General features: G+C 40.4%; 6 protein-coding genes and 1 long non-coding RNA gene across 21 annotated transcripts in view; 2 read left to right on the top strand and 5 right to left on the bottom strand.

The window, feature by feature from the left end:
• LOC148844758 (protein FAR1-RELATED SEQUENCE 5-like) overlaps positions 1–271 on the top strand; it is a 12,160-nt gene extending 11,889 nt beyond the window's left edge. For all 15 annotated transcript variants that reach the window (XM_088955168.1, XM_088955175.1, XM_088955174.1 and 12 more), the window contains one exon: positions 1–271. This exon is cut by the window's left edge. The gene's annotated coding sequence lies outside the window, so the exon portion shown is untranslated.
• A 5,792-nt stretch (positions 272–6,063) lies between these two features.
• On the bottom strand, positions 6,064–8,654 carry LOC148844757 (anthocyanin 5-aromatic acyltransferase-like). The gene has a single exon (XM_088955166.1). The coding sequence runs from the start codon at positions 7,698–7,700 to the stop codon at positions 6,327–6,329; it is 1,374 nt and encodes a 457-aa protein (XP_088811292.1). The 5' UTR covers positions 7,701–8,654; the 3' UTR covers positions 6,064–6,326.
• A 33,008-nt stretch (positions 8,655–41,662) lies between these two features.
• LOC148844756 (ESSS subunit of NADH:ubiquinone oxidoreductase (complex I) protein) lies at positions 41,663–42,431 on the bottom strand. The gene has a single exon (XM_088954490.1). The coding sequence runs from the start codon at positions 42,302–42,304 to the stop codon at positions 41,954–41,956; it is 351 nt and encodes a 116-aa protein (XP_088810616.1). The 5' UTR covers positions 42,305–42,431; the 3' UTR covers positions 41,663–41,953.
• Positions 42,432–47,071: 4,640 nt separating this feature from the next.
• Positions 47,072–50,450, bottom strand: LOC148844755 (Pentatricopeptide repeat (PPR) superfamily protein). The gene is made up of 2 exons (XM_088954572.1): positions 49,868–50,450; positions 47,072–49,730 (listed from the first exon to the last, which is right to left on the bottom strand). Exons 1-2 carry the CDS (start codon positions 50,349–50,351, stop codon positions 48,286–48,288), a joined length of 1,929 nt encoding a protein of 642 aa, XP_088810698.1. The 5' UTR covers positions 50,352–50,450; the 3' UTR covers positions 47,072–48,285.
• Positions 50,451–50,497: 47 nt separating this feature from the next.
• Positions 50,498–53,397, top strand: LOC148844754 (uncharacterized). The gene is made up of 2 exons (XR_016102176.1): positions 50,498–50,619; positions 52,995–53,397. It is a non-coding gene; the product is annotated as an uncharacterized LOC148844754 (long non-coding RNA).
• Positions 53,398–68,047: 14,650 nt separating this feature from the next.
• On the bottom strand, positions 68,048–71,450 carry LOC148844753 (Pectin lyase-like superfamily protein). Its single transcript, XM_088954570.1, has 3 exons — positions 70,537–71,450; positions 68,893–69,224; positions 68,048–68,786 (listed from the first exon to the last, which is right to left on the bottom strand). The coding sequence occupies exons 1-3, from the start codon at positions 71,139–71,141 to the stop codon at positions 68,299–68,301; spliced, it is 1,425 nt and encodes a 474-aa protein (XP_088810696.1). The 5' UTR covers positions 71,142–71,450; the 3' UTR covers positions 68,048–68,298.
• Positions 71,451–71,694: 244 nt separating this feature from the next.
• Positions 71,695–71,846, bottom strand: part of LOC148844752 (transcription factor bHLH48-like) — a 4,814-nt gene continuing 4,662 nt past the window's right edge. Inside the window, exon 7 of the mRNA XM_088954571.1 lies at positions 71,695–71,846. This exon is cut by the window's right edge and continues 221 nt beyond it. The gene's annotated coding sequence lies outside the window, so the exon portion shown is untranslated.

Genomic DNA, 71,846 nt, shown 5'->3' with positions numbered 1-71,846 from the left:
TAAGATTTCACCTCCATATAATTCAGATTTGACAAGTTTGGTGCTCAGGGGCCTTTGAGTTGTCTATCTTTTTGGTGTTCTGTAAAGTTAATCTTTTATGCGTTAAGCCTGTCTAAAATCTTCATTTTCTTTATATAATCTAGTCTTCACGGACATTTGAATTAGGTTTCTTGTTGATACCGCAATTTGAAAAATGGAATTTACCATAGGAAGCTGAACTCTTCCATTTATATAATCATCATACCAATAATGCAACTTGGGTTCTTCTGTATATTATAGACTTCCTAAGAATTAAGAAACTAAGTTTTGCAGTCATTATGTGACATTATATAAATAAAAAAAATTGATTGTGAAATACACTGACTGCCTATTTAGTAATCCTGTACAAATACTGACCCAAATTCATGGGGATATTAGTTCTTCATAAATTGTTGCTTCCTTCCCACGATAGCATGGAAGTTGACACAGTTTCTCCCATTGCTTCGTTTAGTCCAGGAAGTTAAAAGACAAATACACAGGAATGGATCTACTTAAAGAAAGCATGTGATAATATAATAGCACAGGGTATGCCTATGACCAGAAGGGAGAAATCATAGCTGTTAAATTCTTTAACATTATTTAAATCCATACAAACCATGAAACCAATGGAAGATGAAGCTTAATACATCCAAAACATACATACTTGCCTTGTAACCTATAACTCATTAGGTAGTATAATATTTTACTGAGCCTGCATCACTTCTAAGAATGGTACTTTTTTTCCATTTAGGCACTCAACCATATGATTTGAAGTCTATCCATACTTGCCTTGTGAATTTGGTTTGTCGAAGATGTACTGCATCAAACAGAATGTAGACTAATGCTGCTGCCACAATTAACAATGCAGATAGCAACTGTGTGTGTGTGTGTGTGTGTGTGAGAGAGAGAGAGAGAGAGAGAGAGAGAGTAAATCTAATCTCAATGGATAACCCTCGACCCAAGCCACCCTGATCCTAATGCGTCATAGGTATGGGTGGGTCAAATGGGTCGGGGACTTGGGGTCAAAATTTCCAGCCCTACACTAATCTGTTTGAAGTTTGAACCAAATGGTTGAACCGCAAATTTGGGGAGAGGGAAAAATGGATCAAATAATAAAACATTGCACAGATCAGATTCTGACTTAAACAATTAATGATTCATTCTCAATTGTGTCCAAATGGTGAGAGTAATGTAGTTGCTGATTAATTCAAATGCAGGTCAGGTTTCAAAGAAGAATTCACATTCAATAATATAAATCTGACCCAAATCTAATTCCGATCCATTGTAATTAAGGTTGCTTTTGGCTTTCCATATTTTAAGGACTTATCTCCGTTTTACAGTTAAAATGCCCCTGTGAACACATGAATTTTTAAATGCAAAAAGGAGATAACTCCTTAAAATAAGGAATGCCAAATGCAGCCTAAATCTACTAATTATTAGGACCCGTTATTTTTTTGCACAAAACTACAAGTGTAAGATTAATTTAAACCTTAATCTTTAGGTTCAAATACAACAAACCTACAACTCAGCCATGCTCTAATTATGACCCAGTTTGAAAAAATACAGATACAAATATGTACAATGCAAAAGCCTTGTATTTTGTATTTCTAAACCTGTATTTGCACTGTACATATTTGTATTTGTAATCTTTCCAAACTGAGCCTTCATAAATTTTGAATCTTAACTTTTTAGACATATTATTCTTAGGATGTTTGTCAATAAGTGGAAAAAAAGTTATTATTAAAATTTCTATACTAAAAAGGATCAACACAAATCATATTGATTTTCTAAGAATTAAGATATATTCATACACATGCATATTTTAGCTCTTCCATCACTTTTCAACAGGGATCAATTGTTTCTTGATAGCTCACATTTCACATGAATAATTAAAATACGTGTTTTTTTTATCTCTATATAACTTATTTATAATTATCTAAAAGCTATATTCTAGGATTATTGATATATTTCTTGGGATTTATTTAAGTTTTTCTAGAATATCTATGTGCATTTTAATTTTTCTACTGTATCCAAAGCATATCACAATATGTCTCTTAAAATTTCCTTTCTAATATCCTTTACATTTTTTATGTTTTAAACCTTGATTTTACTTAAAGCCCATAGAAAAGCCAAAACAACAAAAAAATAAATAAATAAATAAAATTATTGACTTAATTAGCAAAACATAGTCCAAGAGGATCAAACTATTGAATTGGTCAGCCCATTCTATAAGTGACATTTAACACTATTTTATAATAGTGATTTATTCATGTTTCAATTAGGGGTGCAGGTTAAGCATCATAACCCCAGGGTCGGGTTTAAGAATTAGTCTTAAGGCCCAAGCTTGGACCGAGTTCAAGGTCAAACATGATATATCCAACCTAGGCCCAGCCCAGAAAATAGAAAATCTTGGGGTGTTGGTCTGAGCTTGGGTTGGGCCCTCCAAAATTTGCACCCCTAATTTCAGAGAGAGAGAGAGAGAGAGGTTGGACTAGTTGGCAACTAGTTAACAGCAATCCATTGGTTGGTGAGTCTCCACAAAAACTCCAACAAATTCATCTCCTCTCCTTAGTCGGTGGGGAAGTCAGCATTAGGTAAATAACAATAGACCACCACGATCACAATTCACAACTCCTCTTTTCTTTTTCTTTTCCATTGGTAACAAGACGGCGTTAGGTAAAGCAACGGATGACTCCCTCCTCCTCCTACTCTGTTTGGTCAGTCTTAAGTCAGTTTCCCATTTATGACTGCAATTAGGTGCCCCTCCCTTTCAATCACCATGTGCCCAATGCATAGAGGACCCGAACCCACCATTGAGTAGCTCTCATATAAAAAACGAACCATCTGACAAGCCATACAAATTTTCAGGCGCCATATATATATATATATATATATATATATATATATGCTTTTGAACTATTATTGATGAAAGCTTTTTCTCACCATTATTATATTGAAACTGAAACTTTATTATATAATATCATTTCATTGTGTTGATTTTTTTTCTTTTCTTGTCTGACTATAATTAGAGTGAGACCTATGTAGATGATGGGTCCCTATCTTTTTAATTTAACGTGGCTGCTTAAGAGGGCACCTCATTGCCCTTGTTTCTCCATTAGGAGAGAAGCCTGATGACTTGAACAGTAAAACCCACCAAATATTCAGTAATACTGTGAGTGGGACTAGTTTTCATGTGATGCATGCACCTTAAGTCAGCTCAGTTAGGTCTTTATCTTAATTGAGATGGGCATGGACCATCTTCCATTAAATGAGAGTTGATATATATCCTCCTATCAGCTTACACTACTTCATTAATGCCAATGGCTTACCTTTTGCTGTCCCCCCGGGCCCCCTGTTCTTCATGGAATAGTGAAAGCTACACTAAAGTAAATTGGAGATGCGATTACCAAATATCACTCAATCATATCTGTTTGCTCCAGTTAAGTAAATTGGATGATGGAAAGAAGGTATCAATTTATTTCTTGAAAATTACTGTACAGACAGTTCTTTCTCCCTTCTAAAAGATTCCCTTGATGGGATCTGTTTGGTAATCTGTGATCAAATGAAAGAGGACACATGTGTATTATGGAGGCCCCATTTACACATCTTATGACCTAAACCCAAATTTTACTTGCAAACAAGTTATGAACAGAATGTTTTTGCTTTCTTTCTTTCTTTTGTTTATTTATTTTTTGAAATATGTGATGATCAGAGCTTTAAGAATGGTTCCAATAGCATTTTTCATCACTTATTAAATCCTAATTAAAATTCTATCTTACTTTAAGTGAAGTGATTTTGGAATATCCCAAAAAGGTGCCACCCCCTAATCATGCAACAAGGAAATGCATGCTTTTAAAGATGAAATACCCCAAAATTTGACTTTTATGTTTACAACAAAGTTTCTTAGTGTAATTCAAAAGCAGTTTCATATAAGAACGACTAAAGCAAAGAAACTATTCTTAGTGTTTCTGTAGGACCTCCACAATAAAAAATGCTGGCCATACAGGTAACTTATATGGGTGCAAATTAGGCAAAGTCGGTTTTGGTTGAGGTCAACCCTAACCCAACTTTCAGACTGAGATTCTTGACCCTAACTGGCTGCAAATGATATCTGTTTGTCTGAAGGTGAATATTCCAATTTGAACCAGTTCATAGTTGGATTGAATATTGACCCAACCCTTATGCACATGTAATATGGACATCATGCTATAGTAATGTTTTACAAGAAATTAACATCCTTCATCATCATCATCCTATCTCCCATAGTCCCATCCCTCTCACATAAACATACTTATATACATAAATCATCAAGTACATACACACTGAAACTAGTCACCTAACTAGCTAGTGGCAAGGTAAGGATGCCTAACCCAACACCATGACTAATATAAAAAGGTATCCCATCTAAGTGACTAGGCACTCACCTGGGCAATAGAATTGAAGTCAGAAACTTTCTTTAATTATCTCCAATACAAGATAGGAATTCTAAAGAATACTTGCAAAAGGTCTTAGGTTTTGTCAAATCAAGAAACATCTCTTTGATTACCTGATAGAAAGAGTAGCTAAGAAAATTTTATAGAGCTAGCAAGACATGTGCTCTCTTAATTAGGCAAGTAAGGAGTATCAAATCAATGGTAAATACAATTCTAGGCTATGTCATGGAGCCTTAAACTGGTAGAAAATAAACCCTTTTGGGTGTTTTGGGTAGGGTTGTTCATGGGTTGGGTTGGGTCGGTTTACTGAGGTTTTTTCAATCGATTTGACCTAGTTAGGTTATTTGAACTTGACACCGAAGTCGATCCAGTGTTAAGCAAAACTGACCTAGTCGGTTTGAGTTGGGTTGAGTCGATTTTAGCACTAAGTTCAACCTTGCTTGACAGAAACTCAACTGCAATATATATGTGGGGACTGTGGCACCACAGTATGTGAGGTAGTGAATGCGAGAAAAGCCTTGTTTTTGATAAACAGAATATACCTCTAGTCTACAGAGGAGAAGAGCAAAACCCATATATAATAATAATGCCTATTATAGAGGTATATATGTTATATGTCTTTTTAGTAATTAAGTTTTAATGTTTTATCTCCAAAACCATCAACCTATCCCTTTGATTATATATTCATTTTGAAGTTTAATTGTCTTAATTGGGGTTTGGGTGAATTCTGTAGGGAAACCTTAGGACAATTATTTACAATCATTAATCTAGCCAATGTAATAGATTCGAAGAGGGACAATTAGTTATGGGGGCTTAATTAATTTAAACTTCATAAAGGGACAATTAGTCGGTTCGGTTCGGATCGATTTCAGTTTTTACACAAGAAAATAGAAACCGACCCGAATCATCGGTTTATGATATTTTACAACCCGAAACCGACCGATGCTGAAGATAACCCGGCCGACTCAGATTGGATCGATCCGAGTTAGTCGGTTTGGTCGGGTTGGACATTTTTATGAACAGCCCTAGTTTTGGGAAATCAATTATGAGGAATAGCTGGTGGGGTAATTGGGTTTTTCTGGAAGGAAAAGTGCGTTGCCTTTGCTGGAAGAAACTAATTAAAGAGTACTTGCTGAAGAATAAGGTGTTGGATAGTGGTTAATTTTGGTTAGAAACTCATTTTTAGTTGGGATCTAAGGATCCCTAATAGATCAAGGAAGGATAGTTCTCGTCTACCCACTATTTTTGTCCAAGATGGATGCTCCATCTGTTGGAAGTGTAGCCATTTTGTGGCCCTGTCCAAGAAACAATAGGGAACAATTTAACATTTTCCAATTACCTAGCTTGGAGATAAAGAAATTATTTGTATGGAGAATTTATCACAATGCAACAGCAGTAAATGAAAATTTATACAAGAAAATGGTGCTTTGAGATGAATCCATAACCCATGCGCCAAGTATAAATGTGATTGTGCTAGGTGTATGTGGTTTTGGGAGCCCTCGGGGGTTAAAATTGGATGAGCAACAAACCCATATCAATTGAATCAAATCTTGCTTAGAGCATGGTAGAAATTGTATAAAAAAAGGAGAGAGAGAGAGAGAGAGAGAGAGGATTATGAACATAGTTCATAGATTACTAAAGCTGAAACAGATTGAAGTATGTATATGATAACAGACTGGGACTTTTAGAAAGATAACAAACTGGGACTTTTAGAAAGAAGGAATGAAAACAACTCCTCAAGGCGACGGTGTAAGCTAAAAAAGACCAATACATGAGCTTCTGGCCTCGAGAGCATCAACAACGAACACAGAAGCCAACAGGCAATCATTAATCATATATCCATTACGTGTGTTTTCCTGGGCAACAGCGCGAGCTTCAAAGGCCAGAGCGGTGGAACACACTGCCTTTGGCCTCAAGACCGTTCACGAACACACAAGCAAATGCATCCATTTCGTGCTTCATGAGAGCCAAACTGACCTCAACTCCACCATCACCATTGCAGCTCTCCCGTATAAAGATAGCTCCTGTCTTGTCGATCGATGCCAACTCCACCTTCTTCGGTCTTCCCCATCCAAAATCCGCATCATATATCCCCAACCGAGGCGACCCAGCAGCCCAAATCTTGCCCTCGCTCTTTGAAGACAATAGCCGTGAAACCCACCCCTCTGCTCCATCCAGAGCTCCATCTTCCAACCCATTAATGGACTCCTCGATCAAGCATGCTGCAACGACAATTCCATCGTGTCTCAGCAAATCAGCCCTCTCGGCCGTCACTACACGAGTCCCGATGCAGTTGCCAAAGTACGTGGCCGGAACCGGAGGCTTCTGTCGAGCCCCACAGTCCACGTTAAACGAAAGGGAAACCCTTTGATCCCCGGACTTAACCAAGGATACCCAGATATAAGCGCACAGCAACGTGAAGGTCGACAGGCGAGCTGGTGGTAGCTGTTTGTCCTTGTGCAAAACCATGGCGCCTGCCTTCAGTGTTGCAATATTGGCCCGACTCAGTTCAAACGTGGCTCTGACTGTATTGTCCGGCTGCCCAAAGTCCAAAACGTCTAATCTAGGGTTTCCGGCGGACTTGCAGTAGTGCTCTGTCAACTGGTTCAGATACATCTCCTCTAAGCCTTTTGGGTCCTTGATCACTGTTTTCTCATAGCATGGAAGAGCTTCGGTTGACAAAGATATCTCACCCAGTCTGCAAGCTGAAGACCATGCGTTGATGAAGTTCATGATTGTTCGGGCGTCAGCAACTGCATGGGGCATGGTGACTCCGAGGCAGATGCCGGAATCCGGGAACACCGTTATTTGCAATGCCAACATCGGGACAGTTGATCTGGATACTCGGAGTTCGGGGATGAGGGGGTGTAATTCCTTGGCGTCTTGCGCCTTGTTGCCGGAGAGATGGTAGAAGTTGCCGTCTGACTCGGCGATGGCCAATGAAACCGAGTCGCCTTGGGCGTAATGGATCATGGGCTTGGGACATTCCGGTGGCCATGACAGATGTCCGGCAAAGGGGTAGAAGTGGAGGAGGGTGAGGGAGAGTGAGTGTTTGATGCGGGGAAGGAGGCTCTGTCTGAAGTAAATAGATGAATGAGGGAAGCGGTAAAAGTAAAGGAGTTGCGTGGGTGGCACAGGCAACCAGAACAAGTCAAAGAAAGAGAGTGGGAGTGCTGCTTCGATGACTGAGCCAGCTGCTGGAGCGACTTTGCACAGCTCCACCACCTTCACTGACTTGGGTGGTGCCATGAATGCCGGAGAGAAAGGGCAAGAACAACCACTCTTTGCGCAGAGAGTTATGCTTCCACATCAGAACCAAGTCACCAACACCAGATGTTTTTATACGGAGAAGAGACGTATGGCCTAGTGGGGAGGGGCCACATGGTACCCTTCAGCTCTTGCAACGTACTGTACAAGTCAAGAGCGAAGACAATCTTCTGACATGAATAATTTCTGCAACGCGCATGACGCCATTAAAATGGCGCAGAAACTCAGAAAAGGGTGGGAATAATGGATTCTCTGTACCGTCCCATCAGAAAGGAGTGAGAAAGGAGCGATGGACACTACTGGACAATGGGCTGTATCCACATCGAAGGGGTCGATCGATGACGGCAGTGAAACGCCACGACTGAAAGCATTATACAACTTGCAGTTGTAAAAGCTGCTGCTTTTGGATTGTAGGGGCGGTTGGAAGTGGAAAAGCAGAACGGTTCCGAACTTTGAACGGATAATGGGAATGCGACCAGTCGTCTACTCAAGTAGTGATTCCATCTCCCATCCGATACACAGACGAAAACGTAGATAAATAAAGAATCCTTCTGACCTTCTCCACACAGAAACAACCTAGAGAATACAGCAGGTTTTGCATAGCAAAGAATTTCAATATACATGGAAACCACTCTTACCTTGTGGAATTGGAATCAAAATCTTTTGAAATTGGAATTAGAATAGTTTGTTTTTATGATCTATTTGGTTCATATAGGAATTGAAATTAATTAAAATGAGATGGAAAAATGCCATTCTACTAGAAATGAGAATGAGATTTCGATTTCAGTTAACCAAATAGTTGTAATTGGAATTAGCAATTCCATTTTTGATTCCAGACTTCTATTCCTGCAAACCAAATGAACCCTATATAATTTAATATCATCTCAAAGAACAGCTTAATATAAAAGCTTAAGCTGTTAGATGAAATCGTTGAATGAATCTTTATTGTATAATAGGGTGAAGAATATTAAATATGCAGTTAAATGCATCAACATCTCAAGACCATCATCTGCAATAAAAATATCTCTTTATGTATCAACTCCACTTTCTTCAATTTTCCATGCCCAAAATCCAATATAATTCTTAGTGACACTGCAACTGCCACAAACTTGTTCCCAAATTTCTTAGATTACATACAATAAAAGTCAGAGTTGTGCACCATCCAGAACTCCATTTTCCAATCTGTATTGAGTCTCCTATAAATCGTGCTACTGCATCAAATCCTATATATAACCACCTTGCTAGTAAATCAGCATCCTTTTCAGTTGCGTTACACAAACACATCTCCTTTGCTGGCGTTGTTTCTACTTTTCATCACTGACCTTATTTACTTTTTAATTTTCACCACTAATCTTATTTTGTGTCTGTAATTTCAGATTTCTGAGATGGATTGCAGTTCATTTATCCCTTTTATTTTTCTGATTAAGTGAAGCCATTCTAAATAAACTAGGAGGTTATCAATTGGAGAAGGGTATATCAGGATTTTAAAAACTGACCTGGAATGAGAATCGTTCTAGCTACCGGTTTTTGGGTCAACGGTTCGACCGTCTTATTCGAACGATGTCCTATTTCAACTTAAAAAATAAAATAATTAAAATAAAAATGACCAAAAACTGTTGAGCAGATCAAATGGGTGGATCAGCAAATCATTGACCAAATCAAGTGTTTTTGGCCAAGGAGAGGGTTAAGGGTAAAATAGAACTGGTTGCTTGGACGGTTCCCATGACAAACAGTCCTACCGTGGGTCAATCTGCATTCATTTCTATTAATAAGATTAAGAACGAGAGAGAGAGAGAGAGAGAGAGAGAGAGAGAGAGAGAGAGAGAGAGAGAGAGAGAGAGAGAGAGAGAGAGAGAGAGTTTTATCTTATTGCTCTCTCACTATTTTGCAGAATTTAAACTCAAATCATTTCCACTGCCATGCATCAGAGCAAATTTATTTAGATTACAACCAAACACAACCTAAAATTTGATTAATGTAAAAGGGATAGATTTGAATCTTGGCGTTCATGTTTGTATCCATCACAAGTAAGTATTCATTTGGTGAGGATACAAATTTATTGTTGTAAAACTAAACCAGCTTTTTATTTCTATAAACTCAACATTTGTATTTGCACTGAACATTTTTGTATTTACACTCTTTTCAAATGGAGCCTTATCTTAATTTTAGAAAAATACAAATACAAATATGTAAATAGAAATATAAGATTTATAAATACCATATATGAGGTTTTTACATTGAAGAAATTTGTATTTCCATTCTCCCAAACTGAAATCAAGGTAAGAATTCACTTTCTTTAAAATTCTATTTTCCACTATTCAATTCTCTTAATTTGCTACTACACTCTGTATCGTCCCGCACTCAAAAGAACGAATTAACCTTCGTCAAAGGACACTAGATTATTAACAAGAAGAACAAAACACATGGGACCCTTTGAGACAGGCATCTAATTTCTAGACGACTATCGACACCCAACCATAAGATTTTTAAGTCAAAGAGTCACGTTGGCGTGAAGGTTGATATATACAGACGTTTAATTAATCCAGACAAATGGACAATGAACACCAACAAACGAGTTGCGTTGAGCATTTGTGTTCCGTATTTTCATCAAACACAGCTTCTGGCATTTCCGTATAGGGCCCAGTACCCAGTTTAAAAGGCCAAAAATCACATCCATAAGCCCTCTCAAACGGGCACTAAGTTTATTTTTCGGCTTTCAAGAGTTTTACCAAACATGGTTTTATGATGTTCCAGGTTTCTCAGGCTCTCAGCTCATGCAATGCCATAAGCTGCTGTGTGAAATTCCTCCCGAATAGGCACACATGGAGTGGGATCATCTGTCTTCCTACATGGGGTGCTACTTGGGCGGGTTGAGTTGGGTGGACGACCAACCCAGGTCCAATCTTAAAGGTTCTAACCTCAAGTTTGGGCGTAGCCCAGCCTCACTAAGGTTAAGTCCAAGTTTATCAATCTAGGACCAACATAAGCTTAACCTAGTACAACATAAGCTGGACTTAAAATTAGGTTGGGCATACCCAGCTTAGTCAAGTGACAGACCAATGGTGGCATGTTTATATTTCACCAGGTGGTCTCTGAATTGTTCTACAACAATGGTCTCGGATAATGTTTTCCTGTTACATTAGCCCTATCTCCCGCGTGAAACCATGAACATATTTTTGGAAAGTACATTTGTCTTATGATTGGATCGTGGTCTCTGTCGGGAGCTCGCATCCTGTGAACCCGTGCGTTCATGTGAAACATGAACCTTTTGAATGAGAGGTGATGAAGGATGATTTGGCCCGACCTTACAGTTATGCGACATGTGGTAAAAGCAACAGCTCAGTACAAAAGCAAGTCTAAGGCGTTTTCATCAAGGGGAGAAACCATCAGACCGAACTCCCTACTAGGGGCCCAAACTCACCCTTGGCCCCAAACCGGAAAGTAATCCACTGGCCTGCCTTGCAACAGTTCGGGACATACCTCGCCGAACTGAACTGCCTTGCAACAGTTCAGGACATACCTCGCCGAACTGGCCTACCTTATAATAGCTCAGGATACACATCGCCGAACTGGCCTGCCTTGTAACAGCTCGGGATAACCCTCGCCGAACTGACCTGCCCTATACATACCTCCGAACTCAAGACTTCGCCTCGCTCACCACTCCACATCACCTTCAAGGCACCAAAACCAAACAAACCGTACTATGCCTGACACTGAGGAAGTCCGTTCTCGAGGGCACCGCACCTGACTGACTTGGGATCTGACGCTTGACGGTCGCACTCTAAACGGCCACCTGCCACCGCCACCTGACACTGTCATCTCCAGTTAGAGAGACGGTTCTATCCCAGCAGAAAGGACGATGGCCGAGTTGATAGATGTAAGGGTAATCATACCCGACTTGACAAGGGCCTCGGAGCGAGTGCGTGAAGTGATTATAAGAGCCCCCTGCCCCCAACGAACAAGGTATGTGAACTTTGCGCTATCTGGTCTACACTTTGCCTTTGAGAGATTACTGACTTGAGTTTCGGAGTTGTCACACCGGGTTCCCCCCGGAGTTCTCTCATCTTTCCCGTTTCAGGCTCCCCGACACTCCAGCTCAGAGGCGAGTTTGTTGACAGCTAAGACCGGCCGGATTGCACTCCATCAATTGGCGCCGTCTGTGGGAGCGCTTCTAAAAGCCTCCCTCTAAATATCTTTTACCTACCCTTCTTTCAAAAACTCCAACACCCACTCCAACACCGAAATGGCTTCCTCCAGCAGTGCCGGACGTGGAACCGAAACAGCCACTACCAGAGAGCAACTTCATGTTCCGGCGGTGTGCATTGGGCAGTTCACCATCCCCCTTTCAATGGATGGGATCCCAAGTTTGAATGTGCCACATGCGGTGGCACCTCTGAACACTCCCTCGCTGAACATCCCTCTTCCACTCCCCATCAAAACGAACTTCACGGAACCAACTGCTGCCCCACTGGCAACCCGCCAAAACCAGATAGATGATCTGATGCAATGCATGCGGGCAATGCAGGCCGAAATGCAGCAATTCCAGCAGCACCAACTCCAACAACACCAGGTGTTGCACCACCTCTCCCAACACCATTATCAACAAGGCCGGTCAAGGCCTCCCCTCAAGGTGGACGACCTCACCAAGGAGAGGCTTCCCGACCGCAGAACCCCCTAACAGTCAGGCCTCATCCCCGGGCCGAAAACAAAGAAAGATCACCCCGCCCCGCAGCCCGAGTTCCCACTCACGGAGAACCGCTTCAGCGCCTTAGCAGTAGGCCAGCAATCCGGGCCCATTGAGCTCGGCAACACGGAGGCAAGCAGCGCCAGCATCAGGCCCACTCAAAGAAGGTGCCAACGAAGTCGCCGAACTGCTACCCGCGTGCTACCCGAGCTCAGAGGCAAGGAAAAAATGAACTCGAGCGAGGTAAAAACCGTCCCCATTCTCTCAGTTCCTTCCCCCCTTTCAGCAGAACTTTTGGCAGTCCCCTTGCCTAGAGATTTCAAACTCCCTTCTCTGGACAAGTATGATGGGTCCTTTGACCCCAACGACCACGTTGACGCGTTTCAGTCGCAAATGCACCTCGCTAGGGCAAGCGAGTCATGCATGTGTGTGGCCTTCACCACCACCTTCAGAGGGGTGGTCCGCACCTGGTACCGGAACCTAGTTTTCGGGTCAATAAGAAGCTGGCCCCGGTTCGTGCAGATCTTCACTACGCACTTTGTTACCAGCAAAAGGTGCCCCAGAACCGAGGAAAGTATCTTCGGGGTAATCCAAAGAGAGGGAGAACCCATCCGGAGCTACATCAAATGGTTCAATGAAGCATGTTTGTAGATCCCTCGGTTAGACCCCGCGGTACAGCTTGCCGCGGCCTAAAAGAGGGGTGACGCACAAAGAGTTCAAATGGCACATGGTGGACAGCCAGCCAGCAACCGTGTCCGACTTCCTCAGGCTCGTGGACAAGTTTATGAGAACAGAGGAAGAGATCAACCAGAGAAACGAAAGCGGGGTTGAAAAAAGAAAAAGAGAGGGCGAGCCCTCCAACCCCGGTGACAGAAGAGGCCATAACCGAGAGGCGAAGCCAAGCTAGCCATCCCGAGCTCCCATAGCAGTTCGGACGGATTACACGCCATTGAATACAAGGCGGACCGAGATCCTAATGACGATCAAGGACACCCCTTACGTAAAGTGGCCACCTCGCTTGAAGAGCAACCCCAACGAGAGGAACAAAAATTTATATTGTAGTTTTCATAAAGATCACGGTCATAGCACCGAGCAATGTAATAATCTCCGCGACGAGATAGAAGGACTCATTCGTCGCGGGTACTTAAGAAATATTGTACATTATGACAATAGTAATAAAGCAGGTCGGCAAGGGGAACACGGGAAGGATGTCCCTGAGCCGAGCAACAGACCGGCCGAAGCCTTGCAGCGACCTCCCCCAGAAGAAAGGCCAGTCCGAGGAACCATCCACGTGATAGTGGGCGGTTCGGTGGTGGCAGGATGCACTTCAGTGGCAGCAAGGACGTCAGTTTGCGAAGCAACCCGAGAGGAGCAGAACCCTCCCAAGAGGCCGAAGAAGGAAGAACCGATCTTTTTTACAGAAGACGACGCGCGAGGTGTTTACTACCCCCACGATGACGCGCTCGTCATAAAGCTAAGGATCAACGACTTCGAAGTCCGGCGCGTACTGGTAGACTCAAGCAGTTCGACGGACATACTATTCAAATTGGCACTCGACCAATTGCAGTTGCAGAAAAGCGATCTGAAACCCGCTCACACTCCTCTGGTAGGCTTCAGAGGAGAGGAAGTCAGGCCATTGGGAAAAATAACAGTACCTGTGGAAGTCGGCACATGGCTGTGCGCGGTAAGACTCAACCACGATTTCTTGGTGGTCGCGACCCCCTCCCCATACAACGCCATAATAGGGCGACCAATTATGCATATTCTACGTGCAGTGGTCTCCACCTATTATCTGATAATGAAGTTCCCCACGGACTTCGATGTGGGGGTAGCGCGGGGCGATCAACTTGAGTCCCGCAAATGCTATTTTTCCACCCTGAAGGGAAAAACCAAGGCAACCGACGATCTCGAACTAGAGCGACCTGCGGAGCAGGGCGAGGAACGAGCTTCGCCCACTGAGGAAATAGTCGCAGTCCCGGCCTCGGCTACAGATCCGGCGCGAACACTACAGATCGGTGCCTCCGTCAACGAGCCTTTGCGAACTGAACTGGTGAGTTTCTTACTCCAAAATTTAGACATTTTTGCATGGTCTGTGGCAGATATGCCCAGTATTAACCCCGACCCTATAACTCACAAGCTTAACACTGATCCTGTAGTCAGACCCATTAGACAGAAGAAACGCAACTTAGCCCCGGAGCGCTGGAGGGTGGTCGACGAAGAAGTCGAAAAGCTCCTCGCAGCGGACTTCATAAGGGAAGTTCATTACCCGAGCTGGGTAGCCAACCCAGTGCTGGTGAAAAAAGCCAACGGCAAGTGGCGCATGTGCGTCGACTACACTGACCTGAACTGAGCTTGCCCAAAAGACTGCTTCCCCCTGCCCCGAATTGACCGTCTGGTGGACGCAACCTTGAGACATGAGCTGCTAAGCTTCCTGGATGCCTACTCAGGCTACAACCAGATTAAGATGGACCAGTCCGACCAAGAAAAAGCCATCTTCATTACCGAGTTCGGCCTGTACTGTTACAAGGTCATGCCCTTCGGGCTAAAGAATGCTGGTGTGATCTTTCAAAGACTTGTAAATAAACTTTTTCGGCCTTTAATTGACACGAAAATCGAATGTTATGTAGACAACATGGTCGTCAAAACACAGTTTTCGCGAGAATTAATAAAACACTTGGATTATGTCTTCCAAATTCTACGTCAATATAACATGAGACTAAACCCAAACAAGTGTGTCTTCGGTGTCACCTCGGGTAAGTTTTCTAGGGTACATTGTCAATTTGCGCAGTATTGAGGCCAACCCGGACAAAATAGAGGCCATCTTTGACATGAGACCACATCGGAAAGTACAAGAAGTTCAAAGGCTAAACGGCTGCATAGCCGCTCTGAGCCGCTTCATATCGAAGTCGACAGACTGCTACCTACCTTTCTTCAAGGCAATCAAAGGCAAAGGGTTCGAATGAACCTGAGATCGCCAGCTCGCGTTCGACGAGCTAAAGACTTACCTCGCCACCGTACCAACCTTAGCCAGACCCGAGGAGGGCGAGGTCTTAGAACTGTACCTCTCGGCGAGCGACGGAGTGGTCAGTTCGGTATTAGTAAAACAAGTAAATCGGGTTTAGTGGCCCGTCTATTATGGTAGTAAAATTCTGCAGGGAGCAGAAATAAGGTACCCACAGATAGAAAAAATTGCCTACGCACTGGTGATATCATCTCGGAAACTCCGCCCGTACTTCCAAGCTCACATCGTCGTCGTCTTAACCGACAAACCCCTAAGACGAGTCTTGCTGAAGCCCGAGGTCTCTGGTAGGTTGACGAAGTGGGCCATCGAACTCAGCGAGTACGATCTCCAGTACAAACCACGTACCGCAATTAAGGCCCAAGCTTTGGTAGATTTTATCGCTGAGTGCACTTTCAGCCACGAAGCCCTACAGGTTGAGCCCGAGGTCCCCAGTTCGGGCGAACCCAAAGCTCCCGAGCCAATAGAGTCTGAACCCCGTGAAGTAGCAGCCAGTGAGGCATCTCTCCTGGTCAAGCGAAACGCGAACTGGGATGAGGAGCCCTGGATCATTCACGTGGATGGTTCCTCGAACCAGCAAGGCAGCGGGGCTGGAATAGTCTTATGCGGCCCGGGAGGAACAAAATTAGAATACGCACTATGCTTTGAGTTCGCGGCATCCAACAATGAGGCAGAGTACGAAGCACCGATAGTCGGGCTGAACCTAGTGCGAAAGGTAAAGGCAAAGCACTTGGTCATCTGCAGCGATTCCCTGCTCGTGGTCAACCAAGTTACGGGTGAGTATGAAGCATGCGAGCTCTCCATGATCGCATATTTGGCGAAAGTAAAAGAGGCCTTGCTCAACTTCCAGTTACACTTCATCAGGCAAATCCCGAGGTTAGAGAAAACTGAGGCCGACGCTATGTCCCGGTTAGCCAGCACAAGTCACAACAACATGAGAACCATGTACATAGAGGATTTACCTCGGCCTAGTATTTTCGGGGGGGCAGAGGAGGCCACTCCCGTCCTCAAAGTAGAGCCGATCTGGATGGACCCACTTGCGAGCTTCTTGATAGATGAAACCCTCCCTGCAGAACGCAATGCGGTCAAGAGGGTGCAGCGCCAGACAGCCAAATACGTCATAATAGACGAACGGTTATACTGACGGTCCTACACGCTCCCCTATTTGCGTTGCCTGCGACCTGTCGAAGCCGAATTCGTACTCCGCGACACTCATGAAGGCCTGTGCGGTGGACACTTGGGGGGCAGAGCATTCGCCCCAAAAGCACTTCGACAAGGATACTACTGGCCAACGATGAAGGCAGAAGCTGTCGAGCTCATCAGAAAATGTGACAAGTGTCAGAAACACGCCAATATCCACCATCAGCCTGCTTCCGACCTCAAATACCTCACCAGCCCATGGCCCTTTGCACAATGGGGCATTGACCTCCTGGGGCCATTCCCGCCAGCAACAGGTGGAAGAAAATTCCTAGTTGTTGTAGTAGATTACTTCACGAAGTGGATAAAAGCCGAACCTCTGGCAACTATTACGGCCTGAAACATACAGAACTTCTTTTGGAAGAACATAATATGTCGTTTCGGGTTATCTCGGATACTAATTTCCGACAACGGCAAGCAGTTCAAGGATATCAAGTTCCAAGAGTGGTGCCAGAACATGGGGATTCGGCAAAACTTCACATTAGTCGCGCACCCGCAGGCAAATGGTCAGACGAAAGTAATGAACAGAGCCATCCTACGCGGACTGAAAGCACGTCTGGATCGTGCTAAGGGACTGTGGGCCGAAGAGCTACCAAGTGTCTTGTGGGCTCACCGAACTACAGAAAAAGCCGCCACGGGAGAAACCCCCTTCAACCTCACCTACGACACTGAAGCAGTTATCCCGACGGAAATCGAAGTACCAATATTGCGACTAGAAACATACAACGGTCGGACAAACGGAGATGAGTTACGTACCAACCTTGACCTATTGGACGAGGTAAGGGACCTCGCGCACATCCGGATAGCGGCCTACCAGCAGCAGGTAGCTCGCTACTACAATGCCAGAGTAAAGCGACGAAGTTTTTGAGTCGGCAACCTGGTCCTTCGTAAGCTTATGGTGCCCAAACCCGACGTGGGCAAACTTGGACCAAACTGGGAAGAGCCCTATAAAGTAAAGAGAGCGCTTGGGGGGGCATATGAGCATGAAACCTTAGAAGGCAAACTAGTACCTCGAGCGTGGAACATCGTGAACTTAAGGCGATACTACCTATAAACCGCCAAGCGAAGTGGACGAAATCGCTATAAGGTCCTATGGGCCACGATGCGGAGCCAAGAGAAACCTTGGCATAAACAAGCAAAGAAAAGTCGGGCATATTATCAGCTCGACAAAAAATCAGTTCGTTGCAAAAGCCTTCGCGGCAAAACAGGTCGCGGAAGTACAATAACCCGGACAAGTGGCATATTATCAGTTCGACAAAGAATCAGTTCGGGAAAAAGGAACACGGGCAAAAAGATTTATCTATTCCGTTGCAAGAAACAGGAGTACATTGGCCATTAGAAGACACTTCAAAAAAAAAGAGATTATCTTTACATGCCCGGAGCTACTTCTTCGCCATCAGAAGGCACTTCAACAACACCCGAAGGCCCTACCTCTCCTTCAGAGTTCAGCTCGCCATCGACAGCATTAGCCATCTCCTGAGTTATACGCGAAGTGGATATGGCACTAACATCGAGGTTGGGGTACGTGTTCCGGATCATTCACTGGCTCAGCTTGAACCCCCTTCTGTAAGAATCCACCATCAGATCGTCAAAACGCGGAGAGGCAATATAGTCTTCAACAGCCTTCTTCTTGGCGTCTTCAATGCCTTGAGAAAAAATCTGCGTCTTCTCCTTGATGTCCTCCTGAAGATATTCGACTTGATGCTGCAAGTCCAACTTCAAATCTGCCATGTGTTTGACGACTACCCCCATGGCCTCGGCATCACGCTGAAACATCGCCTGCCTGGCCATGGCAACGCGAGCAGCTTCTTCGGCAGCATAAGTGGCTGCCTCAGCGGCTCGGGTATTCGCCTCGGTGGCACGGAAAGTCTCTTTAGCAGCATGGGCGGCAACCTCAGTAGCTCGCGCCTGTCGCGAGCTCCTCTCCACTTGGGCCGCTAAGGTGTGAATTGAAGAATTCACCTACCAAAAGAAACAAGTGAGCAACAATAGCAAAAGCGATAGAAAGTGAAGGCAGACGAAATCTGACTTACCACCATAGCGTTTGTTATGGCGTGACAGGCGACCTGATTCAAAGGAAGATCAGTCCACGCCGCGATCTCCTCAGGGAAAGTAGCCTCCCTACTCTTCTGAAGAGCATAGTTCGGCGTCAACACGCTCCTGAACTCCCCTTGAGCTCCCGAGCCCGAGGGCCCAGCTCATGTATGAGCGGACCCAGAGTGAGGAGGAGCACTGGAGTATGCAGGAGGACCCGTATGAGTTGTCTCAGCGTAAGGCGCCCCGGTAGTTTCATACATCAGTGGAGTCACTTCGAGCTCCCTCGGCAGATCCTCCGGCGTGTGGCCTAGAACTTGAGGCTCCTCATCCGGGGGTAGCTCAGTACGAGTTCGCTTGGCGACCCACTTCCTCCTCTTCATGCCCTGGAACAGGCGCCCCTCACGAGTTCTCTCCGCATCCATCACAACTGTAGAAATGAGTTTGACATCAGAAAAGATGAAGGAAAAAAGCAAGCAAGAAATCGCAAAACTAGAAACCTACCCGAACTCAGGCCGACCGCAATAAGCTTGGCCTCCGTCAAGTACTCATGACACTTTAAACCTTGTCGTGCCCATTGCCAGAGGCCCTCCACCGTCTCTTTGTCGAGAGTGACACCATAATCAGGAGCGGCCTCACCCCACCCGGTCTGAAAGGGCTATCCTTGCGCACTTCGCACGCCGAAGTTGTCCCGCTTCCATGCCGGGACCTTATTAGGAAGATCGTGCAGAAGCTTAAAGTCCGGGCGAGGAGAAAGGTAATACGCTTGTCTCTTAAGCATCAAGATGGAGGAGAATATCTCCAAGTCTAAAGGGAAATTTTGCTCGCAGAAAAAGGAGACTGTCCCCACTAGGTTTCGAATAGAGTTCGGGTGAAGCTGGCCAATGGTAACGCCAAAGTGGTTTATGACTTCGACTAAAAGGGGGTGGAAAGGCAGTCGCAGCCCTGCGGCAAGCTACTCTCGAAAAATCACGATCTCGTCAGGACCGTGTTCCCAAGGAAAACTACCCGAGGGAATGAAATATGTATACCCCCCAGGCAGATTGTAAGACATGAGTATAGATTGGAGCCCCTCGGGCGTCATGGTTGAGGGACCAAACCTATCTAGCATCCGACCTCAGCGAGAGGTAGACACCATACCGCCCGAAGCGGCTCGGCCTACGGGTTCATAGTCATCCTCAAGTTCCACCTCGGGATCACTAAGGCAGTCGGGTGATACGGCTCGGTTTGTAGAACCTACATCAGTCCTACTTGAAGAGTCGTCTGAGCTATCAAAGCTAGACATCGAGGAAAATAGATGGATTCAAGAAGGTACTCACCGGAAGAAAGTTTTGAAGGCTCCGGAGACAGGAACAAGCCAAAAAACCTTGGAGGCTAAGTAACCAGCCTAGACGCGAGCTGAAAAAAACTTGGACGTGAGCTAAAAAACTTGGACACGAGTTAAAAAGTTGGACGCGAGCTCAATAGGCAAACCACAGAAGTGACAAATCGACTGGGGTCCCCCACTATTTATAGCTACAGTAACCAAGAACCGACCGTGCAGATCAAAGACGATCCGGCGGCCCACATTCGCGCTGACAGCACATCCCCTGAGGTCGAGACATGATTGGCACACGTCTTTCCGAAAAGAGCGAAACGTCAGCGCACGTCTTTTGAAACCGACGTCGTGCCGGCGCACGTCTTTTTGAAACTGACTGCGCCGCACGTCCCCCTACAACTGACAAAAACCACCAGCGCACGTCCCTTCAGAACGGCAAAGGCGCACTTTTTTCAAATTTAAATGACCCGCTGTCATGTCCCAGCGGCGCGAATTTTTGAAATTTAAAACGTGCGCTGTCACGACCATCAACATTAATGAGCAGTAGGCACGTTTCCCGCCTTCTCGGACGAGACAAATCTACTTACCACCTTGCAAAACTCCCCGCACCAGGGCAAGACCCTTGGCGCGAGGAGTGGGGGGCAATTGATGAAGGATGATTTGGCTCGACCTCACAGTTATGCGACACATGGCAAAAGCAATAGCTCGACACAAAAGCAAGCCTAAGGCGTTTTCACCAAGGGGAGAAACCAGCGGACCGAACTCCCTATTAGGGTCCTGAACTCACCCTTGGCCCCAAACTGGAAAGTAATCCACTGGCCTGCCTTGCAACAGTTCGGGACATACCTCGCCAAACTGACCTGCCTTGCAACAATTCGGGACATACCTCGCCGAACTGACCTACCTTGTAACAGCTCGGGATACACCTCGCCGAACTGGCCTGCCTTGTAACAGCTCAGGATACCCCTCGCCGAACTGACCTGCCCTATACATACCTCCGAACTCAAGACTTCGCCTCGCTCACCACTCCACATCACCTTCAGGGCACCAAAACCAAACAAACCATACTATGCCTGACACTGAGGAAGTCCGTTCCCGAGGGCGCCGCACCTGACTGACTTGGGATCTGATGCTTGACGGACGCTCTCTAAACGGCCACCTGCCACCACCACCTGACACCGCCATCTCCAGTTAGAGAGACGGTTAGGCAGTGACGATTCTGTCCCAGCAGAAAGGACGACGACCGAATTGACAGACGTAAGGGTAATCATACCTGACCTGACAAGGGCCTCGGAGCGAGTGCGCGAAGTGATTATAAGAGCCCCCTGCGCCCAACGAACAAGGTATGTGAACTTTGCGCTATCTGGTCTACACTTTGCCTTTGAGAGATTACTGACTTGAGCTTCGGAGTTGTCACACCGGGTTCCCCCCGGAGTTCTCTCATCTTTCCCGTTTCAGGCTCCCCGATGCTCCAGCTCAGAGGCGAGTTCGTTGACAGCTAAGATTATTTTTATAATATATATTATATAAATATATGTATAATATTATATTATAAATAATAAATGATATATAATGTATTTATAAATAGATTATTATAAATATAATATAAGTATATATTTATATATATAATATATAGAAAAATTGTGACATATATTAAAAATACATATATAAAATGTACGTATAATTATATATACCGGTGGGTTCAGTTAAGCACCGGTTTTTTTGTAGATTAATCGAAAATCGAATTGATGCTTCGATTTTTCAAAAATTCCAAACTAAAATTGAACCGATCGGTTTGATTAACCCCATTTTTCGATTTTATATAATTCGGTTCGAATTTTTGGTTTTTCATGGACACCCCTAACAACCAACACCAACTGACGTCCGACAGCAAAGGATCAATCAGTGAAAGATCGACGGTACTGCTGCTGCTCCTCCTTCCCTGCAAACTAAGTGAAGAAGAGTGACTTGTGATGCAACAATCAATCTGATATCTTTAAACATCAGCAGGAACATGAAATACAAATTCAAGTTCCTGATTCAAAGCTCCAAAATCTTCCTAAGAAACCAATGAGCCTAGAATCTTTAGGTCTCCGGTAAAAAGAGGAGACCACCTTATTAAGCAGAAAATCCATTCTCAATAAGAGATTTGACTGTTCCCATCCACCGAATAAACTCAGCCCTTTCTTTGTTCATCATCTGTTAACATAAGATAAGATAAGAAAACAGGTCCTTAAAATCCTTAAAATCAAATCAGGTCACCTGTTCATCGGTAAAAACTTTCTGAATCCCCAAGCAGTTCGGGCATGCAGAGCATATGAACTCCAGAACATCGATCGCAGCCCTCCCCCTTGGAAACATCGACAATGAAGTTCGCGTCTTCCCATTGGGCATCATCACTGGATTTGGGAACGGGAATGGGCCCATCAAAGTTTTGCACAATCTGGTTGAAACTGGGCTTTAAAATATAGAAAAATAATAATAATAACAACGAGGGTTGACCGGTTGAGAGGTGGGCATGGGTGTTCACACAGTTTCTTGGTTTTCAAAGAATTTGGAATCTGGATGAGCTAGAAAACAAAGGTGTGTACACTGAACCATTAACACACCAATGTTCTTTATCCATGCATCATGTGTCAAACTCTTTTTTTGGGGGTCTTTATTCTTTCAAGTGAACATACATTCATACAACATTACATCAACAATTCCTTTTTTCTTTTTATATAGATGATTATAGCGATACTTACGCTGCACACGACTGGAATACCCCTCGGTGTGTGTGAAACCCTAATATGCTCGTGGACCTCATGTTTACATACCACTATCGTCAGAAGGTTAATTTAGATTGTATTTGGATAAGCTTCAATATTTATATTTTTAAAGCCCAAGAGTATAAAGCCGGATTTTAGGTTGTGTGCTTTAGGGCTTAAAAGTATTCCGACTTTGGACTATAATGTTTTCCGAACATTTTTTTACTCAAATTTGTTTTCCCTGACTTAAAAGCTTAAAAGCATAAGCTTATCCAAATATAACCTTACTGGTTGAAGCTTCTTTTGAGACAAATCACGCACATAAATGGACCACGTCCTTTGACTTTGGGGTAAGGTGGGTCTAAAATCCATTAAGGTAAATATAACTCTATAATAAGAAGAAGAAGAAAAAAAAAGAAATGATAATTAGTTAGAGAGCTAGCAGCCATATGTTTATCATCAATAACTTAACGCCATTTTGGAAAATCAGGATTTGCTTCTCAGAAAATGCATCTCATACCAAATTCATAGTATATTTTACTATGTTTTTAAAACATCTCCCCCATAAATAATAATATATACGCATGATAGATGTGCTCGACATGTGACTGGAATGTGTGGTGAAATTGATGTGAGGGAGACTATGTGACGGACAGATCCAGACTTCATTTTGGGTGGCACCCTGTTTCAAGACATCTTAATACTGTCCCTAGGCCGCTTGTAAGGATGAAATGGCAGCCATGTCCATGTGGTCTAGTAATTATACATACACAATTAATTTCCATAAGTGCATTTATCTTTGTTTACTTTTCAACACAAGTTTTCTTTTCTCATTAAATGCTTTGAATATAAAAAGTAATTGACATCACTAAGTTGTCAATACCCAACACCATTAATGGTCTCAAATACCAAAAGCTTCTCAATTAAATGCCTTTCTCCTGTCGGTGGCTCCATTTAATAGGGACATTATAATATCTCAAAGGTAGGGCTGTAATTGCATTGGATCAGAGTCTGTAGAGGATATTTTAGTCCCATTTGACAAGAATCTGATCGATTTGAATTCGACAATAATCCATCGGATTTCCAATATTATGATTGGGTTCAATTTGGATTGTAGTAAAAAGGCTTGATGATATAATATAAATAATATATTATTATTTATATAATAATATTTATATATAATATTTCATAGCTAATGAATTAAATCGGATCGTGGCAGATTGGATCAATGTATATTTAAATTCAATCCGTTAATTAAATAAGGGGATGTTTGGAACCGTGTCCGTTTTAAAAAAAAATGGTGTCATGTCAAATTCACATAAGTATTTCAACAAATGCCAATATATGTGAATGTTTGATTTAGGCATTTATTGAAAAATTAGGCATGCCTCATAAATCGGGACCCCACCAATGCATGAAGCGTCAAATTATGCATTGGTGAACCGTTTTCCCCAATGGTTGACTGATGTGTATCCTATGTGGTGCTTACCTGCCAGTACATACATGAAAAATGGTGATGAAAATCACCTTACCAAACAACATAGTGTTACTCACTGCCTACGTGACAGAAGCGTTTTTTATAAAAAATAGGTCTTGAAAGCATAGACATTTTTTTTTGAAAATCGATCCCAAAAAGCATCCACACTTCCAAACACCATCTAAATTGACTTTTCTGATTTGATTCGATTTGATTTATTAGGTTCAAGGGAGGTATCCAAAATCCGGATTACCTGATTGAATTTGGACTCAATGAACATGACCCGATTCGAAACATATCCAGCTTATTTGCAGCCGTACTCAAAGGCTCAAAGCAGTGGGGATCAAGACCCATTAGACCCATTAGCTGTTGTTTCCTGAATCCTGATCCTACACCAGCCATGAGGCCCATGACCCATATTGCCATTTCTCTAACTAAATTGCAGTTTGAAAATGCATATTTCATTTGAGTATGAAAAAGTCTCATTTGATTTATTGTCTCCTACATGGTAAGAAAATTAAAAAAGATTTATGCATTTTTAAGTTAGATAGTTCACAACTCATTTACTCATGCTTCATTCTCTTTGCTGAGAAAACACGCGATTCATATGGATCAATTAATGGTTGACCCCTCAAATTGGGTACATACGACATATTCTTTAAATAAATGCACATCAACCCTATACCCCACTGTGTATCGAGGGTTGTGATCTGCTGCAAAGTCATGTACAATAGGCTACATAACCAATCAAAGATGAACAAGCCAAGATCTGTACAGCTGGGGTCCAATCCGGATTGGTGTATTGAACTCTTCCATGAAACACTTGCCATTGAAGTAATAACTTTGAGACTAGTGGATAGAAGTTTACCACATAAATGGGTGATCCTAGGCTGAAATGTAAATCGGGCTGGGCTAACATGGGCTGATATTAGTTGGGGGCTCAGCTCTCTAGTCTCTTCCTCTTTCTGTGGGCTGAACTCTGCCTAAGTATTGGACCTTAACAAGGCCCATGTAAGTGTATGAATGGATTTTGGACACTCTAATTTCATCTTGCGTTGCAATATTCTTAATTAGTGTCTGATTTTAAACTTTGTGATTTCTATTCTCATTAGAATAGCTCCAGTCCTTATCACTTGGATTATCTGTAATTCTGTCAATTTTCTTTAATGTTGTGTTCCTATAAATCTATTTACTTAAAGCAAAACTTCATTCTTGTTAAGCAATTGTGGTATTTTGTAGCTTTATTGGTTGATCTGCTTGGTCTGCTGTAGTTTGCACCTGTTACATTAACCTAATATTTCTTTCATTCTCAGACCTTGTGTTTTACTAAGCATTCCTGTTTCTTTGCCCCACTTGCCAATCTTTTCTTAAATCATATATTTATCTCCAAAATGGTCTTGGAAAAATTTCAGAGTGCTCAGGTCTTAAATTGTTTGAAAAACAATCTATTGTTGTCAAGCCTACAGGTATTCTGGGAAGTTTTATATGATCTAAATGGAATAATGATTTGTTGATTGGCATTTACTGTTTGCTAGCTCGTTACTGTATAAATGGTTTGACCATTTTATCCCTTCCATATTCTCTATATCCCTTCTGTTTGCTGATGCTTGCTTGCTATTAAAGTTAACTTCTATGCTGTGGAATTTATGGTTAACGTTTAACTTCTCTGCTCATATTTTACATTTTAGCTCTACCTTTCATTACAGAAGACGTAATAAGCTAAGGTTCAGTTTGGAAAGAGTGCAAATACAAATATGTACAGTGCAAAATTTTGTAATTGTACTTTGTATTTGCAATCTTTCCAAACTGAGCTTAGGAAAAAATATAGAAGGTACATTAATTCTTATTTTGTTTGTATATTCTTGGTGCTTTTCACCAGTTCACGGACAGGGATAACCATAAAGTGAGTTTACATCTGCACCCCCACATGCACATCTCACTTCTCAGCATGCATTGCGAACATCTTCTGTACTTATCACTGGGAGATGCATGCATTGGGCACGCCTGTTGGGCACAGATGTGAACTTGGATAAAGCAGCAGAATGTTTACAAGGAGACATGATCAACCCTAACGGCACACACACCAGGAAAAAAAACCTAATGCCCTAAAATTCATGCCAATATTTTCAATTCATCCTTCTGGGAATAGTTCACTGCTTCAATGGCTAATTGGGATATCTTTGAGGTAGTAGAGAGCAGGAAATTAGAAATATAATATTACCTATTTATTTATTTAAATGCTTAAATCTCCAACTATATATATGAATACAAGCATGGCAATGAGGAACCGTATACATTACCAGGTAAGAATAGTTGGTTGAAGAGACAATATGGTTCAAATTAGCATGGTAATGAGAACAAAGGTAAGCACTCAGTAGCTAGGCCATGCAGGCTGTAGACATTATTTTCTTGCAAAAAGATAAATCCGAATTTGCAATTCAACTTATCTGCATTCCCATGTTTTTGCATTAACATGAATGAAATTAGGCTCTGTTTGGTTCGTGGGAATAGGGGTCTGGAATCGGAATTAGAATCAGAATCAGAATGGGCTCAACTGTTTGGTTGGGTGGAATCAAAATCCCATTTCCATTCCTGCTGAAATGACATTCCCTGCCTCTCCCTTGGGAATGAAATCCTATTTCTGCTGATTCCAATTTCTATTGCCATTCCTGTCTGAACCAAACAGACTATAGGAATGGAGCATTCCGGTTCCAATTCCAACTGCGGACTCTTAGATTGAAAACAAACTAGGAATACTCAAGGAAAACAGATAACAATCAATATATAAGAACACGAAATGGAAAACAAGCACACACACACACACAATAACATTCGTTAAGTCATAACATGTCATAAATCTTAAAAGACAGACAAGCAATGAGAAAAGAAAGAAATGAAGAAACAGAAAGCACACACTCATAACATCTAGCTAGTTGTTTATTCGCAAGCACAAACTTCGTAGTTCAAAGTTCATACGTGGAAACAGTTTTCTACTAAAATGATTCCAGTATTCCACGATGAGATGCAATTAATCTCCCAATGTCTCATCCAATATAATTCACCGTTAATAGTACATCTGTCCTTGAGAATTGAGATAGCAATAGCTTATCTGGCTCGGTTTTCTCCACTGCTGAAATGTTACTTGTGGACCATGCATATACCATCCTGTTCAGTGGTAATAAGATTTGACTGTATAAATGGTTTGCAGCAATGTCAATACGAGCAGTATAGTTGCAGCTACTACAGAGATAATCGTCCATGGATTCTTGCACTGACCACGCAACAATTCTGCCCACCATCTCGGCCAACTTCTGTTATAATATTCATTGAACTCGCGGAACATATTTTTGCAGAGTGTGTTAAAAAGAAGTGCCGGTACTTCGTAATCCCCTGCAACGTTCTGGATAATTCCATATTCCTGGAGTAAGCTCACATCCTCGGAGGTGTCAATAAGCCAATCCATAAAGTAAGCATACTGTGTGAAGTATTGCTGAGTAACATCGTACATACGCTGCTCATAGGCAATGAGATTCCGGAGGAGATAATTAGTCCAGTCATGAATTTCTATTCTTGGGATCTTCAGCACTCCATTCTCAAATTCTATGTTGAATCAGCACTCTGCATCAACACCCTTCAGCTTAATTCCCGCCTTATGGAGCTTTGTAGCATCAGGGAATTCAAGTGAAGGGATCTCAGTCTCAGAACGCGAGCGGTAACAACAATTTTTCCTAGCAATGTTGGAGACATGGCTTTTGTGTATGTAGTCAAGCAAATGTTTTATGTTAGTTATGCCAAAATGATGGATACCTTTTGGCAAGAATGGTTGCAGTGCCATCTGAGCACTCTTAATAAGGGTTAGATCTCCGGGCTCTTTGATTTCATCGTACAGCATTTCAAGAACAGAAAAGGGAAGTTGGTTTTCAACCAATATCAAGTCGACACATATATAGCTTAGGAGGATTTTTGGGTGTGGCCTGACACATATATAGAATGGTAAGAGGTCATCCAAGTCTATCTACAAATTCTTAAATTCTTAGATAAATCAAACATGAAAGCTCCCTCTAACTTTTTCAAGTTCATTTGGACTATTCCTTGCCAACCTCTTCATGTGGTTATTTTTCCTTGGGAAACTCCTAGTGAGAGCTAAGTTGGACAATAGAGGGCTTATGATTCCTACAAACTGTGACTACTGTTCTCACAACATTGAGACCTTAGATCACCTGTTCAGAAGTTGTGAGTTTAGAACAAATATTTGGAATGAGATTTCTCATAACCTTAATGTTGTTCAAGAACAACCTTTATCACTCATCTCTCAGATGAATCAAAAAAGAAGAAGAAGAATTTCTACAGAAGACTTGTCGCTGCAACATTATAGAAGAAAAACGGCGAAATGAGAGATTGCTTTGCCAAAGTATCCAAAAGAAGGCGAAAGGAAAGTTTTCCCTGTTTTCTTCTTCATCATGTGAAACTTGAAACTTCAGGCAAATTTATGGACCAGTCACTATGCTATTTTGCTCTTTTTCTTGTTCCCTTCACAACATATATATAATATAAATCTCTGTTAACTTTGTCATGTGCTGATCAAGGTTCCTTTCACAACAGATACGGGATATGCATGGAAATTGGGCATCTCATCTTTTTTTCATGCGTATCGGATTCGTATCGAACCATATCGGGGGCGTATTGGGGCATATCGGGGGTGTATCAGGGTGTATCGGTAGTATATCGATGGAAAAGATATGGCCAAAAACTAAAAAAAAAAAGTAAAGGAGAAAAGTAAGGTTCTTTTCTCTGAAATAAGCCTTCTTTCACCCCCAAGTGACTCTAAAATTCCAAACCTCATTCCTAGAGTGCTACATTTACAAAAATTTGCAAGAAATAAGTGTGAATTGTTTTTTTTTTTTTTTCAATTTTTGAAAAAATATGGCAAAAGTAGGTAAGTTTTTTCAAATTTTTTTACAATATATTGTGATTTCTTTTTTTCTTGAATGTTTAAATTTATGTTGATTTACACTTCTTACATTCAAAATCATACTTTTTTATGTTATTAATAAATTTATGAAAATTTCATGAAGATATCTGGGAAAAATATGAATTAATAAAAAAATTGAAAATGTAATTTTTCTCTACCTATAAAGACTAAATATTTTTTTAGATTTATGGATTTATCTATCATATCCATAGAGCAATTGAAATTTCTTCTTTAGTATTTTTTTGTTTTTTTTATATTTTTATAATTAAAAAATAAATAATAATTAATTATATTTTATCATTTGATCACAACAATTGAATATATTATAATTCTATGGATGATCTATCATATCCATAGACCAATTGAAAATTTTTTATTTAATAATTATTTTTTATTTTTAGAATTAAAAATTAAATAATTAATTAATTATATTTTATCATTTGATCACAATGACTAAACATATTATGATTCTATGGATGATCTATTATATCCACAAAGCAATTGAAAATTTTCTTTAATAATTATTTTTGAATATATTATATAATGTTTATTTATTTTTTATATATTTAGAAAATAAATAATAAATAATTATTAATTCTATTTTCACTTAGAAGTTGTGCCATTGCTTGTTTTATGGTTAGATTTTTTCCCATCCCATAAAAAATTAAAACTTAAGAATTAAAGTTAAGTATAGGATTTTTAATGAAATTGTAATTAACTACAATATATTTCTTCATAAAACCATTAAAATGTATTAATTTAATGTATATACACTTCATTAAGGTATTATATTTAGTGTTATTAATGTATTTTTATGATTTATTAAAGTATTTATAGTGTTTCTAAGTGTATCTATGTGTATCTTAATTTTTCTTTAATACACATTCGTATCCAAGGCGTGTCCCGATATGTTTCTTAAAATTGCCTTTCCGATACATTTGGCGTTTCCGATACTTTGAACCTTGGTGCTAATTTTCTTCTTTTTCCTTTCATAATGACATATTTGTAGATTCCTCATATTTGTATATATTCTATTGTTAGAAACAGTCTATAGATTCATCATATATATATATATGTATGCTGATTGGGCATCTGAATTAATTCGGCCTTATTATTAAAATATTTTCATTATAACAAGTTTATGACAGAAATGCTTTAAGCTTTTCAAAAATTTAATATGCCACATCACTCACAGTGGTGATATTTTGATGATTCAAGAGACCCCTCCATTTCCAATGAAGCCTAAAGCACATAATTGTGGAAGTAATGCTTTTCTATAAAACGGTTTGCCAAATCAATTAAATATAAATAGCATTTCCGTTTTTGTCTTTCTGATGTTGGAAAAACAGAACGCATCAATGTCAAAACACGGTTATAGAATTGTCCAATTACAAAAATATCTCTTTGTTAAAAAAAAAAAGTTCCCGATGGTGACTTGGCTTATATAATAGTCATAGGTTTCTGTTTTAAAACAACCACAAATGAAATAAGGAATAAGGATTCCCTCCGACATTGAAACATGTGAAGGATAAGGATTTTGGGCACTCCTCTAATCCATTTAATCGGGATTTGCTCCTCAAAGAGTGCACATACCACCGTGTAGGGCTGCAACTGATTGCATCGGATTTGGTAAAGGTCTATCCGATCCGATCCATTAAGAAAATCTGAGTGACCTAAATCCAATAAAAATCTGCTGGATTTTTAAGAGCATGATTCGAATATATTATCAAACATCCGATTCGATTAGAAATGTAATAAAAAACTTATTATTATTATTATTAACAGATCAATTTTTTAGATACAATCCGATTTATTAGGATCGGAATATCCTAATCCACCTCTAGAATTGAATCTGATCCAACTCATTTGCAGCTCTAACCGCATATTGAAAACATCTCAAACATACAAGTAACGGAGATGTTTGCTATGTGTAACTGGGATGAGTTATGAAGTTGGTGTGAGGAGCAAATTGTGAGGTTGGCGTGAGGAGCGCTTTGTGACGACTAAGAGAGCATATCCGGATGCTAATCCATCAATCTTATAACAAAGATAACCATCACCAAATTGTGCTATAGCAGAATTTCCGATAAAACATTTTTTTTTGGTATAGGGATCACAATTTTTCCCATTTCCATGATCCTCGTGGGGATTCGGGGCAGGGATGGAGATGATTTTCCCCCGCAAGGCCATTGGCAGGGATGGGATGGGGACAGGAGGAGCACTTCCCACCCCGTGGGGACCCCAATCCCCGCCCTATGGGATCCCTGCTAATATATGTATATATATACACATACATTTATATATGTATATATCTATACATGCATCTATATATTAATATTTTTAAAAATAATATGATTGAACATTTTCTAATATGATTGTAATTTTTAATTATTGGATTTTCGTGGGGATGGGGATAGGGAGAGGCCCCCCATCCCCGCCCCACCCCGTTGCCATTCCTATTCTGGTACATTGTCCAACATGTATAGGAGTTGGGATGTTGCCATAGATACTAGGCATTATTGGTGTGAGGCACTGTTATGGGCCCGCGAATAGGATCGTGTCACGGGGGAAACTCCTAGCCTTCCCTTACATTTCCCTTTGCGTGTTGACCCTATTGTGGCGAACTAGGGGGTGATTTGTCCAAGAGACCACCCTAACTCTCCTTACACCTTTCTTGGTCGAAAAACTGAATGCCTTTACTTCAACTCGTAGCTCCTTAAATAAGAGATTACAGAAGGGAATTCCTTGTTGGATTCGGTTAGGGTAATCAAACTCAAACTTAAACTCCTAATTACCTACTCCTAATGGTAACACAACTCTTACTTAAGAAGATAAGATAAGATAAGGATGAGGGATGAGGAATGATGTAGCTGGCGGCGAGTTGGCGAGCAGAGCCGTTGTGATAAGATAAGTGTGGATCCACCCTGATGAGCTGTCGTGTGGGCCCCGCTCTACTGCTGCTGCCGTGTGGTGCAGGCTGCTGCCGTGCGGTGCGTGCTGCGCTGCTGTGCGGGCTGCCGTGCGTGCTGCTACCGAGCGGCACGCGCTGCTGTACGTCCATAACATCTGGCTAGGAAACTCAAACTCCTATTTCTAATGGTAATTAACTTCCTATTTCTACCGGTAACACAACTCCTACTAAGAACAGGGGATAAGTAGTAGATGGGATAAGGGATAAGGTAAGCTGGCGGTGAGTTGGCTAGAGTGGCAAGGTAAGTGGGCCCCTGATGAGCTATCGTGTAGGCCCCCCTTCAGTGCTGCTGCCGGCCACAGTGGTTAGGCTCACCTACGAGTGTGTCTACTGCTTCTATGTTTGTAACAGGCATGCTCTATGAGGAGGAAATCCGATTTCTGCATGAATCCAGATTTGCTCCCCAGAGTGTGTCTAATACCATCCTCACAGGGCTTTCAGCTGTGCATTAGAAACATCTTCCCATGAATGACAAAATACAAGAATAGAAGACATTCCCAATGCAAGGCTGCAATGGGCTGTGACTCTGAGATTGGTGTGAAGTGCATTTGTTGAGGAGCAAATTCAGTTTCTACACAAATCCGGATTTGCTCCTTATGGAATGTGCCTCACACCAACCTCACAGGGCTTTCATCTGTGCAATGGAAACATCTTCCAATGAATGACAACATACAAAAACAGAAGATGTTCCCAATGCACAACTGCAATGGGCTGTGAGGTGCACTCTGTGAGGAACAAATCTGATTTGCATTTGCACTGTATGCTAATGGCATTGAGAATGCTTCTAGGTAGTTGAAGTAATCCCAGCACTGACACTCCTAGCTAGTAAAATATGGTCATATCTTCAAGTCCCTGTGGCCTGTGCCATGGTATGTGCTTGACACCTAAGGACACTCGGTATTTAGCACATGTGGAATATTTCCCTGTGACCTTTACGGCCTTGAGAATATTTCCGTACTTATGTTCGGTATTTAGCACATGGGGAATATTTCCCTGTGACCTTTACGGCCTTGCATTGAGAATATTTCCGTACTTATGTGCTTTATTTCATGGGGAGATATTCACAATGCAAAGTTGCAAGAGTCTGTTCAAATGATGTGAGCATGGGCTTGCCCTGTCCGAAGCTGAACTCGTGCATAGAATGTACTACAGTGGCAACTGTTATAAAGCAACCGGAAGGAATGAAAACAGTAGCTCCTATCCCAGGGCTCATCAGGAGGAATTTCTAGTTACTTGGTAAAGTTCTTACTCAATAGGTAAAAGTTATTTTCACTAGGTAAGTTAATATATATATATATATATATATATATATATATATATATATATATATATATATCTAAAGATCCTTTTCCTTGTTTCGTCAAAAGCTCCTTTTTGTGGATTGGAGTCTCAAAAGCACATGTGTACTAATTCAAACTAAAACTAAATTCAGAAAATGCCCATACTACTCTTCAAACACAAAACAAAATAGCTTTGTATAAGCATTTCACTCAAATTATTCTAAAACAAATGGACTAGCTTTTTAAAACTTTAAATGACCAAGGTACATAAGATGCAAAACCTCATTATCCAATATAGAGTAAGTCATGGATGAGCCATGCCAAATACATCCTAAAGCCCCCACCGGGCATCTCTTGTACATGATGGAAAAAAGAGGAGAGTTACTTTGCAATGAAAAAGTATGCCTTCAAGGTCTACAATGGGAACTATTTGTTAAGGATGCACAAGACATTCTTACTCAAAATTTTACACAGAAAAGGAAATATGAGCAAACCACACCTCCAACACAAGGACAAAAGTTAGTCAATTGTGGTTTCATTTATCTGTGGTCTTGGGGATTCACAAAAATGTGACTACGTAAAATTCTAAAAATGTAATACACAAATAAACCTAAGAGAACCATTGTCATCTTGTGTCTCAAATTATATACCAAAAATAGGGTCCTCCAATTTGGATGGCTTCCTAGGGGCCAACTGGACTTTTCTTTCTGGTATGTCCTAGATTGGGGGGGGGGGGGGGGGGATTGGATGAATAATTGGGTTGCAGAATAGCTTTTCTGGTATGTCCTAGATTTGAATTTGGGTATTTTTCTAAGTTATGGATAGGTTTATTTAGGATGTGCTCAGCAATAGGGCAATTTTTCCTGAAGGCATGTTACCAGGAAAATGGCCCCAAGGAGTGGATTCAGTTTTAGAATTTTTGAGAAGCTTTTCTTTTCTTTTTTTTTTATCAATAACTTGCAGATTTTATTAAAATAGATAAAAAAAACTCGGGTACATGAGTAGGGAGATAAACACTCTTATCTTACCATACAGAACAACAAAACAAAACAAAAAGACAGTTACAAAATAGTCCAAAACAAAGAGTCCCTATAAACCCCTTGTTTAGCTAACCCGTCAGGCAAAGGAGTTAGCACTTCCCTTAACCCAATTTACCTTCACCTCAATGTTTTTTGTTAACCATTTGAATTTCCTCTTCTCATTGCTGTGGTTCCAAAAGTTAGTGGACGCACTTCTTAGCCAGTCCACTACCAATTTAGAATCGCCCTCTATGACTAAATGAGTGATATTCAGGTCGATTGCCCTTTTAGTACCTTCAATAACGGCTGAAATATCAGCTTTCAGAGAATCACCCAAACCGGTTGGTCCCAAAAACAGAGCAATTATAACTCCCTCCTCATTCCTTAAAGCACCCCCAATACCTTAAGGACCCGGATTACCCATGCTGCTTCCATCAAAATTAAGTTTAAAAAATCCTCTTAGGAGGAGGAGTCCAAGCAGGGAAGGAAGTGTCTTTGACCAGATCTGAATTTGTAATTTCCTTCCAATTCCTGAGCAGATCTTCCACCGAAAAATCTTTAAAGAGACCCAGAGACTTCAGCCAGTGAACCACTCTGATCTGAATCAGCTCCAGAATTTCTGACAGTCTTCTTTCCCTATCTGAGAAAATTCTCCCATTTCTCTCTTCCCATATGGTCCAGCAAACAGAAGCCCTGAGACATCTCCACCTAACTTTTTCTCTTTTTTTCGACCAACTAAACAAGGAGCAAAGAGACTTTGTACATCTGGTGGAGGAGACCAATTGCGACCAAACAAAGATGAACAACATTCCCAAATATTATTCGTAAAGAGAAAGATATCAGTAAATTGCAACTAGTCTCACCTTCAGCCTTGCATGGAACACACCGGTGGGGAGCTAAACAACTTGAAGGCCTCTTTCTCTGAAGGAGACCGCAAGTGTAAACTCTATCCAGGATTGCTTCCCAACAAAAGGTCCCAACCTTCGGAGGAATCGGTTTGCACTAGACTTCCTTAACCGGAAAAGGCTACCCTAACGGACCCAATGGATGAACTAAGGCTTTGAAATAAGATGTACAAGAAAAAGCTCTAGAGGTTGTTAAAGACCAGACCCTTCTATCTGATTTTGAGGGATCTAGGAAGACACCTTCTAAAGTATTGAGAAGAGACAATGTGCTGTTCAGTTCTGACTCCCTAACTGCTCTTTTAAGACCCAAGTTCCATCCGAAACCTGAGGAAGTTTGTGAGGGCACCAAGAAATTGGAAATAGGCATATTTTTCAGATTAGACAAGGCAAACAGAGAAGGGAACTGATCCTTCAAAGGAGAATCCCCAATCCAGACATCTTCCCAGAATTTTATGAGGTTACCAGAGTACAAATCGTACCTTGTCCATGGAATGAAAAGAGGCAAGGCAGCTTGAATGGCTTTCCAAGGAGAAGCTCTTGTAGACCTAGCCGAGATTCCAGCATCCCATCCATTGCTTGAGCCCATGAATACTCTCAACTATCTTCACCCACCTCTCTTTCTCTAGGGGAAACCTCCAAAGCTATTTACCCAACAAGGCCACGTTCCTCTTTTGAATATTTCCTAACCCTAGACCTCCACATTCTTTGCTTCTGCTCACCAGATCCCACCTAACCTTATGATCCTTCTTCTCCTCCCCCGGGTCCCATAGAAAATCCCTCATTAACTTTTCCAACCTTTTGGGCATCCTCCCAGGCATTTTAAAAACTGATAAGAAATATATTGGGAGATTGGCAATGGTAGATTTAATTAGAGTAGCTCTCCCTCCAAGGGATAAGTAATTCCTCTTCCAGGAGACTAGCTGCTTCTCAAACCTCTCTACCACTGAATCCCAAAAATTTTGTCTCATTGGGTTATCCCCAAGAGGTAGCCCCAAGTACTTCATTGGCCACATGGACACTGCACACCCTAACGGATCAGCACTCTTCCAACTCTCTCTCCTCAAGATATATCCCTGATATGCAACTTTTGTCAAGATTCACTTTTAAATTAGACATTTGCTCAAACAGTTGTATGCTAAGTTTCAAAGTCCTAAACCAACTGCAATCACTTGCTTCACAAAAAAGAATTGTATCATCCGCAAATTGCAAGTGAATTAGGGGAACCCCATCCTTCCCGACTCTCCAACCTTTTATTAAATTCCTCGAGTCTACTCTAGAAACCAATCTTCCCAAAACATCTGCTACCAAAGTAAACAAAAAATGAAGATAGGGGGATCTCCTTGCCTTAATCCTCTTAAAGCTGGGAAAAATCCATCACTGACCCATTCACCAAAATGGAATAATGGCAAGTCCTAATACACCCCAAAACCCATTTACATCACCTCTCTCTGAACCCATAGTTTAGCATTACCTGAAGCAAAAATGAACAATCCACTAAATCATATGCCTTTTCCAGATCCAGTTTACATACCACACCTTTCTTCTCGGATCTTTTAAAGTTCCACACACTTTCATTTGCTACTAGAATTTGATCAATAATCTGTCTCCCCTCGACAAAGGCTCCTTGGTTAGGTTCAATGATATTTGAGAGGACTTTCCCAATCCTACAGGCCATCACCTTTGTTATGATCTTATAAAGACTATTCACAAGGTTCAAAGTATCGATACGATACGAGTTTCGGTCGTATCGTATTGGTACTTAGAAACGGCCGAAACTTTATTTTTTTTTTTTAGTTTTTTTTTTCACATTTTGGTTTTTTGGGAATCTTTTAGCATGTTTTTTATTATTAAAAAAAATTGGGGAGGCGTTTCAGACCGTATCTTTTTCAAAAGACACGATACGATATGCCCCGTATCGGGCGTATCATACCGATACTTTGAATCATATTCACCAAACTGATTGGCCTAAAATCTCTTAGCCGAATGGCTTCATTCTTCTTGGGAATTAAGGCCACAATGTGGAGTTCAAGCCAATATTAATTACTCCCCTTCTATAGAATTCCTCAAATACTCCCACAATGTCCTCCTTTATTATATCCCAACAATCTTGGTAGAAGGCTAGAGTGAACCCATCTGGACTTGGAGCTTTTGAACGATCCATAGAGAACACTGCCTCTTAGATTTCTTCCACTTCAAATTTTCTTTCTAACCAATCTCTCAGCTTAGAATTCAATGTAGACCATTCCACACCTTCAATCCACACTCTCGGATTTAGAGGCTTCCTAAAGATCGACCTGAAATGATTTGCAAAAGCCTTTGCTTTTTCATTTTGATGAACTAAAGTGACACCCTCCACCTCTAACTTGGAAACAAAATTTTTTCTCCTTCTCACATTTGCTAGGGCATGAAAATATTTTTGAAAAGCTTTTTTTTATCAATACTTTTCGAGAAATTGCAAAAGGCCATCCATGCTTTGCTGCATTATAAAATCTCAGGCTGTCATTTTTCAAAATGTGGGTTCAAGAGCGACCACTTCATGCCAAAAATAAGGTCAAGTCCATATCCAGCACACCTTATCTAAGATCCAGGACCAATACTGGGCATTGGCCCTTAAAAGTCGTCAATACAGTCTGTAACATGAACTATTTTTCATTTTTTTGAACCATGTTCCACACATAAATCCAGATAAAAGGTCAACCAATGAGAGTGAAACTGGATCCATAGAGAACGAAAACAGACAGCTTGAATTCAAAAAGATCTAAAAGTTACTTCACTTCTCCAAAACAAAAAAAAAGGATCTAAAAGTTACTTCTGAAAACAAGAAACGCTCTCAATATCCAACCAGGACGTTTTCACTTCAAAAACCAAAAAAAAAGAGAATTTAACATGAGTTTCTCCCCCCTTTTGTTCTCAAATCCATCTTCAGGAATTGTGAAAATGAACTCAACATTGCTGAAAACTGCCTTGGTGGATTGTTTCCGTGGATGGTAGGCAATGCCATACAACATAAAGCTGTGTTATCTGTGATTGGTATTTATTTTCATCTTTTGATTTTTGACACTACAGCATAAGATCACCCTTGGTAAAATCCACCAATAAAGTAAAAATCCCTCCACTGACAAGCCCACCAACCATCAAGTTAAAACATCAAGAAACATGTCCATGCCAAGGATTTTACCAATAAGGAAGGCCAAGGTTTGAGACTCTAGTATGATAACTTGACTTAATCTCTAAGACTAAGACCCACAAGAGTCATCGTTCATCCATCCAATAATGATCTTAAGTATCACCTCAACCACAACCCTTTCAGAAGACAAAGGGTACAAAAATCTGAGCCCTTGAAAGGTCAAGAGCTCAACTCGAGAACAGTTTTCTGAAAAGAGATAATAAGGTTTGCCTTGATGCAAGGCTTAAGAAAATGCCCTGAAGCTCAACCTTGATTCAAGCCTCAAGGTGTAAGGAACATTTTTTTTAATAAGTAGGAACATATTCATGCATTAAGATTTCTTTATCGACGGGCTTCGCTCACAACACCTTGGAAGGCCATTTCCGGTACCCTCCCTAATTTCCTTAGGTATGTAGTAATTCTGTTCTTTTTTGGGAAGATATTTGGGTGCTCTCAACTTCTAAAAGATTGCTTCTCCTCCCTATTCTCTATCTCCCTCTTTAAAAAGGAGCATATTTCAAGATTTCTTTCTCCCCCAGTTCTCCCTTTGTCTTTGAATTGGAATTTTGGGTTTCGTAGAGGATTAAGGGATGATGAATCTGCTTGTGTCTCTAAGCTCTTGCTTCTTTTGAACTTTGTTTGTTTGGACCTCTCTAAACCTGATAGAAGAATTTGAACTTTAATTCCTAATGGTTCTTTTACTTGTGATTCTTATCTCAAGTCCCTCTGTTCTGCCCCTCTCTCTTTGGAGTTCCCTATCAAAGAAATCTGACCAAGGCCAATTCCCCCTAAAGTAGTTGTTTTCTGTTGGGAAGCCTTTTATGGTAAGATCAATACTATGGATAACCTACAAAAGAAGAGACATTTTCTTTGTATATCCCCAAACTGGTGTATTTTGTGTAAAGTGCATAATGAGAACTGCCACCACTTGCTGTTTTCTTGTGTTTTTGCTGCTAATATTTGGAATTGGGTCTTTGTGTTGTTTGGGTGCAGGTGGATCTTGCCCTCTGAAGTAAACTTGCTTTTTGATCCGTCTACTTTTGGGCATCCAACTCAACTAGGAGTGGAAAATCTGATAGTTGAGGGAGATTCTATGGTGGTAGTGGGTTGGCTGCCGAGTTAAGAAACAGTCCTATGGGGCTATAGGGATCTTCTTAAGAAAGTTAATTGGCTTACAAGGAATATGTCAGTCACCTAACGGTGGGCCAACAAATCAGCAAATGCCATGGCTGATTCATTGGCAAAAGAAGGGGTCTCAAGGGTTGAATTATTTTGTAGTACTCTATGATTGTATTCTGTTTAAGAGTTTGTTTATGCTCTCACCTCTAAGGGGAGTTAACATCTCATGCCTCCTCTTAGGGTGAATGTACACTTCCTTTCTTATTATTAATTAAATTATTATTCATTTATCAAAAAAAATACCATATATCTTTCTTCTTAGTATTAAAAATCTATATATCAACTTATCAAGAACAAGTCTATCATATATTAATTGTAGTAGGATTCTCATCAAATTATCAAGTTAAAGGCTGATTCCAAGTTTTTTGTGTGTATTAGTATGCAATCCATTTAAACATATATGATTTATAATACTAATTTAAGGTTTTCTTTTACATTAGGAGCCCTGTTATAGTCTTGAAGGATTTGTAAAAATGCAGTTTTTTGAGCTCATTATACTTTATACATCTTGTTTATATGATCATTAATTCATCAATGCATTCATCTTATAAAAACTATTTCTTTTTTGTATCTCATCTTAGCTCATGTGCCTAAAAGACAATAATCTCCTGTGGCTTAAATCTCATGCCTGTACTTTTTAAAACATTAGTCTCCAGAAACATTGCCAACACCCATCATCCCATCTCCAGAGTTTCTCTGACAAAAATCACTCTGCAATAATTTTGAGGCTTAAGGATGTATTGAACAAATAACTTTGAAGTAATTCTTTTCCCCATGTCAAAGTGAAAAACATCCTGACCTCAAACTGAAAGAAATCCTTGTTTAGATCAATAATATCTTCTTCAATTTTACTAATAAAAAAAGATTGCTTCCATTTTTGTTACAATTATTCCATAGTAAACTGATAGTATGTTACCTAGTTGCTTCAAGCCTCAACTCTTAAGTGTGAACCCCTTACCTATGACTATCTACATTGAATGTGAACCATTGAGAAATCCAACTAAATTAATCCAGCCCTTACCCCCGACTCCTGGCATTAAGATCCGTTTTCGTGTCCTAGACTCCTAAGGCTTCATGTCAATGGCCTTTAAAGGGAAGTTCTCTTTGACATTGGTTTGTAGATGGTGACACACCTAAGTTGTTTTGAACTACTTTCTAGGAGTCCTAGATATCAACTTTTTTTTCTATATTTTGCTTGTAATGCATTTGAGCATTAACAAAACTGAACTTGACCACTGAATCAACATTTTTGTGGTATTTGGTTTCCAGTTATAGAGGGTTCTTTGTAGGTGAATGAAAAACTTAACACCCTACAAAGATCAATTAGGGTGAATTCCAACCCAAGATTGCAAGGATATCATATCTTTTCTACCCAGAGAAAATGTGAGACATTAGCATACTTCCAATTGTAACCCAAGAAATGATCTTTAGCAGAGTTTAACCAGAAGCATCTGTATACCTTTCATATCGAACGTGCTACTCATAAGAAAACTGTTTAATGGTAGGTGAGCCATGATCAAGACCTCTTTTTTTTCATTTTTACTGGTAGAGACATGATGAAGAATTTTTTTTCTACACAGTGAGTCAGTGAATGTTCTGAAAATCATAAACAAAAAGAAGGTTGAAATAAATCAAAATGTAATTATATCATAATTCATAAGATCAGTTCTAATCTTTTCAAATCATCCGTTGTGAATCATAATTTTGCTCCATTTTAATCCATATCTACCATATATGCGCATAAAGCAAACAGTTTACCACTTCACTGGAAAGTAATATGATATGAATAGGTTTGGCTTAAAAGACAAATGATCGGCTGAAGGTGAAAATTGATGAACTGTAGTACACAGGCAACTATACCTTACTAAGCTCTATATTTCTTTGCTTCTCCTCGAACGAAGCACATCAATGGTCACAAAATTAAAGTTGCCACCAATTTGAGAATTCAAACATCGCCCACATAACAGCAAGCATTGAAGGATAGAAGCAGTTTAAACTTCAATTCAGTAAAAAAATTATGTATAAAACTCTCAAAAACATTATCATGTTCATTATCTTTATCACCCACTACAAATAAAACAAAATAAAAGGTTCCCAAGTGATCGATTCCAAAAGTTAAGACCTTATTGAACTACATGAGCTTCATTTATCAACACGAATTCTTCCCTTTCCAGACCAAGATCGACCCAACAGCTTAGGACCCATTAAAAGAACCACACTAGCAAGAGAAGGGTAGAGCCAATTAGCCATACCCAAAACACGAATTACTCGGATTCTTCTGCGGAGAGCGCGATCTTCTGTTGCTCGAGGCGTTCGAGGGCTTTCTTGTGCGCCCAAGTCTCGATGGTGAAATCGGGCTTAGCATTGAGACCGACGCCGAGGATGACGACGGTGAGGAAGCCGGTGATGTAGTAAGGTAGCTCCCAGTCCTCCCATTTTCTAGACTGACCGGGTGGTGGAGGGGTTCGGTTGAAGAGGTAACCGTTTGGTCGTTCTTGGTGCCCGGGGCTTGTCCACCGGCTCGGCCCTTCTCCTCCGCCTCTTGTACGGAGCGACGGTTTGAGACGGCTTCTTAGCATACCTGAAGCGGCCATGAAGCCCCTAGACGAAGACATGTTCCACTTGCACCCAGACCACACGAACAAACGAGAGATCGAAAAGGGAGAAAAAGCTGCTTTCGCTGTGTTCAGTTAGGAGATGAAAGTTGTTTTGGCCATTGCAGGGTGTTTTTTCCAAATTCCATATTTACCCCAGATGGTGTTTGGTAACAGGCTGATGGCCGCAAATATTCAGATTTAGGGGTCATTTGATATCAGCTGAAATGGCTGAACTGAAAAGCTCATTGCTTTTTCTTTTGGTGAATAGGTTTTTAAGGAAGTCGTGGGTTCCTTTTTTTTAATGTCTTAAGCTGAAGTGAAGTGGACAATTTTATTAAAATAGCCCTATAGTTTCATGCATTTATTGAAACAACCCTATACTTTATGTTTTACTAAAATTGTCTAGTACTTTACAACTAATTTACTTAATTGACCTTTTATCAATAATCTTCTAATTTGTATATTATTGTCTAAAAATGGTAACTTGACCAGATATACTGCGTGGAAAATGTTCAAGAGCATGAGCCAATGGTATTTTGTTTCAAAAGTACTCTTAGCATTTGATATCAAGTTTTTAAAATCAACCAATGTTTGATTTTCAGATCTACCGCAAAGTGTTTGGTTTCAGGAAACTGAAGAGGAAAATAGAACAATGGATCAACAATAATTAATTATTGTAGATTAAATTGGTCCTAGTAGACATTGAGGTCAAAATTGTTATTTTCCACTGCAATCCGTTGATTAAGTATATTGGTTGCAAACTGTAAGAGCCTTTTAGTAAAACATAAACTATGGGTAGGTTTTAATAAATTCATTAAACAATGGGGGTATTTTAGTAAATGACCCAATATTTTATTATTTAATTATTTTATTCATTAAAAGACAAAAACAATAAGGTTTTGTTTGGTTCGTGAGAACAAGGGCCTAGAATCATAATTGGAATGGTCTTCCAACTATTTGGTTAGGCAAGACAGGAATTCTATTCCCATTCTTTGTGGAATGGCATTCCTCATTTGAGGGAATGGCCATTCCTTACCCCTTCCTTGGGAATGAGAATCAATTCCAAGTGGTTCCAATTCCAATTCCAATTTTGATTCACATTTGAACCAAATAGGTGGGAGGAATAGTCCATTTTGATTTCAATTTCAATTTCTTTTCCAATTCCAACTATGAAACAAACTGACCCCGAATCATTCATTTCAATAAACTTTAGAATATGAATGAGCATCATAATTTTCTGATTGGGCCCAACCTAAGAGAGGGCTCGCACCAAAATCATCATGACCAGATGAATTTTAACCGTGTGATTGAAAGTACCAATTGCTTAATTGGTAAGGTCTTTGGCTAATTGAAGCAAAGACTTTGGAGTTCTATTACAAGGTAGGGCTTGATCCCAAGCCAATTCCAAGGTCTAATGGTTTAGCCTATCCAAACCAACTCGAACAACCAACCTTGGTTGGTCTTGGTGGAACCAACCTTGGAATTAGACTTGCCTTGTAATAAATCCCAAAATACTTTAAGGGTGTGAAGACATGGACCCGATAACTCATGATTACAAAGACCATGATCTCACTTGACTATTGAGTCACTTAAAGTGATTTGATCATTTTTTCTTCAATTTAATATTTGAACTAGTGAATGACCCTGTACCATGTATGGGGAATCAGTAATGTTAAATTTACATTATGGAATCAATAATGTTAAATTTATATTTATTAATATTTTAAATAATTATTAAAATTTCAAGAAAGATTTATTTTAACAAATAGCTTTTCAATAATTATTAGAATATGGATAATTTTCTTTTGTTATGATATATAGAGAGTTAATGATTAACTGAGACTGATAGAATGTTGACAGAAATGGTTGTGGATAACCACTTTTGCATTTTTTGCATTTTTTATGAATGGATTATGGTGGTAGTGGGTTGTGAGTTTTATCAGCAACTTCCCAGAAAATGCCACGTGTCTAATTTTCTAGAAAAATGAGAAGGCCATGTGTCTGAATGGTGGTAGTGGGTTTTAACAACTTCTCAAAAAAAAATGCCATGTGTCTAAATTTGAAAAAGCCACGTATCTGAATGGTGGGGGCTATTCAATTGCTTTTTTTTTTTAGGGGGGGGGGAGAGAACAGGTTCCACGAGTATACGAGTATACCTTAGAACCGAACCAACCTTGGAACTACCAAGGCTATAACTGATATTGACAAGGTAGGTTCAAAGTTCCAATAACCTAGAACTAGCTCCATAGGGGTCATTTCAAGGTTCTACCTTTGAATTGAACCAAACCGACCCATGTTGAATCCCACCTATACTAGGGTTTGGGGGCGGGGGGGGGGGGGGGTTGTGAGGCACTCCCTTTGTGTGCCTCATGAGGAAAAATCATTATTTTCCATGCTTTCAAAGAAGCATAGGATATGGGACCTGTTTGGCAAATATTTTTTTGAAGATCTTTTAGGCTTTTCAAAGACCACTAGACCAAAAAACGGTATTTTTTTCCTTTTGGCAATGAAAAACAATAAGTCAGAAAAGACTGACATTGTAGAAAACTCATGGAAGCCCAAAAATGACTGAAAATCAAGAAGCTTCAAATGAAGATCATGTCTTTCTATGCCTAGCTCAATAAACCACAATAGACTAGGATACTTACAAAATGGTGTTTTTCTTTAAAGACAAGACCCTAAAAGCTTAGTACATGCTTTTTCAGGCTTCAATCTATTGGTAAAAAAAATGCATAAGCAGGAATGTCTGCAAGGTTTTAAGTTTCAAAAGTTTTGAACTAGTATGAAATAAAATTTTGAAATTTAAAAACAGATTCATTTTGAAAGTTTGTTATTTTATTAATATTTGTAGTATTTTATAGTGTTTTGTATTTATAGTATTGATTTTTATTATTCTAATAACATGTACAAATTTTCAAGTGAAATAAAAAGCTTGAAAGTCCAAAGCTGCCGATGAAGTTTTGACATTTTACTGCTGTTTATTTAAGCCTGCCTTTTCATGAGCAGTGGGTTTTTCTCCTTGATGCATTTTACTGCTATAAAAAAACACCCAATTGGGTAATTACACTATAATTTAAAACCATGAGTTGATTTAATTTCTTTTAACAAGAACCGGATTGGATTTAGATCCTATCAGGTTTGGGATTTAATACAAGTACATCACATTATATTTAGAATAAAGAAAAAACTAAAGATATAATATTAACAAAAACAATCACTTTTTAACTAACACATAGAATAAATTTATACTGAATATAATATATATTAACTTTTTTTAATTATAAACTCTATTCAATGTATATATCAGACTTCGATCTTAATCAGGTTAGACAGAGTTAAATACACATCCGATATAATTATTAAATACATGTAAGTTTCAGTGATTTAAAAGGCATGCCTAGGTGCACAGGCGAGGCGCATTTCAAGGTATGTGCCTCGCCTAGGTCCTAGGCGCAGCCCTTTCAAAAGGCATATACTTGGTGCTCCTAGGCATGCACCTGATGCGCCTTGCACCTCAGCCCAGGCGTTTGTCTTTTGAAAATTTGATGCTTTTTTGCTTTTTTTGAACATAGTGGCTGAGCCGAGGGCTTTGCCCCTAAACCCTTTTGCCTCGAGGGGCGTGGCACAAAGGCGGTTCGTAGAATCAGGAATGTAATATGTTTTACATTACATTAGCTATTTGAAGTAATGCAATTGAGTGAAAAAAGAGAATATAGGTTTTACATGCTTGAAAATGTTTTATGTTTGATTTTATTTTTAAATTCTCATTTGAATATGCTTTACATCTTATGCTTATGTATTTTAATTTTAGATAATAGATTTTTTAAAACATTATTTTAAAATTTAAGTTTATATTTTTTAAAACATATTTAAATTCTCATTTGAATATGCTTTACATCTTATGCTTATGTATTTTAATTTTAGATAATAGATTTTTTAAAACATTATTTTAATTTTAATATATATATATATATATATATATATTTTAATTTTCTGACTTTTTTTGCTTTTTTGTTTTTTTTTTGTGCCTTGCTTCAAAAAGGCGCGCACCTCGCCTTGCGCCTCAGGTGCAAATTGACCCCTACGCCTTTTTTGTGCCTTGCGCTGGTAAGTTTCAGAAATCCAAATTTGAAATAGTCAGATTAATCCCCTGGAATATTTTCCTCGTTGAATTAGTTATATCCCTGGATTTCTTGATAACAGTTAGCTATGAGGCCTCCAACCTGGTTACCTTCTGTGAATTGATGACTTGTCTTAACCAAGATGTTAGCGTTCCTTTCCTTGCTAGTTGTCCTGTTTAAACACTACATGAGCCTCATGGTTCTCTTCATCTTGAACCAAGGCAAACTAAAAAGGAAAATTCTTGAACTTTTTTACATGTAAAAACACTCACGCAGGAAATATGTCTATGGCTAATGATGATTAGAAGCCCACCAAATCAAGGACTATCCCAGTTAAGGCTTAATTGGGCAGTGTTTGGTAGGAAAGATGCAACAACTGGACACACTGAAACCCTATCATCTTTAGAGTGAGAGTCAAGTAAAGTCCATGATTCTTGGCTTCACTTTGAATTGGTAAGGTTCGCATGTGATACCCAATCTGAACTCCCTAAACCATAACATGAGAATCATAGATGTCATGCCTTCATTGATGCAATTCCTTTGAATTAATGGGAGCATTCAAAAGCTCAAAGTTCAAAGGAAATGATGTAATTTAATGTTACTTGGACGGATAAAAGGGATTCCACCGCCACAGAATTACCAATCCTGTTCTTTACACAATCAGTATTTTAAAATATAGTTACTAATTCATGGACTCAACCAGGCTTCAATTACAAAATAAAACAGACAAGCTGATGATTCTGTCATATTTGCTGTTGGAACTTGTTTTTCATTTCATTTGTTAATTCAACATGGGTACAGGCCATACTGTAGCAGTTGTCATGTCGTAGAATTACCAACCATTTCCTGAGCAATCCTCATACCACAGCAACAAGGTTGGTCAAATTGCACGATTGCTTAGAGTAATCTCAGTTCCAACATGCTAATCTGTCACTTAATGGTCCAAAGATGGACTGGTTAAAAGATCCCAAATTTCTTAGGCTCAACCATGCAGGCTATGCAGCCAAAATTATCCATATGGAAGTGTAGCCTCCCTTGGAGATCAATCAACATTTCCTTGGGATCAAGAACTTTCTCCAGAAAATTTCACCCAATCTTGAATTTTCAATTAAGCGGTCACCAAGAATTTCAATTAAACAGCATTCAAAGGAAATATACCCAGCAAACTATTTTTCTGTCTTCATATAATTCTGGCATCTTTGGGAAATCCCCATGCAAACTGAAAAGTCATATATGCCTTCAGCTTTCAAAAAATTCTGGTATTCTGTACCCCAATATTTATGTATCCTCCCTTTCGACATCACACACTACTTCCCATAGTAATCCAGTAACCTTGGGTCCATGCAACAAGGTTTACAATTATATCTGTTTTCAGTCACTCCAAGGCTCCAAGCATAGCCAAACCTTTTACTGTGTATTGTTTTATTACATTTCCATATTCTTCAAGAAATATCCTTTTTTTTTATGAATCTTCAAGAAATATCCTTTTCACAACTGAATAAGGGAAATATAATCTCTTCAACTTCTAAATAATTCAGCTTTGCATGTATTTCCTTCTGTGACATTACCTCCGCTCTACACAGTAACCAAGGTATGCAAGTATTTCTGTTTTGGATCACCCCGAAGATAAATGAACAAATATCAAACAGAAAAAAGGGGTACTTTTTTATTCATTTTCCCTATTTGAGAGATGATCCCACTCAATCTCATTATTGCACAATATCAATATTTTACCTGTGGACTTAAACCAGAATAACATAACATGGACCCATTAGTCTCACCTTCCATAGCCCACTTTCAGATCTAAAAGTAGTAAGATCCCTACCCCATCCCATATCATAGTCACAGCAAGGTTACTATTGATAACAGAATCATCATTCACCAGTAATCACCACAAGAGCAGATTCCTCCTAAAATGTGATGGAAACGATTACTGTCTCTTAGAGATACTTCTCTCCTATAAGCTTTTGATAAGAACTTGGCAAAATTGTGGCAATCTACACAAATGCGGAGGTTTTTCACAACCCGAATTGGTAGTCCATGAGGAATACCAATCAACCCAAATGCCAATGCTAGTTTCTCACTGTGGCCAAGGAGTATCTTCTCTTTCTGCTCCTCATCCACATCATGCAACACACAGCTGAGATCAGGAACATACCCAGACTCCTTAATCTTTGCTGACAATTCTCTTACCTTCTCAAAGATCTCTTCCCTTCTGGGATGGGACCGATCACTAGCATGAAAAGTATGAATTGTTTGACCCAGATTTATCCAGCTCCGGCCTGGTTCCTTTGTCACAGACTTCTCTGTCATCAATTGTCTAATACAAGTTACATCTGCCCATCTCCCTGCAGAAGCATATAAATTTGAAAGAATAACATAGTTTCCAGCATTGTGTGGCTCAATCTCAAAAAGGCGGTGTGCTACATATTCTCCAACAAGAACATTAGCATGAACCCTGCAAGCACCTAAAAGTGAACCCCAAATAGCAGCTGTTGGTTTGAATGGCATTTGCTCAATAAAGGTCAAAGCTTTCTCTACTTCTCCAGCACGTCCAAGCAGATCGACAACACAACCATAGTGCTCAATCTCTGGTTCAATCCAATCTTGATCAGTAACCATTTCATTGAAAATGTTTAGCCCCTCAGTAACCAACCCTCCATGGCTACAACCTGACAAAACGGCCATAAAAGTAACACTATCGGGTTTCACTTGTTTATCTTTTCTCATCAACTCATAAAGTTCAATCACCTCTCTCCCAATCCCATGCTTACCATACCCCACGAGCATAGCATTCCATGAGATCACAGTTCTCTCTGGCATCCCATCAAAGACCTTTCTAGCATAGGAAAGGCTCCCACATTTTGAGTACATATCAATCAGAGAATTCTGAAGAACCACATAGGAGGATAAGTCAGAGCGAAGTACCCGGTTGTGAACTTGCCTGCCCTGGTCCAATGCAGCAAGCCCCGACAGTGCAGTTAAAACACTGGCATAAGTAACATAATTTGATTTCATTCCTTCTCTTTGTAAATGACAGAACAGTTCTAATGCCTCTTCATCGAGACCCAGCTGGGCATAGCCAGCAATGATTGCAGTGCAAGAAACCACATCCCTCTCAGGCAACCTTTCAAAGACTCTTCGTGCTTCATGTATTCTATCTGCTTTGGCGTACATGTCAAGAAGCGAACTCCCTACAAATATATGTGATTCAAAATTGCTTTTGATTATAAGAGAATGGACTTGCCTGCCACGGTCAAACCCACAGGCACCCGAACAACAAGTAAGGATTGTTGCAAAAGTGAACTCATTTGGCGGTGTACCTGCCATAATTTTGTTTTGCACATGAAAATATAAGAATACCGCTAAAAGAGTCTTCAGTCCAATAGTTATCTGCATTGCACAAAATTCAAAACGAGATCAACCTTACATAACCAGATACATGAAAACCCAAGAATACCTGATCTTAACATCTGCACAAAAAGGCCCAAAGCTTCAAGTGTATGTCCCCTCTGAGAATAGGCTGAAATCATGGCGGTCCAAGAAACAACATTCCGCGCATGCATTTCATCAAGCACATGCCGTGCATCGCCAAGGCAGTCGCACTTCGTGTACAAAACTATGAGCCTCGTTCTGAGATACACGGGCGGAAGATAACGAGTTTTAATCATGTGAGCGTGTACCCTCTGCCCCTCACGAAGTGCCCGTCGATTTACACACTCATTCAGTAGAGAATCATAACCCTCGAACCTCACTCCTTCACCTTGAATGGCCATTTCCAGCAGGGCTTCGTTCAGTTGACCATTGATGCACATGGTTTTCAAAATCGAATTTGGCGGGAACTGAGAAGCTGGTTCACTGGTGGGTGAGGTGGGGAGAGAAGAAAAGCGGTTAGTTTTCAAACGGACCGGCCGGAGGGAAAAGACGGTGACTTTCCGGATCATTTTTTTTCCCGTTTCCCGACATATTTTACGAAGGGCGCTATCGTTAAAATGATATTCAACATTCTAACAATACGTGCGTATGGCCTACGTGCTCTCGTAACCCATACGTACGTGAGGCTAGTATTTCCCTACTTTTAAATACTCGTGCAAATAAAGCGGGAAATGGTTGAACAGAACCAATCAACTCAAGGTTCTTTCTCTAATTGAATTCACCCGTACGAGAGAGGGACAGAGTCGAATCATATCATATGATACAGCCGCTACTCAGGTAGATTTATTTCATCTTCAGAATTCTGATGACAATGTACTAATTTCTGTTAACTGATTCCCTTGGGTTTTCCTTGTTTCGTTTTGTTTGAATTGCACTTCTGCGTTTCTTCCTCGTAGGATTTATTTTTCTATTTTTTTTGGGGTTTTCTGATTGCAAAAGAGGTGACTCTATTTCTATGGTTTTAATGTTGTAGTTTCGGTTCGTATTTGAGATGATTGCAAATTTTGATCGAAATTTATATAATTGGCATAGAATCCTGTCACATTCGATTGCATGTTTTCTTTCCCTATGTTTATGTCGATTGTGGAAATCAAACGCATCCACATGTGCCATCTTGGTTTCCAGGTCATTTGGGGTTTCGTATCCTGAGGTCAAGTAAATGACTATTATTCTAAAGAATCAAAAAAATTTTTACAGACAGAGCATGGTCATTCCAGGCTGCATGTGTAGCTTGTCGAATACAAAGTTAATCTAGAAATTTTATAAGGGCATGAGCTGGTATTTCAAATGGTTGGCAAGCCTGTTGGATCCAGCTGCTGCTGCTGCTGCTGATGATGATGATGATGATGATGATGATGCATTTCTGCAATTCCTCAATTGTTGTTTTATCTTGTCTTTGGCCAAATTCAATAAGCCAAGGACAAGATTTCTTGGATGGAATATATTTTTTTGTAGCCTGCTTTTCCCAAAATTCCAAATTTCCAATTGAGATGTAAAATCTTGCGGGAAGACTTGTTTATGGCAGGAAAGTTGCAGTGGATGAATGCAGACTGTCCGTTATTACCAAATAAAAAGAACTTTCCGAAAATAATCAAGCCCTTTGAACAAAGCCAGCAGTTCATTGCTTCCCTTGAATGGAAATTAATTGATACCAAAAGGCTAGTGAAGGAGGAAGTTAATGGCGAGAAAGTTGAAGAATGAATGCAGACTGTCTATTCAAGGGTAATTGCTTGTTGCCAAATTAGAGAGCCTAGTGAAGGAGGAAATTAATGAGCTGCAGGAGGATATCAGAAAAAGGCTAAAGAAACAGAAAGAGGATAATTGCAAGAAAAAGCATCTGTTAATGAACATGAAGGAAGCAAAAGTTCTAGAGGATAAGAATAAGATACTGAAAGAGCATGAAGGAAATATAAAAGAGCTTCTGGACTAACAAAAGTTCTAGAGGATGACATTGATGACCTCCTACACATGCTCAGACAGAAGTACGAAGAAATGATCAAGGGAACAACATTGCAAGGAAAGCTATTTTAAAAAGTTGAGCCATAATCTAAATAAATAGGCCTATCAGAAAAGTCTAATCAATTAGCCAATCTTAAGACTGAACTAATAAATCTAGAGAAGAATGTTAATGAACTAGAAGAAAAAGCTACTTGAACAAAAGACTGCAGAAGTGGTAGGGGGAAGAAATTGCAAAAGAAGATACTCCAGCAGATTGAATTAAAAAAATCCTGGGGCAAATATTGATCAACTCCAGAACAAGCTCAAAGAGAAGACAAAAAATAGTTGAGCTAAAGGAGGCTCCAAATACATTATTGGAAGAAGATTTTTCAACATGCCAATGATGCATTGAAAGAGGAAAAAATTAAACATCTGTTGACTTCTGATAAGATTTTGGAGTTTCAATACAACTTCCTTTGATGAAAGTCTAGTCTAACCATGGAAACTATGCTCTCCAACAACAGCGTAGAGGAGAAAACAGATTCATCAAAACTTCTTGCTTCCTCTCAATTAGGGTGGTGAAAATGAATCCTTGATTCCCAAAGAAGCTTCCAGAAAATGCACTGCAGTACTTCACATGGAAGTTCTTATATGAGTGGTTTTTTGCCATAAAAATTAATTCCATTTAAGAATTGGTAGTTTTTAAAACTGAACATCTTTTCCAATATTATTAATAAAATTTCTTGACTGTTGCTCAAACAAAATTTTCTTCCTCAGAAATAGGACAATTGTATATTTTTTAATAAATTGTGGTTAAGTTGAAATTTATCTTTACTATTATATAGTACTATTGCAGAGACAGTAGAAAGAAAAAAAAATTGAAACTTGTATTATCCTGTTCCATAGGTCCTGCAGAGAAGTATAGAAACCTCTGGGTTTTTCCAAGGTCAGAAAGAAGAAAGATACTAGTTTTCAAGAAAAGCTAGTTGATAATGGGACATTTAAGTAAAACAATGATTGAACTACTACCACTCTTGACTCTTCTACTTCTATGCCCTCTAAGCTACTAGCTGGCACAAATGACCGATTTCTTATTGGATAAATACCCAATTCGCACACATATAGCCTGAACCCTGATGGCTCAGGTTATGAAACACAAGATATTACTGTGGAGACAGTCCCATATTCAAATGATTGGTTTCTTTATGACTCAGATGATGAAATGCAAGATGTAACTATGGCTCATGCTCCAAAAAGCAACAAATATCAATTTCAAGGCTTGAAGCAAATTGAATGCAAGTAATGCAAGAAGTTCTATGATATTCATTCGGACTATGGAGGTAGAGAAAATGAAATCAATAAACATGATTTTCACTACGAACATCATGATGATGTTTCAAGGCATCAGTACAGGTAACTTCCTCCTGACTCCTGAAGGATTTTGGAATATCAGATTCAGCTTTGACATGTAAATTTCTTTTAAAAGTACTAATTTAGTTGATTGATCTTTGTTTTCTTAATTTATTACTATAGTTGGTCAATGTTTGGAACCTCAACAAACATTTTTAGAAGCTTACAGCTTGACTCAGCATTAGAAATACATGATTCAAGTAAAAGCACCACCTCAAGTTCCATTCAACAAAAAAGAGGCATGGTTGAACCAAGTTTAATATTCAATTATACCTTAAGCTTCCCATACTTAAAATTTCTTGGTTGAACACGACCAAATATCTAGTTGACCTTAACTTGAAAAGTATATCTGGTACTTATGACTAAATGGTATAACCATGAACCAAAAGTTGACTGTTCAAGCACTAGATGCTTAGCGATAAAGCTGCTTTCTGATGTACATCAATGCCTTTCTTTGGTGATAGCATAAGCCTGGAATCAATAGTGCCTTTCTACACAAAGGATTTCTTGTTAAAATGCGGATAAGAGGTTGAACTGGTTAGTGAGTTTTCTATTGGCATTGCGTAGTGTTATAAAAGCAGGAAGCAAACTAAAGGATAAAGGTTTCCTTAAGCCTGAAATGAGAGATCCGGCGAACTCCTGAAAAAAGTGATGTACACTCCTGAAATAACTCATGTTTTTGCTTCCTACTTTCTTGTACTCGGCTTCATTTATATACACTGGGCCTTTAATATTCATTGCTCTCCCAAAACTGATATTTGTTTGTCAGCATTATGGGTGAGCCAGCGAGGTTTGTAGAGCATCTTGCTCTCCAACTTTTGATTATGCCAGAGAGACCTTAAGAACCAAACAACATCCCCTTATTACCTTGAAAACTGTTGTCAGTTGTTTATGTTTATGTATTCAGGTTTAGTACCATAAGGGTACTGATGTAATTTCCTCTTTGATTACATTGTTCGGCTGTACTAGTATAAATAATAATAGATCATTCTTTCACCCCCTAAGTTCAATAGGGGCTTTCAGTCCTCTTGGCTCTCCTCTCCTCTCTCCCTCTCTTCTCTCCTCTTGTCTATCACTTGCTCTTGCTCTTTCTCAACATGGTATCAGAGCAAGTTCGTCCAGGCCTGAAAACAAATTAGTTGAGGTCATTCTCCAATGCCGAGTAGGTTGCCTCTTCATCTCCTAGAAGCTGTATCCCTGATGCTCGACTTCAAGAAGGAAGAAGGTGCCGGCCTGACTGTTCAGCTTTCTAGCGCAGAAAAGAGTTCTGGTACAGAGTCATTTCGTATTCCAGCCCATATGTTGTTTTCATTGATTGCTCGGCTGTAGAGAGGCTGTCACCTGATGTACGAAGAGGAGGTTCTGGTTTGCAGAGAGGCTGGAGTTCAAGAAGGTACTGTCCATCTGCTGTTCGGGTGCCCTGGTATTCAACTGAACCTGTTTTTTGTTGTTTTTTCTTCTTGCACCCTTCGATGAACTGTTGATGCCCTAAAAATCCGAATGTGGTGTTCTCCTCTGGTGTGTCACTACTATTCGGCTACATTATTGATGGACTGAAGTTTTTTTTTTTTTTTCTTCCTTGACTGTTCTTGCTGTTCGGCTACATTATTGATCTCAGTGATTGTTCGGCTACCCTGAAGTTGGTGTCAGCCGATTAGGTGTATGGTGAACTATCACCTTGTGTCTCTCCTTCTACTACGGAGTTGTATGAAAACTGTAAAACCGTAGGTCATACAGACCTGGTTATGTACTGCATTGCAGTGTTTGTATGTTTGTTCATTGGATTCCTACAAAAATTGTAGGTCATACAGACTAGTCCAAGTGCTGCAGCAACAGTGCTTGTTCTTGGCTCTCTATGAAACCGCAGGTCAGAAGTACCTAGTTGTATGCTGAAATAGCAAGTGCTTTTTCTTTTGTGGACTGAAGGACATAAGATCCCTTTTATGTAGCAGCTCTGTGAGGCAGTGTGCCTTGGGTGTTGTGTGTTCTTAAACCTGAAATCATGAATAGTGAAGATTCAGCCACATCTGGAATCTCCACAATGCTGAATGGAATGAGTGGGGGTGGTGACCTATCATTCCCTATGGCTGTTGTTCCTCTTGATGGATTAAATTACCTAGAATGGTCAAGAGGGATCAAGTTATACATCACTGCAAGAGGGAAGATAGGCTACATTAATGGGAGGATAAAAGAACCATCCTCCGGGAGTGCTGAATATGATAGATGGAATAAGGAGAACAGTATTGTTATGTCCTGGCTCTTGGTTTTCATGCAACCTCAAATCAGGAAGAATTTCATGTGGGCTGAAACTACGAATGAAATCTGGGAACAAGCAAAGTCTACATATTCAGAATTGAGACACTATGCCAAAATTTATCAACTGCAGGCAGCATCTTCTACTTGTAGACAGGGGGAGAGGTGTTTATCGGTCTATTACTCTGACTAAACATCTGCTTGGAAGGAGTTGGATCACTACCAGAGTGTGGATTGGAAGTGTGATGAGGATGCTAAGAAGTACAAACAGATTGTCTCCCAGCAAAGGGTGTTTGCATTCTTACATGGTTTGAATCCTATGTATGAATCTATCAGAGTTCAGATTCTCAACTCTAAGCATCTCCCTTCTGTTCAAGAAGTCTATGCTCTTGTACAATCTGAAGAAAGTAGGAGAAATTTGATGAACAACCCTGGTGGGGATGCTGTTGTGTTAGTTGCAAAAGGGGGTGTATCTACTGGTGGGGGATCTTCTTCCCGGAAAGGAGATCTCCAGAAAAAAACAGAAGATAAGGAAAAATTGTGGTGCACTCATTGCCAGAAACCCCGACACACCAAAGATACCTGTTGGGATCTTCATGGGAAACCAAAATGGGCTCAAGATCTGACTAAGAAGCAAAGTTCAGAGGTGAATAAGAAGTACGGGCAGCAAAATACAAAGAAACATCACATGGCCAACATGGCTACTCGGGAGCATCAGCCTACCATTTCTACTGTGACTCAGACACATCTCACTGGACCTGACCTGAGGGAGGACATTATGAATTCCTTCCGTGACCATTTAGAGCTCTATGGTAGAGCAATTTGTCAGATGGATACTCCTCCCTCAACCTCATTTGCATCTACGTCAGGTAACCCTGCCACTGCTTTCCATGTTGCTTCTCACACCCATGACTCTCCATGGATCATTGATTCTGGAGCATCAAAACATATGACTGGTACGTCCTCTTACTTTCAAACCTATCACCCTCTTTCTAGAAGAGACAAGGTGAGACTAGCCGATGGATCATACTCTTCCATAGGTGGTCAAGGAACCCTCTCTCTTCCTCTTGGCCTTACCCTCTCTGATGTTCTTCATGTTCCAAACTTTCCCATTAATTTGTTCTCTGTTAGTAGTGTTACTAATTCCTTAAATTGCTCAGTGACTTTTTTCCCTTCTCATTGTGTGATTCAGGATCTGGCCTCGGGGAGGACGATTGGTAGGGGTCGTATGGCTGATGGACTTTACATGCTGGAGAATAAGGCTGGTCTTCATGTTACAGAGTCTATGAGTCAGTCCTGTAAGAAAAAAGTCTATTTATGGCATTATCGTCTTGGTCATTTGTCTTTTTGAGTATTTGAAAGTTGTATTCCCAGAATTGTTTAAGTCAATGTCTGTCTCTGACTTTTCTTGTCAAACGTGTCAGTTGAGTAAACATTGTAGAACTCATTTTCTTCAAAGACATAGTAAATCCGAATCTCCATTTCACATTGTTCATTCTGATGTGTGGGGCCCTGTTACTTTACCATCTGAGAGTGGCTACAAGTATTTCATTACCCTCATTGATGATTATTCTAGATTTACATGGGTAAATCCGATGCGAACCAGGGAAGAAGTACCAAAAATCATTCAAGATTTCCAACGGATGGTCTTCACTCAATTTCAAACTGAAATCCAAATTTTCCAATCAGATAATGCAAAAGAATTTTTTCATAGTGATCTCACGGAATTTTTTGCTTCGCATGGTTCCCTTCACTGTAGCTCTTGTGCTCGCACACCACAACAAAATGGTGTGGCCGAGCGGAAGAACTGACATCTCCTTGAAGTGGCTCGAGGTTTACTACTTCATATGAATGTCCCCAAACGTTTTTGGCTTGAAGCTGTTCTTTGTTCCACTTACCTTATAAACCGTATGCCCTCTCGTTGGTTAGAGTACAAAGCCCCACATCGACTTCTCTTTCCTAAGGCTCCCCTTCTTTCTATTCCTCCTCGTGTCTTTGGTTGTCGGTGTTTTGTCCAAAATCTGTCTCCCACCCGTGGGAAATTGGACTCTCGTGCTATACCTTGCATATTTCTTGGTTACTCCTTCACTCAAAAGGGCTACCGTGTTTTTGATCCTGTTTCTCGTAAATTCTATGTCTCCATGGATGTTTCTTTCTTTGAAGATGAGCCTTTCTATCCCGTTTCTCCTCAGGGGGAGTGTAGACATGAGGAAAAACTAGTTCAGCTTCCCTCTCTCCCTGACCCTCCACCTTTTCGTGTTTTTTCTCGCCGTCGTAAAGGCCAGCCAAATCCAAGAGTTGTAGAGAATCCGGAAGTTGTACCTCCAGTGCCATCAGACTCCTCGAGGGAGGATCATACTCACTCAGGTATTTTAGCTCCCAATGATGTCCTTGAATCTATTGAAAATGATTCCTCTACTGCTAATGATTTTGAGCGTCCTATTGCTCACAGGAAGGGGGTCAGATTGTGCACCACAAAACATCCCATTTCCAACTTTGTCTCCTATGAGAACATTTCACCCTCATCCCGTGCCTTCCTTACCTCTATTGACAGTGTCCCTATCCCTAAGAATGTGGCAGAAGCTCTTTCAGTTCCTGAATGGACAAATGCCATGAGGGAAGAAGTTAATGCCCTTCACAAAAATGGCACATGGGAACTTGTTGATCTTCCCAAGGGAAAGGTTCCAGTTGGATGTAAATGGGTGTTCATAGTCAAGCATAAGGCTGATGGAACAGTGGAAAGGTATAAAGCTCGCTTAGTGGCAAAGGGATTTACTCAAGTGTATGGAGTTGATTATGCTGAAACTTTTGCCCCCGTTTCCAAGATGAATTCCATTAGAGTCCTTTTCTCTCTTGCAGCCAATCTGGATTGGGTTTTACACCAACTGGACATCAAGAATGCATTCCTGAATGGTGACCTTGAAGAGGAAGTGTACATGATTCAACCTCCTGGGTTTCTAGCCCAAGGCAATGAACAGAAAGTGTGCAAGTTGAAGAAGTCCTTATACGGGATGAAATAATCACCAAGAGCTTGGTCCAGTAGATTCCATGTGGCAATTCAGCAGAAAGGATACGGGCAATGTCAGTCAGATCACACACTGTTCGTGAAAAAAGGAGAAGGTAAAATTGCTGCTCTAATTGTTTATGTGGATGACATAATTGTTACTGGTGATTGGGAGGATGAAATTCAGAAATTGAAACTTTTCCTTGCAACTCAGTTTGAAGTGAAGGATCTAGGACCTGCCAGATACTTCATTGGAATTGAAGTTGCTCGATCAAAGAAGGGTATCTTCATTTCTCAAAGGAAACACGTCTTAGATTTACTTCAGGACACTGGAAAGATGGGGGTGAAGCCAATTGACTCTCCCATCGACCCCAACCATAAATTAGGTGACAACTGTGGTGAATCACTCAAGGATGTGAAACTGTTTCAGAGACTTGTAGGGAGATTGTTATACCTTTCTATGACTCGCCCAGACATTGCATATGCTGTTGGTGTCCTTAGTCAATTCATGCATGCTCCTAGGTCTTCTCATCTTGAAGTAGCAGAGAGAATCCTCTGATATTTGAAGAAGTATCCGAGTACTGGTTTGTTGTTTCAAAAGCATGGACATTTGAAAGTTGAAGTTTATATAGATGTAGATTGAGCTGGATCCCAAAGTGACAGAAAGTCTACTAGTGGCTACTGCACCTTCATAGGAGGGAACCTTGTTACATGGAGAAGTAAAAAGCAAAATGTGGTAGCTAGATCCAGTGCTGAAGCTGAATATCGTGCTATGGCCCACGGGGTTGTTGAAGGCATGTGGATAAAGAATTTGTTGGGGGAGTTGGGTTTTCCAGTGACCAAACCTATAACTCTATTTTGTGATAACAAAGCAGCTATAAGCATTGTTGCCAATCCGGTGCTACATGATGGAACAAAACACATCGAAGTTGACAAGCATTTTATCAGAGAGAAAGTTATCATGGGCGAAGTGTGTACCCTCTATGTCACTTCTGAGAACTAGCTTGTAGACATCTTTACAAAGGGTTTAAACCTTTCCAGACATCATGATCTTTGTGACAAGTTGGGCATGATTGATATCTATGCTCCAACTTGAGGGGGAGTGTTGTCAGTTGTTTATGTTTATGTATTCAGGTTTAGTACCATAAGGGTACTGATGTAATTTCCTCTTTGATTACATTGTTCGGCTGTACTAGTATAAATAATAATAGATCATTCTTTCGCCCCCTAAGTTCAATAGGGGCTTTCAGTCCTCTCGGCTCTCCTCTCCTCTCTACCTCTCTTCTCTCCTCTTGTCTATCACTTGCTCTTGCTCTTGTTGTTACCTTGAAAACAATGTTTTAAAACATGGAAGCGTGACGCGAAATATTCCACTACCTGGAGGTGTGAGGTGTAGTTCAAAACGGAAGAGGCGTAAGCCTCCTGAACACAAGGAGGTGTAAGCCTCCTTAAGAGGAGGGGAATGAGGAGAAAGGAGGAAGGAGAGGTAGGAGGATCCCATTTTTCTTTATTTTTAATAAAAAATTTTTATATTAAGAAGAACAAAGATGCATAACATGCTGATTAAAAAAATGAAGATGCATAGCATGCTCCACCCCCAACCCACTTTCTTTCCCCTTATCTTTCCTTCCCTTCCCTTTTCTTCCCTTTTCTTTCTTTTTCTCTTTTTTTTTCTTCTCTTTCTTTTTCTTTCCCTTCCATTTCTTTTCCTTTCCTTTCCTTTCCTTTCATTCTTTTTTCTTTTTTATTTATTTCCTTATTTTTCTTTTTTCTGTCTTTTATATGAGATGTTCACGAGGCACATGAGGCGTATGTTAGACAGTTTTGTATGCTCTTAGCTTCAATCAGAATGATGTACTTTATGAGTTTATTGTAAATGAATAAAAGTGCATATTTGATTCATGTTCCCTTGGTATGTTTTTGTGTAATACCCTTAAACTGGACACTTAATGAGACTCGTGTTAGTTTAGAATGTTCACAGCCAGTGGGTCGGTCTGGGGAGACCTATCCTGACAAGGCTGACACTGTGGTGCCACCAAGTCGGTTGGGGTGGCCTGTCTCAGCTGCTAGGGTGAGATCCTAGGCACATACAGTGTAGGATTAATTGAATTTATGAACTGGACCAGATTTCCAGTATTGCCTTGGATCTTGGAGATTGATGGGCAAAACTGAAAAGTTACACCCGACCCCTAGACTCGATTATGATACTGCACTAGGTGTCGGATTTGGCTGTCTTTGATATACCAATCAGTGAGATCCTTAGCGGGGGTCAAAACCTGAGTATATTGGGACAGTCTGAGAATTCATCTGAGTGGGTGATCATAGTGACAGGATCAGTCCCTTTGTCGGACAAAGGTAATGATCGGGGATGCACTCTCACTGATGGAAACCAAGACTGCCGGTAGCCGATTTCAATCGTTGAGATTTGTTTTGCAAAATATATTTTATATGAGATATAAAAGTATATATATTATGGTTTGGAAATGATTTGCAAAATGTTTTAATTCCCGGGATCCATGTGAGTAGAGAGTGCAACACTGTTCCTTGCAGCCGAGGGAGAGGTCCTCTCTTGTCGGGCAATGTTTGATCATTATGGGCTGAGAGGTTAAGTGTAAAACCATTGAGGATAATACCTGATGGGCTAATCTTGCATCTGCCCACAGTCCCTAGGTGTTACAAGGTGGTTTGGCCCAGGGACCACTTAGAGTAAGTGTTGGGCCCATAGAGCCCATAAGATGGGTTTCAGGGGGTGCACTGTCCATAACAGTGTATTTAGCCTGGCCTTGTAATAAAGGCTGGACTGAACCCATGTGGCTGATGTGTAGATCAATGTTTGGGTCCCATGCCATACAAGGAAGCCCAACTGGGCAGTAGTTTGGAAGACTAAGTGAGTACATAACCTTAATTGGGTCTTAAGCCCATTTCGAACTGGGATGATTTGATCAGTCAATTAAAAGGGGCGAATTTTGAGGTGGATCAGCTCATAGGATTGGGCCTAGACCCTATCCACTTAGAGAGTCCAGGATCTAAATAAGATTTAGATCTGGAAGCCTCCTAATTAGATTAAGAGATGGCTGATCTGATCTGCAGATAAGATAAGAGTTATTCCTTATCACTTAAAGGGACTTCTAATCCAAATATAATTTGGATCAGCAGCTCCTAATAGGATTAGGAGTTGATCCCTGCGAAATCTCTCTTGCTGCCTCCTTCCTGCCGCCGCCATTATCTCCAGTTCGATCTCTAGTTCTTGGGAGAGATCAAGATCTGATCTTGATATCAATAAAGATTGATTGGAGTTGTACTCACAAGCCATCCAGTTGATTCTTGCGAAGGGTCAAGTTCTTTTGAAGAACATTGCTGATTCTGCTCCATTTTACACTGTGCCATCTTCAGTGGGAGCAGTCTTTGGATCATTCCTTGGGCGTGAACACCTCCATTGGGAGATATTATTTCTCCGTATCAGGTACATCCTCCCTCCTACTCCTTTTGGTTCAGATCTGGTTTGGTTAATGGTTCAAGATTGATCATTGAAAAATATGTTATTCTAAAATAGGGAATTCGATTCCCTGCAAAGATGGGAGAAATTTTTGAAATTCGCCTAGTCCATTCCGCAAGATTTGGGCGTCCATGTGATGGATATCCTATCCCTTTAGCGTACAACTCCTTTGGCATGCACCTCATGGCATTTAGGGGGGTGCCTTGCCTGGAGGCACACCTTCAGGTGTACGCCTCCCATGCCTTAAACACTACTAGAAAGTTGATTTAAATTCTTGGTAGTTACAATCTTTGTCACAAATTTTTTATGAATCTTGAAGAATCTATGCTCACATGCTTACGACCAAGTAGTGGCTAAGAGACAGAGTTCATTTGTACTTGGGAATTGTTTTGTCTATTGTCATGAAAGTGGAATTATAGCTACATCCACCAATGGCTCAATATGGAGATGTATAAGAGAACCCAAGTGCTTTGATAGGACTTGGTGAACTGGCATAGGACAGGAGAAAGGAAGTAAAGGTTAGTTTTTTTAAAGCTGTGTTAGGCTTACCACTTGAGGCTCAACATGAGCAAAGCTTAAGGAAAAGCCCAAATGCTCAATCTTGAACCTCATTAATAAAATCATAAGGATCATTATCCATATTTTGAGATGATTTGTGTAAAGAAAAAATGTTTCATAATTTAACTAAAGCATGTTTATCATTATGTGGCCATTAAAGAACATTTCTTAGTTTTCTGTATTATGTATACTAGTTGAGTTGCATAGAGAAGGGTGAGGGCAAAATAAATAGACTAAAGTTTTTGGATGGCCATTTGGACAGGAGACCAAGGAAAGTGTCAGCACTACAGTAAAGTTGTGATCTGTTTTAGGAATGGCAACGGGGCGGGGATTGTTAAGGGCCCGCGAATAGGATCTCGTCATAGGTCGGTTAACGGGGAAAACCTCTTGTTTTCTCTTGTTTCTCCCTTTCCTCGAGGAACCTATCTTTAGCTCCTTAATGGTGATTTGTTAAAGAGATCACCAACTCTCCTTTGCTCTTTCTTGACTGAAAATTTCGATAATTTCATTGAATACCATCTGCTCCCTTAAATAGGAGATTACAAGAAGATAAGAGTCCTTCTTAAGGAAGACTTCCCAACAACATCTATCTTTAAATAATGCCACTGCCTAATTAATAGGAACATTGAATTTATCTAAGAGATAAGATAGAAACACTGAATCTAGCTAAGAGAAAAGATAGGAACAGATAAGATAAGAACACTGAATCTAGCTAAGCGATAAGATAGGAACACTGAATCTAGCTAACATATAAGATAGGAACAGAGATAGGATAGGGACACTGAATCTAGCTAACAGATAGGATAGGAACACCGAGTTTTACGCCCATTACTGCTGCTGTTTGCGGCTGTATTTCTTACTACTGCTGCTATCTGCGACTGTATTTCTTTCCAATAAAAGCATCCACAATATTACTCCCCTCCTGGAGTAAGAGCTTGTCCTCAAGCTTGAATTCAGGATATGTCTCTTGAAACACAGCCAAAGGAATCCAGGTAGCTTCGGCCAATGGTAACCTGGCCCGTTCCACCAGAACCTCAACACCTCGATTAATTCTGGAGCGAACAATAGACTGAGGTTGGGGAATGATTTTCCCTCCTGGATCGGGTTCCAATGAAGAGGGTTCATCCTCATCTTCCTCTTGTTCCACTAGGAGGCAAAATAGTCTCTTGCACTTGTGCCCTGCTGAGTAAAGTTCATCACAATTAAAACACTGTCCCCTCGTCCTGCATTCCGCCATCTCAGCCCTGGACAAGCGCTTAATAGGGGGTGCAACAACGCTGCTTCCCACGCTGGGTGCCGATCTGGAATTGTTGTTTGTCTGTGGTTTCTGTTCTTGGCTAGCTACTGAAGATGGAGCCATTTCGAGTGGTTTCGGGGCTGCCCATGTTGTTTGAGGCTGCCCTATATTGATACTTCCGCGGTTGAGTTGCAATTTGTGTTCAAAAGCGTGAGCCAAATTCATAGCAGTAACCAGACTGGTGGGATTTTACATCTCCACATCCACCCTCAAAGTTTCCGCTAACCCCGCGGTGAACATGTCAATCTGTTGGTTTGGTCGTACCGAAGATGCTATTGCAAGGAGGGTCTGAAACTGACGTTGATACTCAGCCACAATTCCAGTCTGTTTGAGGTTGATTAGTTTGCCTAATGGATTGCTTGTTAATGGGGGCCCAAATCTGAGAAGGCAGTAGGATTTGAATTGGGTCCAACTGAGCCCAGGTTCCTCCTGCTCCAATTTATAAAACCAAAGCTGCGCCTCCTCTGTCATGTGGAGTGCGGCTAAGCCTACCTTGTCCCTGTCATCTGTCTGTTGGTTGTGGAAGAATTGCTCACATCTGTACAGCCATCCCAAAGGATCTCCGGCTCCATTATAAGAAGGAAATTCCAGCCTGCTGTATTTGGGAACGATCGCGTTTCCCTGGGCAACGACTTGCTGCTCGTCGGACGATTCTGCCACGTCTGGTCAGCGGCCGTCTGTGGTTGCAGCCCCTTCTGAACTCTTTTCCTTGCTAGAAAAATATAACTCCATCAAGCGCCTCAATTCTCAGACGTCGTCCTTGATCTTGCGCACCTCCTTGTTGTTTTCCACGAGTTTGTGCTCCAGATCATGAACCCTAGTCTTCAATTGCTCAAAGTCACCCATGACGCCTTGCTCTGATACCAAATTGTTTTCCCTTGTTTCTCCCTTTCCTCGAGGAACCTATCTTTAGCGCCTTAATGATGATTTGTTAAAGAGATCACCAACTCTCCTATGCTCTTTCTTGACTGAAAATTTCGATAATTTCATTGAATACCTTTTGCTCCCTTAAATAGGAGATTACAAGAAGATAAGAGTCCTTCTTTAAATAATGCTACTGCCTAATTAATAGGAACACTGAATTTAGCTAAGAGATAAGATAGAAACACTGAATCTAGCTAACAGATAAGATAGAAACACTGAATCTAGCTAAGAGATAAGATAGGAACACTGAATCTAGCTAATAGATAAGATAGGAACAGAGATAAGATAGGGACACTGAATCTAGCTAACAGATAGGATAGGAACACCGAGTTTTACGCCCATTACTGCTGTTGTCTGCAGCTGTATTTCTTACTACTGCTGCTATCTGCGGCTGTATTTCTTTCCAACAAAAGCATCCACAATAGGGATTATATTCCCCGTCCTCGACCTCGAATCTAAAATTAACCCCCATCCCCATACCCGATCCCCATCGGAGATAAAACTTGTCCTCCATCCACGATCTCCGATGGGATGGGTTCCCCATGGGGACCCGAATCCCCAAAATTTTTTTAGATAACAATATTTTTTTTTTGAAAAATAAATTTACTTAAAATAAATAAAAAAATATAATTATAAATAATGTTTTAAATATGTTTAGATATACATATATATATATATATATATATATATAATCATAGTTGTCAAGGCGACTAGGCGACCATCTGACCTAAACTATTTTATAAGTTTAGGAACTAGGAAGGGAGTAGGTTCGACTGTTAAAAATAATAAGTGCAGGAAGCTAGGAACTAGGAAGGGAGGAGGAGGGAGGAGAATAGGGGCAGAGCCCCTGTTTTCCAAAAAAAAAGGCATTGGATCTGAGCTGGAAGAAGGGAGGAGAATAGGGGTGAAGCCCCTGTTTTTTCGAAGTAAAATAGAACTGAAGCTGGGCTAGAAGAGAAGCCCCTATTTTTTCGAAGAAAAAAAGAACTGAAGTTGGGCTGTAAGAGAAGAAGCCCTTGTTTTTTCGAAAAAAAAAGAGCATTGAAGCTGGATTTAGGCACCCGCCTTGTGTTTAGGTGCCCGCCTAAGTCTCTAGGTGGTCGCCTAGTATACAAAACTATAGGCGTTTGGGTGAGGTGACACTGTAAAACCGCCTAGTCACCTAGGCGCCTGACTAGGCATTGCCTTGACAACTATGTATTTAATATAAATAACATTTAATATGTACATTTAATTGGGGTTGGGGCTGGGCGGGGACCTCAATCCCCATCCCTAACCCTGACCTAATCGGGGATTCCTAATAATCCACGTCCTCATCCCCGCCCCGCCAAAGCAATCCCCATCCCCGACTCCATTGGGTTGGGGAAGTCGGGTCCCCGTCGGGGATGGGGAAAATTGCCATCCCTAATCTGTTTCCATATTAAGTTTGGGAGTACTTAAAAATAAGTGATTATTCGAATAAGCACTTATTTTTAGCCAGGACCACACCAATAAGCACTTATTTGCATTTGGGAAATAAGCCTGAATAAGTGCTTATTCAATAAGTGCTTATTTCCTTGCTGGCATGTCTTGGCCCGACATGCCATTTTGAAAATACCTGTACTGCCCCTGTTTGAAATAAGTGCTTTTTCACCAAATGCTCACGAGTGCATATAGAATAAGCACTTATTTTTCAAATAAACACTGCTCTTAGCAATTGTTAACAGTTTTTGAGTTGTCTTGAAGGATTTGTACAATGCATGTACTTGTTTCAGATACTAATATTTATAATACTTGCTTTCATGACAAAGTTTCACACTTTGAGTTTTATGCCTCACATGTCAGAACATCCTAGCACCTCTGCCTTATAAAACATTGGTAGAGACTACTAATGGTCTGTAAAGTGAGAGGCTTGGTAGGAAGATCACTTGTTTTGCATTTCTTTTGAAGTTTCTTAACTAAGGATCAAGATGGAGGAGGAACAAGTAGGAGTAAGAGAGATTGTAGAACTCTATCTCTAGAATTATTAGTGGAGAGGGGTTTCTCTTAATTGTAATTTAGTTACAAAAATAACTAGAACCCTTTAATTCCATTTCCCACACTCTCTTGTTATAAAAGAGCTGAGATGAAAATATATGGTGAAGGGAAACATTGAATGGCTTGCAAACCACCTTTTCTATTTCTTTTTACACTGTTGATCCTGCAGTTATGTATTACCTACAGCTCCAGCTCGTGGGATTTCTTCAAACCTACAAGACCATTACCTGTCTATTGTTTTGCAGAATAAAGGCAAATAGGGTAGGTCTGTTTTTCCTTTCTTCAAATTAAGGGGAGTTGCAAAGTATAGTTTTGATGTCATTGAAAAGGATGTCTACAGGTATGATGGAAGTTTATCTCATGTTACCCCAGGGAATGGAAAAGGCAAGACTTTATACAAGAGTTCCTTAAAGCTTTCAAAGTTATCATAGCACAAATAGTAAAATACAAGATTATAATTGGTTATACTTAGATTGAAACTCAGTTGCTTGATTCCCTGCCATGTAAAACATATGGGTATACTTGATCCGTGGTAATCAAGATATTGATAGACATTCTGGTAGATTAGTGGGGATGTACTTAATTAGAAGGCTAGAATATATTATTTCTTTTATTGGAAAATTTTGCTAGTGTAGGCAGGCTGCTGATTAGACCACTCCTTATTCTTTCATAAACGTTGCACTCCTTGGGTCATGGTTTTATCAATTAACCAGCCAGTTAGACTATCCAAACCATCAGAACAGTCAAATAACTGGGGCCAGGAGGGTCACCAGGTCACCATGTCATCAGCTCAACCATCTGGTTCAGTCTGAGTCTGATAATGGCTATGGTCAAATACATTAAAACAGTAATGCCATAGGGACATAATTAGGACTAATGAAACAGGGGGCATTGCTTGGTAGAATGATAAAATCTAGGGCTGACAAGGAACATGGACCTTGAGTCTATGAGCAACCACTTCATGCAAAACATGTCTGAGGTTTGACTCGTATTCAGTACTCCACCTCTCCCAAGACCCTGATAGCTAGGACAAGCATTAGGTTATTATTCTTTTATTTTTACTTGACAGTCATCATCATCATCACCATAAGTAGCAGCAACTAAGCCTTGTCCATGAGGTTTGGCTACACGAGTCCTGTTCCACCATTCTTAGGATCTATGTTCGTAAGAGTTTGGAAAAAGTTTTCGCGTCCGCTGCCAATCTGATACTGTCCATTATTTTTACTTAAAGAAAAACTTAAATAAAATATTTCCCTTGGCATGTGGAGCAAAAAACATTAACTTAATAGGGGTATTTGTGTGTTTGAAATTGTAAGAGAAAAGGTAATAATGTCTGCTATAAAAGATTATACAACGAAGTAATTTTACAACAAGTACATTTAAAACAAATATTGTCTAACAAATAATCAAATTCCCTTCCACCAGAAACACTAGTTTGTTTAGGGCTTACTGTGACATTCAGTTCATAAGAAAACAAAAACATTTTTGTTGATAGTAAATCATCTCTGCCACATTATTTAGATCAAAATAATGGAGGAAACAGGGCTTTTATGCTCCTGTCTACTGTTGGTACCGATCCAACTGGAAATTAAACAAAGAAATGTTATGTACAGTTGAAGGCCTGAAGTCCAAAGGGTTATCCCAATGTTTGTACTCATTCTCAAACCATCTCATGTTCATATTCTCTATCACCAAACCATCAATGTGCTCCATCATTATCCCGGCCATGCTGTGATTAACAAGACCTTGGCATCCTGGCCGGTAATCAACCAATCCAGCGGGGAAATCTGTCCATCTTTTGTAGGTAACATTCACATTGATGAATTTCAAGTTGCTTAGAAGGCCTTGTTTAGAACCAGATAAGAAGATCCCATTTTCGGAAACAGCAGATATGTTAACAAAGAGCACATCAGAAATAGACCCCTCTGCTGTGTTTGAGTCGCGTGGACAGCTGGTCACATAGATGGGCTCTGCTCTCCCCCACCATGATGGGTCATAGTACCTTGTGCTGATTTTTATATTTGAGAAGGTGATACCACTCACATTTCCTACACAAGGACGTATAAATCAGTAAGACTCGTACACTTCAATAACAGAAAACTGTAAATGTGTAACGTAGACTTGGATGTAGTTAAGGAACCTAAATGCTGTTACCTCCATCTCGAATCTGGAAACCTAGTCCTCTGTGAGAATCCACAATGGTGATATTATCAAACAGCAGATTCTTAAAAGCAAAGGAACTCGCACTACCAAGCTTGATTGCAGAAGATTTAGTTCGAATCCAACAGTTTGTGGCTGATAAGTTATAGATAGGGCCAGTGTATGTCTTAGGACAAATGGCATCATCTCCAGTGTCAATATGGCATCTTGTGATCACAGTATTATTTGAATCTTCTATATCTATCCCATCATTATTTGGGGTATCAAAATCTCCATAAATAGACACATCATGAATTGATGTCTTCTGGCATCTGACTATGTGCAAACTGCAATAATATGATCTCATTCACAATAAGAGTCGGAAAAGAAATAATAACAGATGTGAGCAGAAACAGAAGCTTGCAGACAAGATCAAGCTTGACCTCTTTAACATACGGTTATAAGGTCACTCTGTCTGAGAATATCATTTTGATGAGTGCACAGGGTCCCCATTTGTGCTTAGTTGGTTAAGGTGGTGTTTGGCATCAATGCTGTTGCTCCAGAAAACGTGACACATTAGTGCCATGTTGGAAAAATCGGTGCTCCAGAAAATGGTAACATGTTTGGAACTGTTTTTTCATAAAAAACGGTGTTCCAAACCACGCCTTTGAAATCAAGAATGCGTGGTCTGAGGAAACACTGAATTCAAAGTTTTCTCAAATTTGGAGTTCATTGCTGCCAACGGGGACATGGTGTGGCAGTGACATGGACTTCTTATAATGGGTATTGGTGCTTAAAACAGATGTGGAGCTCCCATACCAAACAGAAGGTATTGTTATTGCCCCAGGAAATGTCCCAGGCAGCAACGTTTTCAAACAAAAAAAACACCATTTTCTAAATAAAACAGAGGCTTGAATTTGTTTAACATTGAGTCATAGGGTAGCTCTGTCTGAAAACATCATTTTGATAACTATGTTTGGTTTGAAGGAAATATGGTCATCTGTACTATACACATATTGCACTGGATCGGATTGGGCCATTCAATCCAATTGAATTGACATCCCTTAAGCTCTTAGGCAACTTTGAAATGTTACACACTTACGCTTCGGATCCAACTCTGCAATTATTGACGTGTCAAAGTTTTACTGGACCCGAAAAAAATCCCATCGAATCCAAAAGCCAAGATCAGAGTGATTATGACAAATAGTGGTGATTTGGTCGCAATACTCTCGCTAATCGACACGTGTAAACTGAAAATTGAGGTTATTGCAAACTTTTCAACTTATCAGCCAATGAATGACTGACACGTTACGGTTATCATTTGGTTCGCATATTTCTTAATTTATGGATAAGATTGAAAGTTTGAAATGATGACGTTGGGCCCCTGGGCGTGAAATGAATCATGAAGGGGGAAATAGACGCAATGCTAACAGTACGAGCTCGTGCGGTAACGCGAGCGCGTACAACACAAAAGGACAATATATAAATCAGGGCGTTTTTGTAATAATAATAACAAAGGAACCCTGATTCATGCACCATCTTTCATGCACTTCCAAAAAGCGCGTTCCATTAGCATTGCCTAAGGGTGAACCGGTGAAGACAACGGAGAAACAGCGGAATGAGGGGAGAGGGGAGAGCGAAGAAGAGTGTAGTACGCACCACCAATAAGCGGGCTCCATCAATCTGATATTCCAAACTCTGACATTCCGGCAACCTAGAAATCCGACGAGTCTCGGCCTGCACTCGTCACCATAACAAGCACCCGTGGTATTCCAGCTGACCATGATGTTCTTTCGATCGTTGATCTGTTGGACAAACTTCATTCCCTGGCCGTCGATCACTCCCCCGCCAGTGATTCCGACGTCTGTCGCGTTCTCCGCCAACACCACGTACCATCTCCAAGACTCCAATGGATAGTCCCCCAGTCGCGCCCCTCCCAACACCCGAGCTCCCTTTTCGATTTCCAACACCACCCCCGATCTCAAGAAGATCGTGGCCGTCAGGTAATCTCCCGGCGGAAATCTGACTCGTCCGCCTCCTGCGTCTGTGCAGGCGTCAACGGCGGCTTGTATGTGCGACGTATCATATCTCTTACCGTCGCCAGCGGCACCATAATCGGTGACGGAAAACGTGGCCGTCGGCAGGTTATACTGGGGGAGAGCGATCGTATCATATTTCGATGACGCGGCGGTTTCTGAAACTGAAAGGAAAACTAAGAGCATACAGATGATAATAGCAGAGACTGGGAAAAGAAGAGACGCCATTCGTTATCTGGGTCTTGGTTTTGGGGTCTGACTCATCATCTGACCTTATTTATCGACACATAACATCGAGGGTCGAAACCAGCTCACTCACGGTCACGGAACTAACCCTCAGCCTCGAGCGATTCCCCGTCTTTTTTTATTTTTATTTTTTAGATATCCTCTTGCTTTGTTTATGATAGCGGGTGATAGAGTGTTGGGAATCAGCGTCGTAGTTACGTTGATCTCGATGGTTTAGAACGGTTCATTCGTCATCACATGTAGGATCTGTTTCTGATGGTCATTGATGAAGACGACCACCTTTGCCTTATTGAGCAATCTGCTAGCGACAGTTTAGTAGGAAAAATGGTTTTCCTTTTCCACTGGAAAGTCTGGAATTGGATTTTTCTCCTTGGAAAGGCATTGGAATTTTGATTTTTTAAGTGCAATTATTCAAATCAAAACAGTGTTCCAAGTAGAAGCCATGGATTGAAAGCAGCCCAAGCCCAAGCCCAAATCCAAGCTCCAAGCAGCCTGCACCGTGGTAGGAGTAGGACTCTTTAAGTATGTTCAAATATGGGGAAAGAGAAAGGGAACTTCATTAATGATATTCTAAGCAACAGCTTGTTCCAGGTTATACAATGAATCAATCAATCATCTCACAAATGTAACAGAGGTAGAAGATTGAATGACTCAGTTAGTAATTAGATATATATAAAAATATAGAAA

The sequence above is a fragment of the Nelumbo lutea genome, chromosome 7 (genome assembly GCF_056320005.1).
Source record: "Nelumbo lutea isolate HS-2025 chromosome 7, American lotus-T2T, whole genome shotgun sequence".
NCBI lineage: Eukaryota > Viridiplantae > Streptophyta > Magnoliopsida > Proteales > Nelumbonaceae > Nelumbo > Nelumbo lutea.
The sequence above is the reverse complement of the archived record's forward strand: the minus strand, read 5'-3'. Positions and strand labels throughout refer to the sequence as shown.

Bases quoted from the DNA above. Each gene is read 5' to 3' on its own strand.
- LOC148844757 (XM_088955166.1), bottom strand. From the start codon at position 7,700: ATGGCACCACCCAAGTCAGTGAAGGTGGTGGAGCTGTGCAAAGTCGCT.
- LOC148844756 (XM_088954490.1), bottom strand. From the start codon at position 42,304: ATGTCTTCGTCTAGGGGCTTCATGGCCGCTTCAGGTATGCTAAGAAGC.
- LOC148844755 (XM_088954572.1), bottom strand. From the start codon at position 50,351: ATGATCCGGAAAGTCACCGTCTTTTCCCTCCGGCCGGTCCGTTTGAAA. The intron at 49,731-49,867 runs GTATTCTTGGGT...AAATTATGGCAG, and splicing joins TGTGCAGATGTTAAGATCAG to GTACACCGCCAAATGAGTTC.
- LOC148844753 (XM_088954570.1), bottom strand. From the start codon at position 71,141: ATGGCGTCTCTTCTTTTCCCAGTCTCTGCTATTATCATCTGTATGCTC. The intron at 69,225-70,536 runs GTGCGTACTACA...ATATTATTGCAG, and splicing joins ATGGAGCCCGCTTATTGGTG to TTTGCACATAGTCAGATGCC. The intron at 68,787-68,892 runs GTAACAGCATTT...GTCCTTGTGTAG, and splicing joins TTTCCAGATTCGAGATGGAG to GAAATGTGAGTGGTATCACC.